The 72,089-nt window shown below is 40.0% G+C and overlaps 2 protein-coding genes across 2 annotated transcripts in view; both read left to right on the plus strand.

The window, feature by feature from the left end:
• The first annotated feature begins 26,397 nt into the window (after nucleotides 1-26,397).
• Nucleotides 26,398-38,033, plus strand: DLK2 (delta like non-canonical Notch ligand 2). Its single transcript, XM_029284593.1, has 6 exons — nucleotides 26,398-26,545; nucleotides 27,753-27,854; nucleotides 32,528-32,591; nucleotides 33,656-33,786; nucleotides 36,243-36,387; nucleotides 36,654-38,033. Exons 1-6 carry the CDS (start codon nucleotides 26,398-26,400, stop codon nucleotides 37,417-37,419), a joined length of 1,356 nt encoding a protein of 451 aa, XP_029140426.1. The 3' UTR covers nucleotides 37,420-38,033.
• A 7,531-nt stretch (nucleotides 38,034-45,564) lies between these two features.
• LOC107289689 (zinc finger protein 318) overlaps nucleotides 45,565-72,089 on the plus strand; it is a 27,064-nt gene continuing 539 nt past the window's right edge. The window contains exons 1-7 of the mRNA XM_015818486.1: nucleotides 45,565-45,818; nucleotides 49,389-49,537; nucleotides 58,462-59,020; nucleotides 60,645-61,709; nucleotides 67,843-67,942; nucleotides 68,623-68,894; nucleotides 70,551-72,089. The exon at nucleotides 70,551-72,089 is cut by the window's right edge and continues 539 nt beyond it. Of these exons, the coding sequence (XP_015673972.1) occupies nucleotides 45,627-45,818; nucleotides 49,389-49,537; nucleotides 58,462-59,020; nucleotides 60,645-61,709; nucleotides 67,843-67,942; nucleotides 68,623-68,894; nucleotides 70,551-70,556 (2,343 nt within the window). The 5' untranslated portion in view covers nucleotides 45,565-45,626 and the 3' untranslated portion in view covers nucleotides 70,557-72,089. The remainder of the gene's footprint in view (nucleotides 45,819-49,388; nucleotides 49,538-58,461; nucleotides 59,021-60,644; nucleotides 61,710-67,842; nucleotides 67,943-68,622; nucleotides 68,895-70,550) is intronic.

A 72,089-nucleotide genomic window follows, 5' to 3' on the forward strand; every position in this document is an offset into this window, starting at 1 on the left:
GTATTCATAGGTCAGAGATTTCAAATTGAAATTGTCAAGACTAGTTCACCCAACACAGAAATCTTTTCATATCTTGATGCAAAATATCATAGCAAGTCAAAAACTTGGATTACCCAAGTATGCTATTAAACATAGTGTATTACATTAAAATATTGAAACAGAGTTCCAAACAGAATTACAGAGTTCCAAAACAGAACTACAGAACATCTACAGAACATTTTTTTAATAACAAAAGGAACAATATTTGGTTTTATCCCGGGGTTCATAGTAATATTTCTTCAATATCATACTGTCTGTATCTAGGTTGGCATGAGATAGGAGCCCTGTATTATTAAGAGCTAGCTGGCCAAATCTTGCTTTCTGCTCTCTCCTTGCTAAGCAGAAAGATCTCCTTTGGCTTTTTTTGAGTCATTTCCCCTTCTCTCCCCTTCCCTACAAAGTTCATCCCTCTTTCACCCAGCAGAGCAACATTCAGACACAGTCTTCCTCTTTGGCCATCTCCTTCCTTTCCTCAAGTAGGCCCAACCTGTTTCCTCTAGCCAAGCCACACCTTTTCTTTGCCTACAAAACCAGCACTGCCTCAGCAGCAACCCCTACCACTACGTGCAAGGTTGGATAGGTGTACGGTTCAGTGTGAAAGGCATTGAGATATTAAATGCATGGTCAACTAAAGAGGCTCTGAATTTGACAGGCAACACTGCAGCCATACCATTCTTCTGGAGTCCCTCCTGTGGCCCAACCTTTTTGTCAATATGGTGAACAGTGCCCTAGTTTCATAAGAAGCAACTTCAGCACTTACCAAGTATTGTTGTGACCCAAAGATAGTTATTTGGAGCCGTTTGACCTCTGCTCAAAGCTATAATGTTTCTTGTTTGGCTTATGGTGTTGCACATACTGTACCAAATTCTGGGTGGCTTACAACCAAAGATTAAACAATAAAAATATTAAAATCAAATATTAACCTGACACAATCATTAAATTTTCAAATACAGTTCTCCACTAAGTCCTCTATCAATTTCACCTTATCCCAGGGCTTGGGGGGGGGGAAGCCATGTCAAGTGTTTTTTTCAGAAGGCTAAAAAGGGGGCCTGCCATGGAAAATTCCCATAAGATGACAATGTTTAAGGGGAGGGACAAGGAGTGTGCCCACCCTATCTGAACTGGTAGGACCAGCAAATGTGCTTAGGGAGATATGATTCCACAGTCTGGTCCAGTGCCATATAGGACTTTAAAAATAGTAACCAGCACCTTGAATTTTACCCAGAAGGAAACTGGGAGCCAGTACAGCTTGCAGAACTGGGTGTAATGTGGGTAAACGTAGGAGCACCCATCACTGTGCATGCCATTACATTCTGGACCAGTTATAATTTTGGGTGGTCTTCAAGGCAGCCCCATGTAGAGGGTGTTGGAGTAGTCCAAATTGGAAGTGACCAAGGCATGAGTGATCCTAAACAAGCCTCCAGTCCAGAAATTTATGCTTTTGCTTTACAAATAAGAAAATTGCAAAAATGCATATTCTAATATAATTATTTAAAATGAAAAAGTATATGTAAATTTATTTTAAAAAGACAATTCAACTGCCATATTTTTTCACAGGAATGCAAAAGAATGTATTATACCATTTTTATGGTAAAACTTTAAAAAACCCTAAAAGATTTAGCTTTCTAAAATACAAAATAAAGCTTTCTAAAATAAAGGTCTATCCTATATATAATAAAGGATGTATAGTCATTGTAGTGTTGTGTGAGTTTATTCAATTGTGGCTTAGTTAATAAACCCTGGTTAAGCAAAGTGTATGAACCTGGTGATGTGTACAAAAATGATACAAGCTTTAAGAAAATGTTCACAAAAGGCAGGTGCATTTTTCATGAGACTTATTTCCAGATAATATTTTTCTAAAAAAACAGTATGTGAACATCATGAATTCCTGTCTAGCCAATTAGGAATCATTAGCAGAATTATTAGAAACAAGTTGTGCCAGCTTGGGGGATCTCTGAACTCAAACTCTAAGAAGCTCCTTATAAAACCTTAATAAGAGTATTCCACACCTGGAATACTGCATCCAGTTTTGGTTAACACGTTACAAAAAAGATGTTAAAACTTTGGAAAATGTGCAGAGAAGAGCAATCAAGATGATTAAAGACCTGGAGACTAAAGTTGCAGGAATTGGGTATGGCTAGTCTAAAGAAAAGAAGGACTAGGGTGATATGATAGCAGTATCCCAGTATTTGAGGAGGTGCCACAAAGAAGAGGGAGTCAACTTATTTTCCAAAGCACCAGAAGGCAAGACAAAAAACAATGGATGGAAACTAATCGAGAGAAGCAACCTGCAATTAAGGAGAAACTTCCTAACAGTGAGAACAATTAACCAATGGAACACCTTGCTTTCAGAAGTTGTGAGTGCTTCATCACTGGAGGTTTTTAAGAAGAGACTGGATAGCCACTTGTCTGGAATCCTGTAGAGTCTCTTGCTTGAGCAGAGGGTTGGACTAGAAAACCTCCCAAGGTCCCTTCCAGCTCTATTCTGATTGATTGAAAATCCTGGCATCAGCATTAGACCTGCAGTTTGTCATGAATAGTGCAAATGTTCACACTGTGATGGGCCCCAACACTTGGGATGTTTGTTCTTAGCTTCAAGAAGCTATGATGTCTGAGATTATTTAAAAATATAAGGTTCTGTAATTCCTTTACAATAAAAAGTAAATATAAGATAACAGCTTGTAGAACACAGACAGCAAGGAACAAGTGGATTCATTTGTCATGCTAAGCTATAATTTGGTTACACGTGGCTTATTGAATAAACCACAGTTGATGCAATTAAAATAACATTAGGGTAGCAAATGTGTTTTGTTTAATTTTGACTTAGTGTACTGTACAGAGATGGCTATTATTGGAAAAGTAACAACAGAAGGGGAGTTAAATTTTACAATGGCAAATGCTTGTGTAGCAGACAATTATCTTCTGTTTCTGAATTGGTTGCTGTTACAACTTCACACCTCTTTAATGAGTTACAGGAAGGGAGGGCAAATTACCCCAACAACAGTCTTTTGAAATCTCTATTATGTTTTGTGCTATTCTGAGCATAATGGTGAATGTACAAAATGTTTTCAGGAACCCTGTCATGTTTTGTCTCTTCTGTAATTCTTCTAGTGAACAAATAAAAAAAGATGTAATTGTGATAAACATGTACTGAATTTTGAGGCTAACATAGTATGCATTTCCGTCGCTGAGAGAAAACTACAGCACTTATATAGTAATAGAAGTGTCCCTTTTCTATTATGCAACCAATTGCCCAGAATATTACCTCTGAGTGATATAAGCAGGGCTTTTTTTGTCATAGAACGCCCAGAACAGTTCCGGCACCTTTTTGGGATAGAACCTTGTAGGGTAGGCAAGGCGGGTTGTATGACATGTGTGAGTTCCCGCACCTTTTTTTTTTTTTTTTTTTTACAAAAAAAGCACTGGATATAAGTGATATAAGACAGTGATCAATCCTGTCTTATATCGACTTAGGCACTTGCAACCCAGTACTTTCAAAAGACTTAGTAGAGCAACAAACTGCAGGTCATCAGGCTTTATGTTCTGGAGGCAATGTATAGCTAGTTACTATGGTAACAGGTACCATAGTACCTGTCCTTACAAAGAAGGAATGTTCTAGTTTATTATGGTGCAAAAGCAGAAAAAAAAACTATTGGTAAAACAGTGCGGTAGAAAAAAACTGAAAGAAGGTTGTGTTTATAAAATAAGAGAACAGAGACCAACACATGATTGGCATCAAGGTTTGTTGAAGATTTTCTTGGCAATTCTGTGGATTATTCTCAATATAATGCTCTCTACTGTTTGAATCTAGATCACATTACAGAACATACTCTTCATTATTAGCTATTGCAGTTGTGTTCAGATCTTTCTATTTTGAATAACATACAATTATTTCATCAATCCCGCTATTATAATACTGAATGGCTTTGCATTAGACTAATCATGGTTTGAACCATGTTTTATTTAACATGGCATAGCACATAACACATTATGACAAGCCCAAGGAAAGTATACTATAGTTTATTGCAGCATATAAACCCAGGCAATACAAGCCAAGTTAGGCTGAAATATAATTGGCTTGATGTCAATCAGTAAGCTTCACGATGCAGGCAGGATTTGAACCAGCAAGGCTGACACTAAACAGCCATTGGCTTTCTAGGTATCACCAGTACAACTATGTTTGTAACACATTAATTGTATAAAGTTAAAATAATATGATGTATATATAAATTAGTACGGGGATGATGGTCTACGTTGTAATACAAAACTAGAGAAGCATAAAATTGTTTGGATAGCACATAAAGTTCACTTTCTTTCAATACATGTTCCTGAAGATTCAAAACCCAGTAGCAAATTGTGATGCGATGTACAATGAAAAGAAAAAAAACAAAACTTGTCAACAGGATCCTATTTGTATGGCCTTGGAATTGTGCAATGGAAGAAACACTAGGAAATTTATACTCTTGCTGGAAAGCCAGTGCTGCATTGGATCATACATCAGCCGGAGATATTTCAAGAAAGGCCCTCAATACTTTGCCCTCCATAAATTCTCTGAATCCTCTCTCTGTGCTGGAGTCAGATAACAAACAGAAAGACAATGACTCCAAGAATCCAGGCTGTCCATCTGCTCTGCACTTCCAGATTCTTGCTTCTCTAGCGCCAGCTGATGAAATTTTCATAGCTGTAGTGAGGTTTCTCATTTCCAGCAGGCTGTGTTGCCTTGAAGCTTTCCCAGTTGTGCCCTGTTCAGGTTTCCGTGGGTGTCTGTCCTAGGTGACAATGATAGGAGCCATTTGCTCTCTTAACAGTCCTCTTAAAGCTCAGGATTTCAAAGCGAATGACACATTAACACATTATAAGAGATTAAGAGCCTCTTTTACAGACTTTCTGAGTTGTACTTCATGTAGTTAGGGGTCACACCTTTTAAATTCAATCTTATTATGTCCAAGGTCAAACAGAAAATCTCCTTTCCACAGAAACTTTGGGCACCCCCACATCTGTTGTTTCTCTTTGTTGGTGACACGTTGCCATGTATTTGGATTTTGTAAACTATATGAAGATAAATGTGGCCTAACCAGGGATGGACAATTATTTGGTAATCAAAATTCCCACATATTTTGGAGGGGCAGTCAAAATTATGATCTACTGGACAATGATATTATGATGTCACCACAGGTGGCATAAAAAATAGGTTACAATTTTTTTGTGATCTCAACCCAAAATAAAACTTATTCAACTTAAAAAAACTATTTAAAAATTGAAATCTCTTTCTTGAAATTTGTCATTAAAATTTAGTTGCCCCATTTCAGATTATTCATCTTCAATCTAAAATATGGAATATTCAGTCTTCTCCAGGCTTATGCCCTTCTAGATGTATTGGGTCTATACCTCCCAGAATTACCCACTGGTGTGATCATATTATAAGAATATTATGAGTTATAGTACACACTGATTTCAGTACTGCTTGGCTATACTATAGTTCATGTGCAATGCAGAGATTTAGACTAGGCGGCATTGTTATACTACTTAAGTCAAACAATATCATGACAAAGGAGTGTAAATAGCTGACAATAGAATTCTTGAAGAATTTCAGTTCTTACTTCTGAGACAATTACCAGAAAAGACCCTCCTTTCTATTTTCAAATGAAAATCCAAGCCTACAATCCACTAGAGCATCTATGAATTTCTTGTCCTTGACTTTCTTTAAATGAAACAGATATAGTAAAATGATGGTGTACTGGATGCTGATGTTCATTATGCAACATTATATTTAGTAATATAAGCAATATTAATATAGTGTTGCTTCTTCCTAGTATCAGTTGCTTATTAAATCCTCTCAGAATAACAATAGCAGAGTTGGAAGGGACTTTGGAGCTCTTCTAGTCCAACCCCTTACTCAAGCAGGAAACCCTATACCATTTCAGACAAATGGTTGTCCAATCTCTTCTTAAAAACCTCCAGTGTTGGAGCACCCACAACATCTGGAGGCAAGTCATTCCACTGATTAATTGTTCTCTTGAGAAATTACTCCTTAGTTCTAGATTGTTTCTCTCCTTGATTAGTTTCCATCCATTGCTTCTTGTCCTGCTTTCAGGTGCTTTGGAGAATAGCTTGACGCCCCCCCTCCTTGTGGTAGCAACCTAGATGTTGGAACACTGCTATCATGTCACCTCTAGTCCTTCTTTTCATTAAATTAGACATGCCCAATTCTTGCAACCATTTTCGGTATGGTTTAGCCTCCAGCCCCCTAATCATCTTTGTTGCTCTTCTCTGCACTCTTTCTAGAGTCTCAACATTTTTTTTATGTCATGGCAACTAAAACTGGATGCTGTATTCCAAGGGTGGTCTTATTAAGGCATTATAAAGTGCTATTAACATGTCATGTGATCTTGATTCTATCTCTCTGGTAGTGCAACCTAGGACTGTGTTGGCTTCTTTGCCAACTGCAGCACACTGCTGGCTCATATTCAAATAATTGTTCACTAGGACTCCAAGATCCTTCCTGCAGTTACTACTATTGAGCAGGTACCACCTATTCTATACCTGTGCCTTTGGTTTTTCTTGCCTAAATGTAGAACTTTACTTTTCTCACCATTGTATTTAATTTTGTTAGAGAGGGCCCAGTGTTCAAGTCTGTCAAGATCTTGTTTAATTAACAAGCATAAAGTAAATTAACAGTTTTTCATAAACTATTTTAAAAAGACTCTGGTTGATATTGAAATCTATGCCGAAGAACTCTGGAAGTATATGGTAGATGCTGTTAAATAGCTGAATTTACAAGCCTTAAACGAAGAGTAGAAGATAATATTTTAAAAATAATTTTCACAAAGCACCATTTTCTATAGAAGGGTCCACTGGAAGGCCTGTACAAAAACATTAATCTTTCTCTTTCCACAGTCCTGATTACTGATTGACTGGCTTCCCTTGACCCAGTGTTAATTGATGGAAAGAAACTTGGGACAGGTTGCCTTTTGATCAGGAAGCGTTATCGGAACCCTTGTCAAAGTCACAATCATGCCATTCCTAATTGGAAACTGGATCTACATACAAAGGCCCAGGAAGATCAAACTGTTACCAGAGCAAGACAATCTATGTCAAAGGTTGCAGACTTTGGCCTTTACAGTATTATATTGCAACAAGCTGTTATTTATTTAATTAATTGTTATAAGTTTCCATTAAAGAGTGGAATGCCACTTATGTCATTATGCTTTAGGCATAAAAAGTCTTGATGCGTTCCCAAGACAATTATAGAGAACTGGTATATACAGTAAACTGAGAGTTAAGTCAAATTTCCAGTTTGAGATAGCATTGCCGGAAAATGAGACTTGAGACATATTTTGGTCTCTTAGGAAGAGCAGGAAACGTTTTAAAAATGTTCAGGAAAATATAAATGGAATTGCATCTCTTGGCGCAATGCTTCCAAGGCTGTACTGAGAAGCGAGATTGAAACGGCTAGTAAATGCAAAACCAAAATATTCACCATATGTTTTCCTGTCTCAGGAAGTAATATGGCATTCCAAAATCTGAAATCCTATGCTAAAAACGCCCCCTACCCTACAATTTGAAATCTTCCATAATCTAAATCAGGAATAGTCAATCTTTGATCTGATGTAGGCCATAGTGATGTCTATGTAGCCTTCTAGCTTCCAACAATTTTGCCATTGAATTTGGCAGCAAAGTTAAACATCTTCTCAAAATCAAGATTGGATATCAGTGTGGGAGGCCTCAGGTGGGGGGGGCAAATCATTTCAGCTAAGCAGCTTCTTCATCAAACTGGCCCAAAATCATACCCATGAATTTCAGCTATTTTACTACCTAATTTCAAATGGCTTGATTTTGATGGGGGAAACAGGTTAAAATCTTTTAAAGAATAGAACCTGCAGCAGTTTGCCTCACAGGTCCAGCTTGCTTCTATTTTCATTTCTCGATTCCCCTAAAAAAATACAGGGTAGGTGTGTGCTTTTATCTTGTAGTCTTCAGCTGGTCAGTGGAGTCAATTCGGGCTCCAGACTTTGGGAAAGTGTCTCACTTCTGATTTAAATTATTGTGCTAGAAAATGATAAAATTGTCACCTCTTGGAACATTGTCTGGTCTGATTTTCTTTTTTCAAAATCTTTTATAGAAGAAATAAAGTCACAGACACACTTGCAATTGAGTGGCCATACCCTGTGTTTCTACCTTGACAATGACACCCTCAGTGCAACAGGTAGTAAATAAAAATGAATTCCTTGAAAGGAAAGCACCCTAAAAATTGTGACTCCTGCTATACCGCTACTTCAACATGTTGCACAAAGGGGGAGGAAAGGAATTTGTGAAAGGAATTGATTAAATCCCTCTATCTTAAATAAACCTTAAGTAAAAATTGGTTAAAACAAAGAAACAGGACCTGTAAAGGCAGAATTTTACAAACCTCAGGTAGTTCTGAAAGAGATATTTTTAAATTTTTCCCAAATATAACAGTGAATCCAGTGAACTTTCCATGGCAGATGGTTTTGCAGCAATGGATCCCTTTAGGAATGTCGCTGTTTTTTGTACCATCTAGCCAGAAAACGAAGTGATCTAAACAGCCAAGCTTTGATCCAAGTTGATTTACAGTTTTTAAAGTAATGGACAATAACAACCTTTGCAGTTGAGAAAGAAACATTTGTATTATTGTGCCCCAGTTGTTTACTCCCTTTTTCCTATCTGTATACAGACAGCTGTCTTCTCTGCTAGCTGAAGCTTCCAATACCTCCTTGCCAGGGAATTGACTATATATTTCTGGAGAAAATGTAGTAACTCCATGTATATGCAAGTAGTTGCACAAACTGTTATCTCTGGTTCTCTGGCCAAATGTGAGATGAATGTCCCTCTATCTTGGATGCATTAGGGAAATGACTCATCTGCATATAGTAAAGCGAGAGCCAATTCCTCAATAAAAGAATGGGAGAAAATGTGTCACTGTGTATGTTTACCTAGTCAATTTCAATAACTATGCTAAGTAGTAATCCTGTGCCAGCTATCACTGTTGTACTACTCATCCATTTAAGTCTTTGCCTGTCAGAGAAAGAATTCTGCTGCATAGATTTCTCTAGAGCAATGAGCTTTTGGAGGATTATTGCTTCAGCTGAAGATATTCCTGCAGCATTAAGGAGAAATCTTGTGAAATCTGTAATATTGTTTTCCCCATGGAAGCTTAGCTGTTTATAGGACAAGTTTGGGCAAGGCAGAGAAAGAATTATTTTACCTTAGGACACCGTTGGTGCTTAGGTGAGTAGCTGAGTGTATTACTGCTGGCTCACAAAATAACACCATGGCCAAGGAGCCTGATAGTCTGAAAACAGTTCTTTGAATCAGGCAGGCCAGTAACCTCTGGCTAGGAAGATTCTACTCAGATAGGACCACTCAGAGTTCCTCAGCAACAAAGCAATTGTTGCTATGTGCTATCGAGACTTATTTTTGTCTGCTTTATGATCATTAAGGTCTTTTTATAGCTATTTACTTTAACTAAAATGTGCTGCCTCCCTGGGTCCTTTTCATGCTCCATGTGAAGTGCTTTAAACATCTGTAAATGCATAACCTTTTTCTTTCTTTCTTTCTTTCTTTCTTTCTTTCTTTCTTTCTTTCTTTCTTTCTTTCTTTCTTTCTTTCTTTCTTTCTTTCTTTCTTAATGGCAGTCAAAACATAAAAACAAAAGTCCCAGGAAGACATAAATTAGCTTAACTTAAGCTCCCACAAGAGAAGAAGAAGAAAGGATTCTATGTTATTACCAAGTTAAATATATTACAATAATGTGGACATCACAAGTTCGCTTAAATTTGGTATTTCGGTGTGCTGAAATTTTTAGGAAGTTCAATTCCACAATATATTCCAAAATGGATGAATATCTAACATCTTACACCATTTTAAAAGAGACAGTAAAAAGAAAAAAAAATGACAGCAGGCAAATTAATTGCCACTTTCTGTTTTATTTTGTTTCTTTGGGAAACCTGGTATGTGAAATTAAAGCAATCATGTGTAACAAGAATGATAGTGTTACATAATCTAGAGATTCAAATATACCTCTCTATAAAAAACAGGGTTTATGGCTAACATAGACTTCTCTTTATTGCTATGGACCTCAATACTTCATTACAGAAAATACTTTGCCTCAACTTTTCATTAGATTTCTTGCAGCCTGTTCAATCCATTTAAAGGGGGCAGGGCATGCTTCCCAAGGCAGCATGGAGGGGCATTGGAGGAGCAAACTGTATTTCACATTACATTCAAACTATACCACAGGTGCTTTTTCACTAGGCAATTGGACTTCGTTTTTCTTTGAAGACATTTCGCTTCTCATCCAAGAAGCATCTTCAGCTCTGACTAGATGATGGGGAATGGAAGGATTTATACTGCTTGCAGACAGCTGGTAATTTGCATTCTTTGAGAGTCCTTGAGGCCACCTGGAGATTTATCTGTGGCTTCAGGGTCACCTGAGTAGTGCAAATGGGTGTAGAGCCATCTTGGAATTATTGAAAAGACTGTGTTGTAGACTAGAGATAGAAGATGTCCTATCCCTCCCCCTCTGTTGAGAGAGGGCTGTTCAGTTTTGACAAAAATGGCCTCTTTGACCACTCTTTGACCTCTCTGTTCAAAATGTGGCCTTTGTCTTTTAAATACTGATGGATGGCTGAATCTTGTCCTGATGGGTTTGTTTGTCTATGCTGTACCATGTGTTTATGAAGTGGTTGTTTTGTTTCCCCAAAACAAAATCTGAGCCATGTGCAGATCTGTACATTGGAGTAACAAAACAACCACTTCATAAACACATGGCACAACATAGAACAAACCAATCAGGACAAGATTCTACAAGGAGTATAAATCCTTCCATTCCCCACCATCTAGTCAGAGCTGAAGAAGCTTCTTGGACGAGAAGTGGAATGTCTTCAAATAAAAGTCTAGTTGCCTCGTGAAAAAGCACCTTTGGGATAACTATCACCTGGATGACTGAGAACCTCCATAGACATTACATTCAAGTCCCCTTTGTAAAAAGGGAAGGATGGTAGATTCCTGATAGGGTTGTTCTGGAACTCCCCTCCCCCCACCACCCCAAGGCTAGGGTATAAAACAGAGCTACAAATCCTTCTTTGAGCTGCTGATTGCAGAAAAACCATATAAAAATCATATAAAAATCATATTGGCATGGCCAATAAAATTGAATCCTGAAAGAATCAGGATGGACAAAAAGATTTGTTGTTGTTGTTGCAGAACAAATATTTAAACTTTGAAATTTGTTATTAAAAGACATTGTGCTAGCTTGAACAAAATGTTGGACCAATTCATAGAAGTCCTGGAGATCAAGGGCTATTAACCTTGAGGAGAGTGTGACTGCCTTTGAAAGCCATGGGCAATGTTATCTTTTCTTTTCCATATTCCTTCCCTTTTAATTTATGTAAATTGTTAATGCATTCAGGAAGGTTATCCCACCACATGTGCTTTGTAGTCCTTAACAATTACAAAGTTAAGGGGGAGGAGGAGATTCATACCTTTTGGTAGCTAATGGTTAAACACCCCTGATGCATTTTTAAATTATGACTTGAGGTTGATCCACTAAAAGAGCTGGGTCATTAACTTTAACCTGCTAGTAAATGATTCCACAGACTTGTCCTGATTTGATAGTTTTATCATTTACCTTCATCTACTGTAGTTTTAAGGGTTGGCTTAAAAGTGGGAATGGAAGCTTCTTAGAATTATTACCCATGACCTGCACTTAATTCACTAATAAAAGCAGGGCTGGGTATTGTGGAAGCAGGACATTAATCAAAAGCAAAGGTCAGAGGAGATGGCCAACTCCTTCCTTTGCTGGATTACTGATACAAATGGTTATTTCCTAGAGAGAACATGCTATTGGAATGTTTCTCTCTGCCAGAATTGCTGCTTAAATGAAGCATTTTCCATTTTCAAAGTCACTGAAGATTTAATTATGCAAGCTTTTCTATCAAAGTATTATCCCTGAATTCATTCCTTTGTTTGCATGGCTGTGGAAATAGCATATACATTACTGATTGTATCCCACCTTTCTTTTATGAACTTAAACCAAGTGTGCACTATTATTTTCCTCACAACAGTCATCCTATGAAGGTGGACTGGGAGAGACTTTTGGCCCAAAGTCACTAATTAAGTTCTGTGGCTGAGGGTAGTTTCTCTACTTCTAATCCAAAATCTTAATCGCTACTCCCCCCCACTCCACTGACTGTCTATTTTTAAATTAAGCAAATTCCTGCTTAATCAATTAATTAGGTCTTGCTGGCAAGTTAGTCTGCTTAGGAAGTCAGCATAAATACACTTCTGTGGAAAAGTTTATAAAGAGGCAATCCACATCAATGACACATTCTGACACAATATAGTTTGCTTCAGGGTATCTAGGTTCATTTACGGAAGGAATTCAATGCTTCTGGACTTGCATTGGACATCACCAAGCCAGCTATATTTGTTTTGCCTTAAGGGTTGTTATAAACATAACCACTAACTTAAGGGAATTCTGGGAATTGAAATCCATACATATTAAAGTTGCCAAGGTTGAGAAATGCTATTATAAATCGTGGTTTCAGAGTTAGCATTGGGTGTGAACACAGCCATTGTGACTTATTAACAAACCAGAATTATAAGACATGTCTTGGCATTATCAATGAACCCAGCCATTGACTTGTGTAGTATGATTTGGCGCTTTGTTCTGGCACTGTAATTCTGACCAATGTTTGTTCTGCACTCTGAATGGGATGGGTCTAAATTTTACCATTTAATTTGCAGCTAAGGGCTGAGTCTATTCTAACCTTCTGAGTCAGCACACTAATTGCACCATTTCTCTTCATTTGTAATAAAAGCACTATGAAATCCAACCAGCAACAAGCCTCTAAATCACTGTAGCCTTAGGATACATTTCTTTTAAGAAAGTTGGCATAACTCCTTTGCTGCTTCCTGGAAACAGTTCAGAAATCAGGAGCTGCTACTATTGATATTGCTTGGCAAATTTCTCTCCCTTGATTTACAATTTTCCTTTCCGCCAGCAAGTTCCATGTTATACTGTGGCAGCTGTTCCCAGCCTGATGCCCTCCAGTTGGAAAGAGATGGTTGAGAATCCTGGAAATTGCAGGCCAAACAGATCAGGCAGTACCAGGCTAGGAAAACCGACAATAAATTGAAGGATCATCAATAGAATGAACAGAACTTTGGGGTCTTGGCCATGTATTTTGAATTTGGGGAGCATCAGCCTTCAGGGTATATATATTTTTCATTTGGAGCAACATCACTAGAAAGCTCGCAATATGGAAAATATTTATCTGGAATGCTGTTAATTCAGGAACACTTATTCAGGCGCTCAATCATGCTTATGTCTACATACAGCAGCATAGACATGTACTTTTTAAATAGTTTCAAAAGTTAACAGGGGTGTCTGTAAAGCATGGTCAAAAAAGTCAAGATGTGATGCACATAAAAAACCAGAATTTTGACCACACCTTTGCAGTTGCCATTTTGACTTTTTCTAAACCAAACCCTGCATACACTGCTACATGGGGGATGATGCGAGGCTCAGGAAGAATGGAAAAGTGAGCTTGACTGCTGTTAAGTATATGGACACATCTGCGCAGGTTTCTTGTTAGCAATATGGAAACTGGTTTATTTCCTAGTGTATTATTTCCACCCTCAGCTTTCCTTATGGTCTCCCATCCATGTCTTTGGGTTTGGGGGGAGGGTGTTTGTTTTTTATTTGGAATCTGCCAAGATCAGCTCAATAGTGCCACCTGCTGTGACATTTTTAGGAAATTGAATTTATAGTATATTTGGAATGTAAATATGTTTATTTCCTTTTTAAATAGCCATTCTGTAAATCCTGTGTTTGCAATAGTGCAAAATTTTCTACCACTCAGTTATTTGTTCTGCTAATTTTTTTTCTCTCTTTGCTGTTCCTATTTCCAAATCAGTTATTAACTTCCATATCACACTATGTGGTACTAGCTTCTTTGATTTTGGCTTCACAAGATGTGGCTCTGTGATTTATAAACCATAGCTTATAGTATATATTTAGTTACGAGCCAGCCCAGTATAGATCTTTCAATAAACCTCATCTTAGGACAGTATGTAATTCTAGTCAAAAATCTATGTCATCAGGAATCAGGCTAATCGGTCTAATCATAGTGGCTAATCCTGATTTGAAGTCTTCTTATTCTCTTCTGCAAAATTTCTGGAGATCAAAGAAGGCATGAACTCAGCATATATAAAAGCAATAGATACCACACTACATATATTGAAGTAGCAGTGAGAAGTTTTCTGCAGCTTGATGAAGAAATATCAAATACCCTAAATGTTCTAGGGTCAACTTGCCCTCTGCAAGATGAATAAATTGATCTCAAAACTTTCAAGGCTGGATAATAGGGCTATATGCTACAGACTTTTCTGTATAGATTCTTTTACACAGAAGGCCCCTGTGCCATGCTTCAGATAGCCCCGGTCAATGTATGTGAGAGCTGGCATGGGCAGTCTTGTCTTTGGGCAAGGAATTGGGCACAGTTACCTTTGATCCTTCCCAAGTAAGTATCAGAGAATAAACTCTTACCCCTCAATTCACTTTGGATTATAACACAATCATCCATGCCCCAATCTAATGAAAGGTTATAAAAAACCCCCGACCTCTTCCTCCTGCCTAGATTAGCCTCAATAACCCTCGTCCACCCCATTGCACAGAGGACAAGTGCCTTTATACAACAGCAATCCCCTCTTCCTGTTTCAAAGAGGAAGCAGGTGGAAGCATTTAGCAAGCAACCTTTATGTCCAGGGGTATGTGTTGATGAGCAGCAATTTGAGAGGGTGGCTACCTCTCCGTGCCACAACTTGCACAGATCTACATTTCAACAAAGCCAGCTTCCATGGGGAGATGAATAGGCTAAATAATAAATGATGAGCCACAGACTCTTTCACTCTTGCCCCATCAGCTCTCCCTCTCTTTCTTCTGTCTTCTTAACACACACATATACGTGCACGCGCACACACACACACACACACACACACACACAGCTCCCTTTTGCCCATGGAAGCTATTTGTAAGCAATCCTGGGCATTTAGGGAATGAGGTGCTGAATACCAAAGCATATGCCTGCACACGCATACACGCACAAAGACACACGCGCGCACACACACATACACACTGCACACATTGTGGCTGCAGAGTCAAATATAGATGTTGGGGACGGGGAAACAATGGTAAGGCATTAGGTTACACTATTGCAGGGTGAACAGGCTGCTAATGGTGAGCCTGGCTGGGATGGGAAAAGAAAGAGGAAGGGCGCAGTATAGGAGAATGTTCGGCTCATAAAGTCTGATTTAGCCCTGACTTCTGCAGGGACATTTGTTTGCAATGGACCTGGCGTGAGTGCCCATTTATGAGATATTAATTTATTCTGGCATTGTAGTGGGGTCTACTGTTCTTCTGCAGCTGGTTTTCATAGCCCATGACTGCCTGCAATCTCCCTTCAGCAACTAGAGGAGGCAGGCAGAGTTGAGCCAGGTTCTTGAACGCCACTTTATTTCATTTTTCCTTTTTTGCATTGACTGTGTCAGTGTGTCTTAATGTTACAGCGTAAGGAAGTGCCTCTCTCCACACTGCACCTTTGCTGTGCTCAGCATGGCCTCCAAGAAGCAGGCTGCAAACTGCAAAAAGAAAATAGCAACACTTGTTGATTTTAGCACGTGAACTTTTGTGTGTGATGGCAGGGAGGGCAGTTTGGGAGGGTAGCCTGCCAAGGATGCTTCTGATGCAAAGATGCCCAAACACTTTGCCACCTCAAGGCTTCACACTTATAAGGTTGTGTGAATGTGTGTATGCACATATGCGTTCTTTTGTCTGGGGGGGGGAGATCTTCCTAACTCTGATCCAGCAGCTGATTAATTCAAACCTCTGGGACTGTTTGATAATAAGCAATGCAAGATATGAAATGCCAGAGGATTTTATGCAAGCTCTCCTAAGGTTTCCTTTCCCCAAAGGAAAAATTAATAATTGGCCTAATAACATTGCACTGAACAAGGCCAGGCATTAGCATAGCAAAGCCGCCTGGTAAAAGTCCTCTTAAACGAGGTATAGTATTTTGGTTGCTATGCCCATCCTTTTATTGTTCTCGGGGCTTCATTTAAGCTAGGATGTCTCTTTTCAATGTTGCTTCTGCAGCTGGCCTTCACCGAACTAAATTTCTCTAATCCTTCTGTTTGCATCCAATGAAAGATGAATTTTAGGCCCTGAACAATGCTTGGGAAGATGTATAATGATTAAAAAAAAACCCCCATGGAGCCATTCTTTATAAAGCTTAATAAGAAGTAGAAATATTATTATTCCCGCACTTTCTGAACTCCTCTTTGAAGGAGATGGCAGCTACATATATTTGATAAATAAATAAATTAAAATGCTGAAAATTTATCCCTATAATTGCAAACAAAATTACTATTATAAACAAAATGTGTGAACATATGTTGAAAGATGGGGGGGGGCAGCATCATTGAAGCCAACAATAATGCAGTATGAGCAGGGCCACGGTGAGCTTTTATTGACCAGGAGACAGTTGTGGGCCTCCCATAGGCATGAAAATCCGCTGAGTGTCTTTAGGCCAATAATTGTCTCTTAGCCCAACCCACCTTACAGGATTGTTACTGTGGGGAAAATGGGGCAGATGTACTAGGTATGCTCACTGCCTTGAGTTTTAATAAATAAATTCCCTTCTTATCCCTGCGGTTGGTGTATGTGTCTTCCTCAATCTCAGGTCCTCTACTAGAGGCCTGGGAGTTTGAGGGTTCTCTGCAGTATCTTAGCTGTTCCTACTGGTAGCACTGCATTCTTCCGGACAGAGAGCTCTGATGTTCTTTCTGGGATCTGTTGGAGCCACTCCCCTGACTTAGGAGTCACTGGCCTAAAGTGTTCCTATCACCATTGGGACCACTTTAGTGTTTGCTTTCACATATTTTTAAATTCCCCTTTCAGCTATTTCTCCAGCTTCTCATACTCCTTCTTCCTTATGTTTCTCTCATTTGGCACTGGTATGCTATCACCACCGCTGTCTTCTGGTCCTTGTCCAGTACTACAATGCTTGGTTGATTGGCTAGTACCTGCCTGGAGCAGGAAGTCTCACAGCATCTTAGCCCTGTTATTATCTATGACCTTCTGACCTCTCCTACCTGGATAGGGAGAGTCTAGCCCAGGGGTGTCAAACTGCCGGCCCACGGGCCGGACGCGTTATCTGGAAGCCGCGCCCACCCCATTGCTGGCAATGGCAAAACCGTCCCGATACATTGCGTGACGTTACGTGACGTCGCGAGTTTGACATGTCTGGTCTAGCCCAGACATTGTGTCTTTGTACACAATGCCAGCTCATTGGTTGTGTTGTTCAGCATACGCTGTTCCTGCTTGCATCTTACACCCTGCCACTATGTGTAGGACTTTCTCTGAGGCCTCTCTGCATAATCTGCACCTTGGGTCTTGTCTAGTATGGTGGACACCTCCTTCTATGGAACTGGTGTTTAAAGCCTGTTCTTGTGCTGCTGTGGACAGCTAATCATCTGTCTATTGGTTCAGCCTTTTCCAACAACTGGTAGGACTTCCCAATGTCTGCCACCTCAGATATCTATCCCATGCAGGATCTTGTCTTGTCATGGCACTTCCTCTTCTTGATCTTGTTCCCAGGCATTCTCTCAGCAGCTCATCTTTGGGAACTGTTTTATTGATGTACTCCTAGATGCTCTGGGTTTCGCCCAAGATAGCGTTGATACTCACTAGACCCTGCCTGCCCTCCTTCTAGTGGTGTAGTCTCTGGGTGTCAGATTTGGGGTGGAAATCTCCATACATTGTGAGGAGCTTCCAGTCTTCACATTGGCAGCTTCCATGTTCTCCTTTAGCCAAGTCACTGTACCGGCATGGCATCTGATGACTGACAGGGCATACATATTGATGCCATGGATCTTATTCTTTCCATTGAACTGGGTCTTCAGGACTTGTCTTATCCTTTGGTGGAATTGGATGTTGCTGTCTTCCTTGCCACCTCATTGTAATTCACGGGTGACTGTGGGATAGCACTGTGTAGCTGGTCTGTATATCTGTTATGTGGCCCACTGGTAGTTCCACCCCATCAGTCGTAACTACCTTCCTCTCTTGATTACCATCCAATCACACTTCTCCAGTTCAAAGGACATTCCAGTGTTTACACTGTAGATCCATGTCAGCTGGATCAGCAAGTTGAAGTCTTGTTTACTCTTAGTATACAACTTGATGTCAAGCATGCAGAGGGGATGGCTGATGGTAATTCCACACTTAACTCATATCTATATTCGGTTTTTCTGATTATCTGGCTGAGGGACTGTAAACCTATGAAGAACAGTGCATCACCTTGGTATGTGCCACATTCAATGGCCACTTGTGTGAGCTGTTTTGAGTGGACTTCCAGTGTTGTCTTCCATAGTCCCATTGAGTTCTTAAGAAAGGTCCTTAATGTCCTGTTGACTCTGTACGGTGCTAGGCATTCACAGTTCCATGTGTGCAGCATTGAGCATAGGCTTTCCTGTAGTCAATTCAGGCTGGGCTCAGATTGGTCTGTCTAGATCCTGAATCTTGGGTGACTGCTCTGTCTATGAGCAACTGGTGCTTTGAGCCTCTGATGTTGTTCCCAATGCCCTGCTGAGCTGTGCTTATGCACTAGCCATATGGTCCTATAGCTTGGTGGCTATGATGCCTAATAGGAGTTTCCATATTATAGGGAGGCAGGTTATTGCTTGATAGTTGAACAGAGCTATTTCCTTGTGAGGGTCTTTCATGATTAGCACTGTCCTTCCTTGTGTTGACCAGTGTGGATGAGAAGCTGTTGCTCGCAGCTGGGTCATCTGTGCTGCTAAGCATTCATGCATTGTTGTTAGTTTCTTTAGCCAGTAGGTGTGAATCATTTCCAGGCCAGGTGCTATCCAGCTCTTCATGTTCTTGACCCACTGTTGGTTGTCTGCTACTGTAATGGTGATTGATTTCTGTTCTGGGAGATTCCTGTGGTCTTCTACTAGGTCCTGCAACCACTTGCACTGGTTTTATATGTATTTTCTCTCCCATATGTTCTTTCAAAACTGTTCAGTTTCTACTGTTGGTGGCTTTGGTGTTACTGTATTGTTACACTGCAGTATGGCATTGGGAACAACTTCAGAGGCTGATAGCACCAGTTGCTCATAGACGAGCAGTCAGCCAAGATTCAGGATCTAAACCAGGGGTGTCAAACTTGCAACGTCAACGTGACGTGTTGCGACGTATCGCGACTTTTTTACCAGCAATGGGGTGGACGTGGTTTTGCTATGACGCATTCTGCCTGCAGGCCGGCAGTTTGACACCCCAGATCTAAACAGACCAATCTGAGCCCAGCCTGAATTGACTACAGTATACCTTCAATGTTTTTTTTGTTTTTTTTGAGAACAGAGCATTTATCTTCTGGGCCTCTGCTTCTCTAGTGTACCTCCTTAGCCAGGTAGCCAGTGCTGTAAGCTTCTGTTTAGCAGTCTGTGGGCTTCAGATGGTGTCAGGCCCTTGTATTTTTTTTCCCAGTAGCTGAGCATTATCCTTAATCTTCTCACCCATTTTAGTTCTGCCAGCTGACTAACCTCTTTCTGAGTTGCCTTGACCTTAGCATATAACCTCATTTTCTTTTCCTTTTTTTTGAGGGGGGGGGAAACAGGTGGTATATTTTGCTGTTCTTCTTGACTGTGTAGCCAAGCATTTTCAGGATTACAAACCACTTCATTGATTTGAGTTATAGTGGTAGTAGAGATTGTGTGTGTGTTTCTGCATAAATAAATGTGAGATATAATAATTTTATTTACTAAAGTTTGTCTATTTAGGTCTTCTATTTTTCCCCTCTTTTTGGATCTGTACTGTAAGGGCAATAGCATAGCTTTTATATATTTCCTGCTCCAAAATGATAGAAAGGTGTGACTTTAACCATTAATAATTATGGTTCAGAGGGAGGGCCACTCATCACCCAAGATACCTAATGAGGCTACCTGCAGTCTTGAGAAGGAGGGCAGTCCACCTGTTTCTAGCTGGAAAAAATTAACAATATATTTTTCTATTGATCACTGCTCCCTGTTTTAATGCAATAGCTTATCCCGCTGGTGTTGGTCAGAATGTGTTTTTCTCTTTGGTAGTTCTTCAGTTAGGGTATCGTTTACTGCTTCATAGTTGTCTGGAGTTCATCCTTGGAGCATACTCCACGTTCATTAGTACTGGTATTATCTAATCAGATAATGAAACATTTGAAAGCAAACAACCAAGCTCAAAGAATACCAAGGACTCCACAGTTCAACTCTGAGCTACATGTATTCTCTTTTATTGGAGTATTGGATTCAGAAGGGGCTTCTGACATACATACATACATACATACATACATCAGACCAAGAATCAAAATTAGAATTAAAAAAAGCTCAAAGATCTAAATCCTATCTGGAAGAATTTGCAACATAACTAGAGCAAATGATGTACCTAATCCCAATTCATACAAAGAAGTACAAAGATTGCTGGCAGGTGAGGCACAAAAATGGAGCAGGATGGCAAGTAATAAGCAGTGTAAGATAGCTGTGGAATAGCTACTACTACATACAAGGTAACTGTGAGTAGGCTTGACATAGCCAATACAGTTGGGCTGCTAGATAGAAGAGGACTGGACAGATGTAAAAAGATGAGGCAGATGGTTAACAGGGACTGTGGACTTTAATTTTAAACTGCCTGTAACTAATCATCCAAAACATTTTGGATACTCTATACGATGGAAAACCAGCTGCAAAATATTGTACAATTATTTTTATTGAGTTCCATCCATTGCCTAGTATAGTAAGAAACAAAGCATGGTAGTGTCACCTACAAAGGCTAAATATTGCTTGGCAGAACCAGCATGCAGAAAACTAGATTCTAAATATTCTAAATAAAAGACCCAATCCAAACATTATTGAAGGACAACATAGCATATTTAAGAACTGCAGACACAAAGCAGTCTGGACACAATATGAAGCCTTCAGATGTTTATCTGCACTATGAGAAGGACATACATAAAATGGAGCAAGATTGCTCAGTTGACAATACGGTGAAGATGCCCAGGGGTCACTTTCTCAGGTTCAGATAGCCAGCATCATCATCATCACCAGTGCCTGAAACAATGGTGGATGGTGCTCAGTTTGGGCACAGAGCCAATGAGAAGGGGAACGTTGGATACATTATCCCAGTCCCACCAGATTCATTGTGCAGAACAGAGGCAGGACCACCTAGGATCTTACTTTCTATCTCTGATCTGCTCCACTAGTTACATAAGATGGAATAAGCAAAGGATTTTAGAACTGTCCATAGTAATGACCCACATGATTGTTTTCCATGGCTCTGGACCTTTTGATATTATACCTATAAATAACGTAGATTCTTGATAATAAGCTGTCTATCCTTTTGTCTCTGTTCATGTCTCTTACTTCCTAGAGTTTGCCTGCCTTTTGACCCTTTCTGCCAGTTTTTGATGTTTGCTGAAGTTTAATAAATATCAAGCTATATTTTTTGCTAGCAAAACTGAATGACATGTAACTTGCTCTGGAATGGATATATGGACTGACTGGGAGTGTGCTGGATGCAACCCGCAAATTACCCATGAAAAGTTTCCAACGAACATAGCAACAAGCTTTGGCACATCACAATCTACCTTCCTTAGGACCCTACCTTGCACGTGTGATGAAACGGGCTGCCCAGCCACAAACGCTTAGGCAAAATGCAACCCAAAATACAGGAAGGCTTTTGAAAGGCCCAAGATTGTTGACCCGGCGGGAGTCTCGGGTCGATCCTGGAAGCCCTGAATTCGAATCAACAGCAGGAGGAAGCCCTCAGCGGGCTAGCTAGAGCGACGGGGCAATTTGCACGCTGGGACGAGAACGCGGGAGAAGAACTCCTGGTCTGGCCGGGAGGGGGGGGGAGGAGGAGGAGGAGGAGGCGCCAATCCTACTCCGGTTTGGAGAAAGGCGTCTCTCCTCCGCTCCCTCTTCCCCCCTCCCTCCCTCCCCCAGCAGAGGCTAAAGGAGTCGCAGGTGAGAGGTGATCGGGCTGGGCGGGAGAGGAACGTCCGCCTGCTGTTTGGGGGCTCTGGGTTTCCTGGCTCCCTCCTCTCGCAGTCGTCGAGCTGCGGGAGGCGGCATGTCCCAGGGATGTGTAGCCACACGCAGCCCCTGGCAGCCGGCCTGAGCGCGCACGGCGGCGGCGGCAGCAGCAGCAACAGCGACGGCGGCGGCGGCGGCTGCCGCAGCAGCAGCAGCAGCAGGAGGAGCAACCGGAGGAGCCGGGAGGCTCGCAGGCAGCTTCGCCGCGCCTCCCGAACCCTCCGTGCCCGGGCAGGGCAGGGCATGGCAGCCCCCCTTCGCCGATCCCCGCGCTAGTCCCGAAGCAGGGAAAGGGAGGCCAGCAGGCACGCCCCCGGCCCGGGGGGGAGAAAGCAAGGAGCCGCCGCGATCGCCGAGGTGAGCAAAAGGGGAAGTTGTTGGTCTGCTTTGGGGCACGGGGTGGGGGCATCCGAGAGGGGAGGGATGCGCGCAGGGAAGGGGGGAGCCAGGGTGGCCTGGAAGGGATCCGGGGAAATTGGGGAAGAGCTGCCGGGAAAGAAAGGTAGGTCTGAAATGAAATGGGAGGGAGGGAGGATCCCTCGGCGCACGAGGAGGCAGGCGGCAAAGGCAGCGGCGGGGGTGGGGGGGCGCTGCCCGGGCGAGCTGGCACCCCAGGGTCTGCCCTGCAAATGGAGGCTGGCGCGGTCGGAGAGGGCTCTTTGGGGCGAGGGGAGGAGGCGTTTGGATGGCGGCTGGCGGCGAGAGTCCTCGGCATGTGCGCTGCTGCGGCGGCGGCTGGGCAGGCGCGCTCCTCCCCTCCGCACCTGGAAGGAGCAGAGGCGGCTGTGGGTTTGGGAAGGGTCTGCCGCCCTACCTTGGGGTGGGGCTCTCGGGAAGAGGCTGTCAGAGAGGCTCGTCTGCCAGGCAGCGGCGGGAGGAGCACGTGGGGCTGCTGGGAGGGGTGCGCAGCGGAGGCTCCCGCTGCCCTCCGTAGTAGAGGCTCCCTTTTCTGGGCCAGCGGGAATCCGTAGGCGAGCCGGGCGGGGAGAAAAGACGAGGCGATGCGGGGCCCGCGGGATGATCGCGGAGATCATCAGGCGGAGGATGTGGCCAGCCTAGGCCTTTTTTGGGGGGGAACTCTCCGCCGTCTCTGAATGAGGTTGTTTATTCATCTCTCTTGCGGTACTAAGAGGTTGAGGCAGAAAGAGGCGGTGTATTTCGACCCGCCCTCCGAGAAATAGCAGTTTTGAAGAGAAGGACCCTCCGAGCTAACAAACGGAGGCGAGGTCAACTCTGCAAATGCTGTGGGGATGGGGAGACCTGGAGGCACTTGGGGACGGGGGATCCTGGCCAAGTTGCCTTTTTCTCCAGTTAAGTTGTAAGCTGCCCAGAGTTGCCTTATAAGACATGGGCAGCCTAAAAATGTAATAAATAAAATAAGTTGTTGGGCAAAGCCATGTTGCTTTTTAGCAGTGGGCTTTAAACAGCAGAACTGTGCATAGGCATGCAGTGTATAGAACAGGGGTAGGCAACCTTGGCTCTTTTATGACTCGTGGACTTCAACTCCCAGAATTCCTGAGCCAGCATGGCTGGCTCAGGAATTCTGGGAGTTGAAGTCCACGAGTCATAAAAGAGCCAAGGTTGCCTACCCCTGGTATAGAAGGACCACCAATTCTACCTAACACCGATGTGAAGGACACTCAGCTTTCCACATAGGTTTTTTTACTTGGCCAATCTTGCCTTTGTAAAATTTGAATAATGCTTGTTCCTTTCCTGGGGCATGGAATTAGAAACTCAGATCTAAGAGCCACGTTCTAAAGCAGGAGAAATTGCTTCCATATTTTAGGATAACGTATAGATCTGGTTTTTTTAATACACTGGTCTGGGTGCTAATTTCTTTGATCTATCCTCTTTAGGTTGTCAGTCCATCAACTCTAAAGGATCAGTTGAAAATATTGGAAGCAGAGAATACAGCATCTTATCTGGTTTCTTGATGAATTCTTGATTCAGTAACTCTGCTTTACATAGTGATGAGTGACCCCACCATATGATTTCAAATGCTATTGCATAATCTATAACCCAGAAATGTACTTGAGTATCTTTTTTCTTTTTGTCCTCCTAGGGGCCTCCAGTTCAGCTAATTCAGGGAAGCCATCTAGTTATAAATGAAAAGATTCCTTTGGAATCTTATTTGCTGCCTGTGAAAGGAATAGCTTGTTCCCAAATCATTAAACAGAGAGGGTGAAGTGGCAATATCTAGAGCACGATTTAATATTGAGAAAACTTTAACAATATTTTATTACTTAGAAAAGATGCTACCAGATTCCTTATGGTTTTTGACGACCGTGGACTAACACAGCTCTCCTACAATGAAAGTTGTGAAGATCCTTCAAAGTGGATCAGGGTACTGAGCTTCTAATACATTTATGGAGGAAAACAATTAGAAAAATAATAATAATTGATTTATGATTGCTGGTGACTTAGGTCATATCTCTGCTTTGAAGACTTTATTGGGAGTGGAGGGGAGAAATGACCTTTTCAATGACATGTGGCATTCAGCTGGGGTCCTAATAGCTCAAGAGGAATTGGTTACCAACTGTTCATCCTTAATCCATAAATTATTTTATAAGATTCACAGGAATCATTTTGCCCTTCCCTGATATGCAGCAGCTGTTCAGCAGCACAAAACACTACACCACGGCATAATACTTCAGGATAAGAAATGAAAGCCAATCTGCTAGCCAATTGGAACAACAATAGAATTTTAGGGAAACGGTAGAGTTCGGTTACCCACAGCAGAACGTGACCAGAATTCTATGTAGGCTCATAAAAATAACATCCTTTAATAATCAAACATGCATGGAATCTTTATTGTAAACTCACCCAGGATATCTTCAACAAGAATACATATAGCTTCATGAGATCAACAATTCTGAGATGGGCGCAATGCACTTGTAATTATATTCTTGTCTTTTCATATTTCCTTAAGCTCTATCACCACTACAAAGCAACAATAGTTTTACTTACTGTTTCTGCATTACAGTGACTTGGGGATTGTAGTTTAGGGAAAGTGCTGAGAGAATGTGGGTGGGGGACTTTGTTTTTTACCCAAAACAAAGGAGCAGCTGGTGCTTCCTCTGTTCTGTACACAAAAATTGACTGGACTTGCTGTTGCATTTAGTTAATAGCAGCAGTGGTTCAGCATCTTTAATTCAAATGACTGGTGGTTATTTTAAGGGTCACAGTTTGGCACATTCTGTTCTCTCCTCTTCACTTCTCTTCCTAGTCCTCAGCATCTATTTCACATCCTTAATGAATAAAGCTATCCCTGCAGCCAGGGTGAATGACATGGCTGCAGGACCCCAGCTCCCCCTACTTCTTAGTGTCCTAAAAACTTATATATTTTTTCTTAGATCTTTTTCATGAAATAAGGAGTAAAATTGGTTCACTAAATCACCAGGCTTAAAACTCTTTTGCCCTTGGTTCCCCCAATGCAAAAAAACAAACAAAAAAAACCCCAACTACTTCTGCAATTCTAATTATAGTAATATATCCTTGCTATTCTATCTGCAGTTCTTTTATTTTTTTTAAATGCAGCCTCTGGCTGCAAAAGATTTGTCTGGCCAAATCTTCTGTCAAAAGGGGGAATAAATGTTAAACCAATAAGTGTATGTGTGTATGTGTGCACACTCATGCATTATGCATGTGTTGGTGTGTGTGTACACATGCAATCTATGAGGTTAGCCTAGAATTTGAAGAAAGGTTAAAATGTTACAACGGGCTATATTTTATTCAGTTGTGACCATTCTTTCAGTGATATGGTCTATATACTTACTGTATATTGGGGATAATGGAGAAGAAGAAGAGGGGCAGGCCATGATACAAAAAAGGTGTATCTGTCATATGTAGGATGAGTTGTGATCTTGGTGGGAGGGGAGTGGAGGAAGTTGCCCACTGTTATCTTTGCAAAAAAAAAAAAATCTAGGCTGAGGTTTTTGGGGAGTTATTTGTACAGCTTTGAAGTTTTCCTTGACCCAAAGCAATGATGCAGTGTGATCAGTGAGGACCCAGATTGTTGGGGGGGTCATATAATGACTCTGTAAACTGCTTAGAGAGGGCTGTAAAGCACTATGAAGCGAAATATAAGTCTAAGTGCTATTGCTATTGCTACTCACAGCTGTCAAAGAGTAGCTCAGGTCATCTGCATCGCTGGATCTTCAAGTTTCCCACTCTTGCTGGCATGAATAATGCTATAAAATAGTCGCAAGTATGTTGATTGGAGATATTTGGAAGCAAGGGAAAAGCTGGCATTTAGTAGGAACATACAGGCTTTCTAGAGGGAAGATCTTGGATTCAATTCCTGCCTCTCCAGATAGTGTATCGAAAGCTTTATGCTTAATACCCTGGAGGTTTGCAAGTTGGAACAGGCTAACATTGCACATATTGACCAATATCCCCTAATAAGAGGGATTTCCAATTTTTCACAATAAAAGGGATGCACATGTAATAAGCAAATCTAACCATTTTTTAAAAAAAAACAACAACTATAATATTCCTTCAGAATAGTAGACAGCAGTTGAAAATAACCATTGGTGGTTCTGCTGGAGACATGAAGCAGTAGGAATAGCCATGACTAAACAGCAACATGGTTAAATTCATTCTCCAATTTTAAACTATCCTCCCATTAAGTGCCCTTGTGCTGCCGGAGATGGAGCATTGTCAGAATTGCTCAGCAAACAGTTGGAATTATTTCTGAGCAGGGAGCAGAAGATTGCACTTTTAATTAGCCAAATAACCCCATGACCTTTTTGGGGCTTCAGCTTTGCTTCAGCTCTAAATAGGGTTATCTATTCAGGTGGAGTTTCACTTTGGAACACGTGTATTGTATAGTGAACAATACCTTCAGAAGAATCGCTCTCTGATCTATGCGCTTGATTTTAAAGAAGGGCTTAGTTTTTCATAGGTCTAGGGCAGTGATGGCGAATCTTTTAGACACCGAGTGCCCAAAACCCGCCACCCACCCCTCCGCCCCCGCCCGCCCCCTGCCCTGCCTGCCCACAGGGCCACCCACAGCCTCCATGGCCCATCACAGCAGTTTGACCAAGCGCCCTGCAGCACCATGGTGGCCACGCCCTCTGCCTGCGCCCCGCAGTATCATCTGCGCGCGATGGGCGTGAGGGCGGAGTCTTGTCCCTGCTGCCTGGCTGCAATGTCCTTGGCTGCACTGCTCCGTGCGGGCTGTGCCCGGGGGTGACTCTTCTACGGGGGGGGCTGCTGATGAGGAAGGGGCTGCAGGGGAGGCAGGGCTGGGGCGACAGTGCGCGTGCCCATAGAGAAGGCTCTGCGTGCCGCCTCTGGCACATGTGCCATAGGTTCACCACCACTGGTCTAGGGGAGTTAATCCCTTCCCAAGTAAATGGGGAGAAAAGCTTGAATGGGTAGGGGTGTGTGTGTGTGTTCTATTGCTTATGGAGCACAATATGCCAGCTGATTCCGAAGGTTTATCATTTTAACATGTTTAACTTTGTATCCATTCAGGTGTTTGGAATATAAGATTGGCTGATAGCGCTGCAGGGAAGAGGCCAGCAGAGCAGGATTCTGATTTTGTCTTTTGTTTCTTGTAGGTGACTATCTCGGTGGGGCCACACTGATCATGCTCAGGAGTTTCTGTCTTCAGCTCATGTCCTTGCTTTGGATTCTTGCGGCCCATCACCACTTTACCCAAGGTGAGGATTAACTAAACATTCACTTGAACTCTCTAAAGTGCCACCAGACAGGGAGAACATTTTATTTTGTCACTATACATATGACCTTCCTTTATATAATTCTCTGTGAGTGGTGGGTCTCATTTGAAGAGGGTTGTTCTTCAGGTGCCAAATAAGCACCTTTACAAAATTAGCTTTCAGGATTTGGTTTGAGGTCGGGATTCCTTCCCAACCTCAAGAGAAGGCAGCCAAGGAAAGAGTTCGGACCAGGAGGCAAAAAAGTTTTGAGGACAAGGTGATGACAAAGAAAACATTATGTCTGTGGAGCTATTCAGATTTGTTTCCCAAATGATGGTATAATACAAAGCTATACAGTGCATGAAGGTAGCAGGGCAAGTGATCCTTATCTGATATTGGGCACTAGTGGCGTTTTATGTGCACACAGACCCCAGTATGAGTTAAGGAAGGAGAGTATAATCCATCATAAAAATAATAAAAATACAAATTAATCCATCATAGAAATCATTGAAAGATTTTAGAGTGGTAGATGGGCTGCAAGCGAAAATTGCCTTGACGTTTCTCACAGTAAGTCATAGTAATATTAATAACAGATCGATATGACACTTTTCCAATGGTAAGAAATGTTCACTGCAGAAAAATTACAATGGCACTGGGGAAAAAAAAAGTTACTCCTGGGAGATGGTGGCACAGGATTACCTTAGATTTTCCTAGGTCTCATGGGAGATGTTGTTTTTCCCTTTGAACAAATCCAATACAGCCCTAATACAGAGCAGGAAAGTCTTTCCCCCAAAATTCTCCACCTGAATCTCTTCACATAAAGGGAGAAAGTAGCCGGAGGATGTTTTAGAGTGGAAATTCTTACGTACTTTAGCCTTTCACTGTGATGTATCCCTGCTTGCATCTGGAATGAGTTTGGATTGAAAATATGGAAGTAATGTTTAAATTGAATTGGCTGACATTCAGGATGTCTGTTCTGTTACTGTGCTGGCTGTCCTGCATCTGAACTTTACCTCACTGCATTTTAAGTTTTTATGTAGGCAGTGACACCTACTGGACATTCTGTGGATGGCCTCACAATATTCCTGAGGACCAGAAATAATAATGAATGGAAAACAGAGGCTACATTATTATTTATTCAGTAACTATTCAGGCTGCTCATCTCATGTACATGACTCGGGGTGTCATGTATTAAATTAACATAAAATAAAAGTAAAAAAGCCAACAGAGTTAAAAACAACAAAAATAACACGAAATACTTGAACTTTGCTATAAGACCAGGAAAAAAAAATCCTACCTGGACTGTGATATTCTCATCTGAAAGTTTTGTTGTTCTTGTTTGCCTTGTCCCCTGCAATATTTTCATACCTTAAGTTATTCTTGTTAAAATTACATTTTGGTCTAGAAAGGAAGTTGCTATTTGCAGTTATACCATCTTCATCCTGGAGAAAACCTCAGTTTTAATGCAGGAAATGACAATCAGAGGAAGGATTAATTAACTCTTTCCCTCCATCTCAATCTACTACTTCCCTGAACAGAATCAGATTTCCATATTAAAGTATCCTATTGTTATCATTACATCACACCTGATTTAGTTTTCCCTACATTATCTTAGCTTCCTCCTTATGGAAACCATAGTATATGCAAGAGATACATAACAATAAATGACTCCCCCCTCACTGAAAGAGAAGCCAGAGTAGCTTTGTGCACAAGAAACTAGGATGGAGACAAAGGATGGGAAGAAGTCATGGTAGGAGATTGAAAGGTGGGACAAGAGGGCGGCTCAATTACAACCTTGGAGATACTTAGGTAATTAAAAAGAAATCCAGACCTTGGAACACTTCTAATTCTCAAATGATGGGGCACAGAACTGGAAATATTAGTGGCTTCTCAGCATGAAGATGGAAGAATCCATTCCAGTTTCCAGACTCTTCCTCAGTTTTAGTTGATGTAGTTATACTGAGTAACAGGCATTCGTGCTAGATAGTGCTTCTTTTCTTTCTCTGTTAGCACTTATTAGTGCTGAGACCACTAATAGGTTTTGAATCCTGGGTGCACACTTTACATTGAGCCATAATGTGGTTTTCTTGTTTGATATGGGAACCCAATTGATTGAAGCTATTCTGCAAATCATGATTAAACAAACATGTGGGAACTTAGATAAAGTCTCATAATCACTTTCTTTAAATATAGTAATAAATCTTGTGTCATCTCTTGTACGTTGCAACTCCTAGACCGGTATCACCTCCATCATCATCAGCTGCTATTGTGCACTCCAATCTCCCTTGGGGTTACTGGCTGCCTGTGGGTGACTATTCTTATATTGCTACCGTCATTCTGATTTTAACCAAAAATTGGTTGGACAAAATTATGAGACCTTGGAAGTCTTCTAGTCCAACTCCCTGCTCAGGCAGGAAACCCTATACCATTTCAGACAAATCGTTGTCCAATCTCTTCTTAAAAACGTCCAGTGTTGGAGCACCTACAACTTCTGGAGGCAGGTTGTTCTACTGATTAATTGTTCCATCAGGAAATTTCTCCTTAGTTCTAGGTTGGTTCTCTCCTTGATTAGTTTCATCCATTGCTTCTTATCCTGCTTTCAGGTGCTTTGGAGAATAGGTTGATCCTTTCTTTGTGAAGAGGGTATCCTGTCTCTGAAATGTGCCCTCCCAGGTTTTAGGTGTGTCACCCACTCTGGAATAGGAATGGGGATGGCTATTGTTATAAGATAGTCTTTGGGGGCCTTTTATGGCTATGTCCTTTACATAATTGGATGCAAGACCTTCTCTGTGAGATTAGTTATGGGGGACAGCTGAAATTGTTCCTTAACTATCTTCCTCTCTATAGTGTTGACAACATTCTTTCCTAAACTCCTGGATTCTGTTATGAAGTTGGCAATGGAGTTCCCCAGAATTATGGTTCTGGGAAACTTCATCTTGCCTTCATTGGGCCTGGAGTCTTAGATAGTTCAAGAGTCATGCCCACCATGACAACCATGAGCCTGGTCCAACTTATTCAGGGCCTGACTCACATGGAGGATCACACATTGGATTTGTTTTTTGTTTTAAGGCAGTGGAATTGTGACTTTGGGTTTGCAGGATGATAACATAAATCCCTTACCATGGCCCTAGAGTTATTCGCAGCAACCTTTCCATGCAGGGAGCCAGAGCCTCTTGATCAGCCCACCTTAATAGCTAAGGGACCCAATGCAATTTCAGAAGGAGTTTGCCGTTTTCCCCAAAGCTCTGGCACACAGTTTAGTGGAGGTCTTTGCTGCAGTTTGGAATGAGCACAGGGGCCTAGACTGGATTATTCTCATGAGGATTTTGTAGTTACAGGTCTTGTAGAGTTTGTGGCTTTAGGGTTGTGAGTGAGGAAGTGGAACAAGAGATGCCCTGTGCACTTTGGTGAAGGATGAAGAGCAAAGTCGACTGAATTCAGGGAAATCCCACCATGGAAATTCTCTGGAGGGCTTGAGATGGAAATGGCAGAACCATGTTGGCCCACTTGGATCTTTTGGTAACATTGACTACGGTATCTTTCTAGACCAGCTTTGGGGAACGGGAGATGTTGTTTTGTAGTGGTTCTTCTCCTTCCTATGCAGCTGGTTCCAGTCAGTATTGGTGATGGGGGAATAGGTTTCTGAAATGTGAAACTTGATCTTCTTTGACATCTGCATTACACCAGTGAGTGAGGTCATTTGAAAGCATGAGATATGGCATTATTGGTGTTGATGATACCCAGTTATATATTTCCACTTTGGCCCAAAAAGATGATGCTGTTGGAGTGCGGCCCCAGTCCTTGGAGACTGTGAATGTCTGGATGGGGGAAAAAGTTCAGATCTGTTCTCTATGACCCAGAATGCAGGACAGAAAATAAGGAACAGAAGTTACAGAAAGGAAGCCAAACAGTAAGAAAATACTTTATACTGTAAGAACAGTTCAATGGTGGAACCAATTATCAAAGTGATAGTGGGCTCCCCCCTCATTAGGTGAACAGCTGGACAAGCTGAATAAGTTTTATTTGAATACCCAAATGTCCTTTCATGTATATGATTCTGCAGACTTGAACTTTCAGGGAAAATGTTTAGACTGATATGATAAATGCACAAGACCTACATAGTAAAAGAATAAATGAAGATGGTCTGATACAGTGGAAGATACAGAGAGAGATACACAGAATTTGAAAAAAAAATATATGCCTGAGATGAAAATGAATTTTCACTACCTTAGTTCCAACTTAGTATTTCTAGGGAGAATAGCATTTTGTCAAACCTTCTGTCTTTAAGTGAGAAAGAGAAAGAGAAGACCATGTGTAAAAGAATAAATGTGTAGTTATTCCACAGAAGTGAGTGGGGAATCTCAAGTAAACTGGTACTACTTTTATGGATTGTAATATTTTATTTTATTTATATTTTATTCATTTTATTTTTTTATTTTATTATTAACTTCTATGCCACCCATTTTGCCGAGGTGACTCTAGGTGGCATAGAGGTTTAATACTCATGAGGAATCTTGGACTGGGATCCCAGTTTTTTTCTGATTTGACCAATCTGTATTAAGAAGGAGCCTTATTATTATGCCAGTCTTACACTTTCATTGTAATGTTGATGTAGTTAGCCATTGCATTCTTGGCTTTGTTGTACATAAAGTTCTATGCTCTTTTCTAAGTTGCAGGTGATGACTGCAGTGACCACTGTAATTTGGCCCACGGCAGCTGTGAAAAGAATGGCAAATGCAGGTAAACAATTATTTGATGCAAGTACAGCCTTTCTATATGTAGCCTTCCATTCTGTCTGCCGTTGCTTCTTTATCAATATAATATATTGTAACAATGCATATGACAGTCACAAGAAGGCTTGTCTTTCTGTGATTCTTTCGCAGAAGCCAAAGAGGCTCAGACACCCAAAGAAATGCTTTATTTCAATAAGTTGAGAAGGGTTTAGCTTAATTACTTATAGCAAGATATTCTTATATAGAGAAGAAGGGCCTATGGAGCTGACATCCGCTGTGGGTTCTTGGAAAGGAGAACTCTGGATATAAGAAAAGTACATTTATTTATATTTGCATTATATTTAATTTTGTACTATTTTGATAGATGTTTTTTATGTGTTATGACATGCACTGTCAAGGGTCACTTGTTGAGATGGGTAGCTATAGAAATTAGATAGATAGATAGATAGATAGATAGATAGATAGATAGATAGATAGATAGATAGATAGATAGATAGATAGATAGATAGATAGATAGATAGATAGATCTTTGATGAAAGTGTAATGATTAGCAACTAAAACTGAATTACACAGCAGTGGCTTTGAAGATTTATGTTAAAAAGCATCATTGGCTGGGTGATCCTGAGATATACCAGACAATTTGATATATTATTGGGATATTGGTTTGAAAACTCTTCAAATGGAATTGGGCATATTCTCGAGAAGTAGGTTGAAGACAAACAGAAAGAGGCAGTGGGAAAACTTTTTTGAATGAAAACACATTGCTTCTCTGAGACAGAAGTTAGATGGAAGATAAGAAGTTCTACTAACCAAAGCTGGAGAGAAAATCTGTGTCAGAGACAGAATGCCAGTTCAGTATCTTTAATCTTTTATTTATCTCAAAGTTGATAGTAAGGTGTAGAAATAGCCATTGTGCATACAGTACATATCAAACACACATTATGGATTACAAACAGAATTGGAAAAGTTTTAGGTTGCAATGTTTAGTATGGACGGGGAAAAAAATCCTTTGACTAATACAAGTTATACTGGAATTTTGTCTGCTCATCCAGACCTTGCATTCTTTTGCAGATGTGATCCCGGTTGGGAGGGAAAATATTGTGAACACTGTGTGAGAATGCCTGGCTGTGGCCATGGGACATGCCACCAGCCCTGGCAATGCATTTGCCAAAGTGGCTGGGCTGGCAAGTTCTGTGACAAAGGTAGGTTGCTCCAATTGAAGCAGGATGGAAAAATCTTAAATAAAATCTGGACAATGGAGATACACAGTATTAGAAGTAGATATTCTTACATAATGCTGCTTTACACTGAAATATAACATTTGTGGTTTCCCTGGGTTCCTTATGGGATATTCTCAAGATGTACTCGGAGATTCTAGAGATTAATTTGAAGAGTTCTGTATGCAAAGCATGCTAGACTATGGAGTTACTTCTTCCAAGTTGCCAGGCTTCACATGAGATCTGGGAATAAATTTCTTTCTGGAAGCTTGACCCCACACTTGGTAGGCAAACTACAAAAATTTCAAGGACTTGGCACAGAAAGAAAAGTAGCTTTTACTGTGGTACAGAAGATGTCATATACAGGTAGTCCTCGGCATACTAGAGTTCATTTAGTGACCATCTGAAGTTACAATGGCATTGAAAAAAGTGACTTATGACCATTTTGTACACTTTTGACTGTTGCAGCATCCGCATGGCCATGTGATTTACATTTGGATGCTTGACAACTGGTTCATATTTATGACGGTTGCTGTGTCCCGAGGTCATGTGATCATCTTTTGCAATCTTCTGACAAGCAAAGTCAATGGGGAAGCCAGACTCACTTAACAACCGTGTTACTAACTTAACAACTGCAGTGATTCACTTAACAAGTGTGGCAAGAAAAGTTGTAAAATGGGACAAAACTCACTTAACAAATTTCTTACTTAGCAATATAAATTCTGGACTCAATTGTGGTTGTAAATTGAGGACTACCTATGCATGTGAGTCAGTCCCAAGGTTTAAGCGAGGGGTCTTCAAACCTGGCCTTTTTAGGACTTGTGGACTTCAACTCCAAGAATTGTGGACTTCAACTCCCAGAATTCCTCAGCCAGCATACCTGGCTGAGGAATTCTGGGAGTTAAAGTCCACAAGTCGAAAAAGGGCCAAGTTTGAAGACCCCTGGTTTAAACCATAGGCATTTTCTCCTGTATTTTAAACTTCAGGTTAGGATTTTTAGGCCATTTAGTTCCCAGCCTTGAAAAGTGACATCTGCATTTTGTCTGGCTTTAGCTTTAAAACAACAGCAGCAGTTCAGCCTAATCTCAGTAATCATATAGCCTTGTTGGCAGCATTTTCTTGTCTTGGAAGGGTGTTTTTTTAAGAAGACAACAGTTGCTAGAGTTCTTGATCCTCTTCCTTTCAGACTGGACTTATCTATACAAGCCTCAGTAGGAGTAAGTGCCTCCTTGTCAGGCTGGGTGAAGACAGTGATAATGTACTTCTGAAAAAAAAAGGCATTTTTAATTTTAGCAGTTTCAGTATAAGTGGGGTCATTCAACAAAAGTGGCTTTTGTTGAATATTGCTGCCACTTCATTCCATCCCTTGCAAGGTTTCCCTTGGACACACTGTTGGGTCATCAATCTTCACCCTTTGAACATTTCACCCTGTTTGGGAGGGACATTCTTACATTCTGAGAATGTGTAAAGCATGGATAAAGCATGTATCTAAACTCAGCTATATTAACATGTTAACGTTAGTTTGTTGTGTGAGTGGGTTTCAGGTGTTTTAGGAGGAAAATTAAAAAGTAGCTTCTTGGTATGAAGAAGGAAGTGACAAATCCAAACAAATTATTTTAGAAAAATACGTTTTATGTTTTCCCTTTTGACTGGTCTAACTGCTCAGTTCTATACTTTCCTCCTCCTGACTTGTCACTTTGTTTGTTTCAGATACTAAGTATGCTATGCTACTGAGTTATGATGAAGATGCTTTTTATCACTTACTTAATGGCTGAGTTTACCATCTTTTTCTTGAGATCAAGTTGATTAAAAGGAAACTTCCACCCATAGCTCAAGTCAAATTACAAGTAGTCCTCGACTTACCGACAACCATTTGTTTAGTAACCATTCAAAGTTACAACAGCATTGAAAAATGTGACATGACTTTATGACCATTGCAGTATCCCCATGGTCACTTGATCAAAATTTGGCAATTGGCTTATATGTATGAAAGTTGCAGTGGCCTGGGATCATGTGAGTCCCTTCCATGACCTTCTGACAAGCAAAGTCAATGGGGAAGCCAGATTCACTTAACAACTGTATTACTAACTTAATAACTGCAGTAATTCACTTAACAGCTGTGGCAAGAAAGCTCATAAAATGGGGCAAAACTCACTTAACAATTGCCTCATTTAGCAACAGAAACTTTGGGCTAAAGTATGGTCAAGGACTATCTGTAGATGCATCCTGGTCAAACAACTGTAACTGTTAAGAAGCGCCTCCCTGTAGATGTCTATGGGACCCGCATCCCTTTTTTGTATTTTTTAAAATTCTATTTCATGATTGTGACATAAAAAGTATATTAATGGGTCTTTTTTTTTAAAGGTGGGACTTAAAACTGGCAGGAGGAAATCAAGGCTAAAAATCTTTTAACCTGCCTTTTATTTTTTTGATTATTTCAGATGTTCACATCTGCGAGCATCAGTCGCCGTGCAAAAATGGAGCTGAGTGTGTTTATGATCGTGACGGAGAATATTCCTGTCAGTGCCTTGAAGGATTCCATGGAAAGGACTGCGAGCTGAAGACAGGGCCATGTGAGAAAGCAGGGTGAGCAGTCCTCGTAAAAACAGATGGTAATAGCAGAAGGATAATATGAGGCCAGAACTCCTCTGCTTTGGTCACAATGAATGTTACATCTTAAAGAAAACCCCATGTAAATGAAAACAAGCGCATTGTAACCTTTGGGCAAAGTTTGACTGAAGTTTTAGTTTTACAAAAAGGAAATTAAAACTTCCAACTTTGGTAATGGACCTTATGGGGTCTAATAAAAACAGCATGATGGGTCTTAATTTTTCCCTGGTCTGTCCTTTCAGATTTCCATGCAAAAATGGTGCATCGTGCCATGATAATAATGGCTTTGCTTCCAATTACACCTGCAAGTGCTTGGCTGGATTCACTGGTACACATTGCGAGACTGATGTCGATGACTGCCTCATGCGTCCCTGTGCCAATGGCGCCACCTGCCTCGATGGCATTAATCGCTTCTCCTGTCAGTGCCAGGATGGCTTTGAAGGACGTTTCTGCACCATCAACATTGATGATTGTGTCAGCCAACCATGCAAGAATGGGGCTAAGTGTTATGATCGTATCAACAATTTTGATTGCTTGTGTCCCGAGGGCTTTGCTGGGAAAACATGTGAGCTCCTAGCTCCCGAGGCAACCTGGATCACTATATCCCAGCCTGATGCCAAGGACCACAACAGGGCTCTGGGAAGCACAACCAGCAGTTACGCTTGGATGACCCAGTCTGAGCCGGCCAAGGTTATAGTTACGGGAAAGCGGATCACTAACTACAGCGAGAAATCAAATGATGGCGGGCTGTTAATCTCTGTGAAAGAGGTGGTGACTCAGCAAGACTCAGGACTGAGTCAGTCACAGCTCATTTTAGTGCTTGTATTTGGGGGAATTACTATTGTGTTGGTCTTAGTGACCGTGTTGCTGCTGCTGAAGAATTGGCAGAGGGGGCGCCAGAGAAGTCAGAGCCCCTCCCAAACTGCAAGGAAGCTTCAGGACCAAGAATGTCAAGTGGGAATGTTAAGTACAATCTTGATAGAACCCAGGAAAACAACAGAGCTGTAAGGAGCCAGAATCAGAGCCTGGTTGATCTAGAAATGCCCACCGGTGATTCAGAGAATCCTTCCAGCCACGTCTGGGGTCAGTTCTGGCTGCTTATCTCCAAAGCGTTGAGGGCTCTGATGGAACTGAAGGCTGTGAATTGGCATGAAGGAAAGTGTCCACAAGGCAGTAAATCCTGCTTTTAGAAAAGAATTCTTGAATGTGTGCAGTAAATCCATTGGCATGTTGACTTCAACTCATCAAGGCAGCCAAGGAAACATTGGGCTAGGATAACCCTCCTTTTGAAAACAGCAAGTGGATCAGAAGGTTGTTATCCGACATGCGTTCTGCAATGTATAATGGCGCCAAAGGTGCCAAGACAGTTTATAGGAGCTGTAACTTTGTTAGGCCTTCAGGCATCTGATAACTCTTGGTTAGAGTCTTTGCAGGTTTCATATGGCCTATTCTGAGAGTTTAGAAACTGCTGTGGATATGCCCTGACTCTAGAATTCTGGTCCAAACAATATAGAATTTTTCTACCAGAGGCCATTTTGTGTTCCAATGACAATATTTTCCCAAGGGCCTCATAATGCCATGAGACAATTTGCTGACCATTTTTATTACATCTCCCTTCTCTTCTATCTCATTTTCTTTTTTGTTTGTTTGTTTGTTTAATTGCAAATGAAAGACAGATTCTGTATTACACCAAATCATCTCAGGAGGTTTGTTAATGCTTAATTTTATATTACGTCATTCACCAATCCAGCAACACATTTCCTCAGCTATGGTGTCAAACGGGAGCAAAAACAGAAACCAATGTCCATTCTTTGCCTTGGATATCTGGTTTGAGCCTTCACACTTGCCAGAAAGAAGATAGACATCTGTGAAATTGGAAGTAAAGTTCTATTCTAGTTCCAATCCCAAGGAACAAGTTCTTGAGAGAAAGAACTTAGGAGTGATATCAAAATAATTATATTGTTGGAGGATTCCACATAGTGTGCATGTATGTGGGAAAGAGGAAAAGAGATACATGCTATAAATTTGGAGAAAAGAGTGCCTCAAGATTCATGTTGGATTATATGAAAAAAGAGGCAGTAAAACTGTTGAAATTTTGAAACAAAAGTTTTAGGGTTGCAGATACAAAACCCAATTTTCAGAACAGTTATTTTTGTTGCTAAGTTTTGCATGTTTTCAGGAACAGGTGTTCCTCTCCCATCTGCTGTTCCTTTTCTAATGGAACATTGGAAGTTGTTTTACAGCAAGTCACTTCACGGATACATTCAGCTCAGAAGCTGCCATATTGATTGGCCATACTTTCCCAGGAATTTAGGTAGGAGAGTATACAATCCTTACCTGGCAATGGCAAGATTTAAAAAGTGTACAATCAATTACTTTACCTTCTCTATGTGCTAGTGAAGGTAACGATGCATTTAAACAGACAATATTGCATAATGTTCTTTGGGTTGAGTGATAAAATCTGTTCCATTCAGTAGTACTTTCTATATTCCATCATGATAAATGCTGAGTGTATAGAATGTTCGTGTTGGCCTTGACTGCTCAGCTCCCCTCATCTCACATCATAAATATGTCAACACTTTAGGATTGTGGCTAAATTCTTAGGTTGTGTACATAGAAACACCTAAGCAAAAAAAAAAAACCTGAAGGAAAGATTATTTTTGTAATACACAATTGACAAATGTGTATTACTGCTCAGCTCTCCTCATTTCACACCAGAAATATGTCAACACTTTAGGATCATGGCTAAGTTCCTAGTTGTATACATGGAAATACCTAAGTTAAACAAAAAAAACCTGAAGGAAAGATTATTTTTGTAATACACAATTGATAAATATGTAAACTTTATAAAATAAATACAATAATTAAAATACTAGCAACCAGTGCCTTCCTGCCCTCTCCATAGACTATCAGATTGTATCATCACAGCTCAGTCACATTTAACAAAACATCTTTTTTCTTACTGAGGAGTGTCTGGAAAGGATGAAGTAGTAATAATGTTCCCCCAAGTATTGATACTCTTAGTAATTACTTTTCATCTTTTTAGGGATGGTAATTTTGATGTAGGCAGTGATCCCTATGGCTAGTAATCAGTGGTGTATGGAACAAGCTGCAGGCAAACATATCATGTGTAGTGGCATCACAAAAATGCTGCTATTAGGTACTTGCATTCTAATGTCTGACACAAATGACATTTGTCTGATGACATGTATTTGTCTTTCTTTGCACCCAATGGGGGGAAATGATGTGTGGGTCAACATAATTGCATAAATGCTGAAATTTATGTAGTTAGGACCCAAGTACACAAAGGCATTGTGTGATGATGTTACTGCACATGTCATTTTCATATTATCATGGCTTACTGGTAAAATCAGCAACAGCAATATACATGTCCACATGTTTACCAATTAAAATAGATAAATATATTGGCAGATAAGGTTGTTGTCGAAACTTATATATATAAAAAGGGAAAAGGATATCGGGGGGGGAATGGAGATAATATTCTGAAATAAGAATTAAATATACAAGTGATGCAATATTTTTATTAGGACCAACCAAAATTAACAAAACAGTAGCTTTTGGCTTGATTTATTCCATGCACTATGATATAATATTCATTTTTTTCAGACCTGCATTTTGTATTAAATTTCTGAATCTAGATACCATGACTTTTAAACCACAATTTACATTGTACAGTTTTGAGCCTCTATGAAAGCAGCAATTACATTGTTGGAGCAATGTATTAATCAAGCCCTTGAATGATCCAGAAGTATATTGGATTAGATGGTACAAAAATCAGGAAAACGTGCTGCAATTGCCCAAAAAAACAACAGTCCTAGGCTGATTAACAGAGGGATAGAACCAAGATCACATGAAGTGTTAGTATCACGTGAAGTGTTTGTGCCTTGGTGATTTGGAAATTGCATCCAGTTTTGGTCGCCATGTTATAAAAAAGATGTTTAGACTCTAGAAAATGTGCAGAGAAAACCATCAAAGATAATTAGGGAACTGGAGGCTAAAACATAAGAGGAACAGTTGCAGGAATTGAGTATTCTTTTTAATTTTTATGTTATTTATTGGTTTAATAAAAAAAGGACTAGGGGTGACATGATAGCAGTGTTCCAAAATCTAAGGGGATGGCACAAAGAGGGGATCAACCTATTTTCCAAGCACCAGAAGGTAGGACAAGAAGCAATGGGTGGAAACTAATCATGGATAGAAGCAACCTAGAACTAAGGAGAAATTTCCTGACAGAACGATTTGCCTCCAGAAGTTGTGAATGCTCCAACACTGGAGGTTTTTAAGAAGAGACTGGATAGCCATTTGTCTGAAATGGTATAGGATTTCCTCCCTGAGCAGGGGGTTGGACTAGAAGAACTCCAAGGTCCCTTCCAACTTTATACTACTACTACTACTACTACTACTACTACTACTACTACTACTACTATTGCTACTATTATTATTACAATGTTAATACATACCGTGTTTCCCCAAAAGTAACAACTGGTCTTACTTTCTTTTGGGCTCTGAAATAAGCACTAGGGCTTACTTTTGGGGTAGGGTTTATTATTTTCACTTATAGAGGGCGGAGAGTGCAGGGGCTGATGGGAGTAGGAGCGCTACTACTGCCGGCCCCGCCCTCTCCGTCCCACCTTCTGTTGCCTGCGGCCTCAACGAACCAAACCCTCGTTGAGCCCCGGCCTCCGCCTGCCCTGCCTGCTCTCCCTACTGCTGCTGGGACATTTCTTGGCCGCATTTGGTGCCGTGTGACTGCCGAGGGGCTGCCCGTGCTGCTTCTGGCCTCACGGGGGGCTCTTTGCCCTCCTGGCCACGCTGCTTTGTGTTGCTCCTGCCTGGTGCGGGGCGAGTTGGCCCAGATCTTTTGTTTGACCTCCGGAGTGCCCCCCCCCGCTGCCAGCCTACCAGGACCCTTTGCCAGCAGCCACTGGTGGAATTGCGCTGCCCGCGCCTCCGCCTTTGGGTTGCTGAACGCCAGCCTGCATGCCTACTCGGTGCTGCATGTGCCGGGGTACGGGCTGAACCTGGCACTCTTTGGGCCCTGACGATGCCAACTGTGTACTTTTGGTCTCTACCAGTTGCTGCCACCAGCTCGGCTTCTGCCCAGCTGGCTGCTGCTGCCGCCATGAGGTGAGGCGAGGCAGGTAGCGGGGTGGAGCTGCTTCCCTCCGCCTGCCAGACACCTGCCAAAGTTGTGCAGGGAAGATTGCTGCACCCCGTCCAGATGCCCTCGCCTCCCCCAAGTTTTTTCACTAACCTGCCTTTCAGCTGCATTGTATTTTTCCGTTTGTTTCTCAGTCTTCGCCGTGTGTTTGTGGGACTATAAAAAACAGTTCAATCAGACCTTCCAACTTCTTGCGAAAAAAAAAGAGATCTTGCAGAGTTGGAAGATCTGATTGAACTTACTTTTGGGGTAGGGCTTATATTAGTCCCACCCCCCCCCCAAAAGCAAGCTAGAGCTTACTTTCGGGGGAGGGCTTTCTTTGGGGAAACACGGTAGTACTAATTTGACTGCTGAATAGTGCTACTCCATTTAGTTTGCACTCATGCATTTATCCAGAGTGCACCACAGGGGGCAAACTAGCTTTGCACCAGAAAGATGAGTGGCATCTTGCTGCATCATCTGGGTCTTCCCCTCACCACCGATGTCGCCTCATAGTTGGGCATCACATCTGAGTAGGTCCAGCACCAGCAGGAGTCTGACCGTCCACACAAAATGCCGCCATGTTTCCCAGCAAAGTGGTACCTATTTATCTACTCCCATCTATAGCAGCTTTCAAACTGCTAAGTGGGCAGAAGCTGAGGCAAGTGAAAGGTGCTCACTCCGCCACACGGTGCTAGGACTCAGATCACCACAGGAAAGACCACCTCCAGCATCTTTAAGCCACTGAGCCTCTGCGGTTTTGACACAAAGCATACATAAAGAGAGATGAAAAGGTGTTTCAGATGTAACAAGTGGCTTCACAAAACTGAGAAGAGAAAGCAGCCATATGTTTATTGCTTCTATATTATAAGTCTTGCCATTTAAGACATGTATGTCAGCTTGGTATATACCGTGTTTCCCTGAAAATAAGACCCAGTCTTATTTTTTTTTTGCCTCCAAAAGAGGTACCAGGTATTATTTGTGTGTGTGTGTGTATGTGTGCGTATTTTCCACTCACTTCCGGCACCGACAGCCGGCCCACTTCTGCGGCCGAAAGAGCAGCTTCATTCTGCAGCTGAGAATGGAGCTTAGGCCTGCATTTCGCAGTCAGGCCTTTCCGGAAGGCCTCTGCAGCCGAGAACCAAGCTATGGATTCAATCCATAGCTTGGTTCTTAACTGCAGAGGCCTTCCAGAAATATCTGACTGCAAAAGGCCTGACTGAGGGTGCCACAGAAGAAGTGGGCCAGCGAGGAGGGTGTGGGGCTCATGGAGCACCTCCACCCTCCCACCCCTGCCCTAGCTTGATTTTTAGGTGTGTGCCTTGCACCAAAACTAGGGCTTATTTTGGGAGTAGGGCTTATATTAGGCCCACCCCCCAAAATCAAGCTGGAGCTTAGTTTGGGGTAGGTCTTACTTTTCGGAGAAACACAGTAGTGCTATCAGTATTTTTAAAAAGTACAGTGGTTTGTGTGGTTAGGACACTGGGTTGGAGGTTAGCAAGCCCATGTTTGAGACCCCAGTGCTGCTGTGGGGTGAGTGAGCTTCTGTCCTTCACTCCCACTCTAGCTCCAGCGGGGATATGAAAAAAACCCCCAACTGGGCAACAGTGATGTCACTGGCTAATCCTTTCAACCTGGAAGCATCTCAGTGCTTTTGATACAAGTACAATACGATGGTATTTTTAGAATCAAATGCTTTAAGGTGATACCTTTCATTAATGCTGATACAAAAAAATTCATTGTAGAGAGCAAGGCAATTTGATTGTTCTTAGAAAGGAAAAAAATCCTTTCTTAGGGAATCAAAGTTTGTAAAGCAAAACTATTCAAAGAAGGAGCTCAATGTCTATGGAGATTCTCAGTCATCCAGGTCACAGTTATCCCATAGTTATCAGAGTTGAAGAAACTTCTTGGATTAGAAGTGAAACGTCTTCAAAGAAAAACAAAGTCCAGTTGCCTTTGGGATAAAGGAGCTCTGAAAAGTTCTTAGAGAAGACATAAAAGGAAAAATGTGAAATGGCAGGGCAACTTTAAATGTAATTTTGCGTTGTGTATTTATATACTACCAAAAATATAAATGTGTTTATGTGTTTATACCCTCATGTTAGCCCAAATAATGCATTGTATCACAATTTTTGAATCAGGGTACCTGAAAATCTTTAACTTAAAAAATGCATAAAAATTCAGGACCCATTACTCCTGTGGAATTTAAATTTCCATGATATTCAGACCAGTTTTATTCACAAAATTGGGGCAAGATCCTTGTCATGTGATTGCGATTTTTGACATGCCCTGCCGGCTTCCCATAAACAAAATCAATAGGGAGGGGGAAATCAATGGGGAAGCCAGCAGGAAGTTGGAAGTCATTCCTATTTCCGTGCTTTTTGGTTCATGAAATATATGGTAAACCTAAAATTTAATGTTCATTTTGGTCACATCAGACTGCACTACCTTTCTCAAAGGATGATCCAATGGATCACAAGTTGCCTAGTATTTTCTCTAAATTGTGAAATGCACAAAAGGCAGACAAAACTGGAATCTAGCATTTGCAATGATTCACTGAGAAGATGAGTAAAAAGAAGAGAATCTGGGAGAAAGTAATGATGGGCAATTATCCTATTTACTGGTCTTGACAGCTGTTTTCTTCCTCCAAAATAATGGCACAATTCAACCTTAGAATACCTCTTTTCATGTCCCTGATTTTTTTTAATATAGGCATGGCATTTACAGTATCTCCTCGTAGCTCCCCTCAGAGTCTGCTGGAAAATGTATTATTTGTTCTGAAAATGGATGTTCAGGCTGATAAAGAGATTTCATTCTGGTGCATAGAAAGAAGAATGATAGGCAATTGCAAGGCCTTTCCTCACTTCACTTAATAACTGGGTTTTATTAATCCATCCTACAGCTGGCAGGAAAGTATGTCAGTATAACATTTGCTCTCCTCATTATCAATCCTTATTCTGCTACTACTGCCTCTGTTTCAAATCATAGCGATTGCCTGATTTAATCTGCAAGTAGTGGTATAACAATGGAGATTGTATAGTCCCTGTCCTTGAAAGGTATCAGAAAAAGGAGGCAAATACTGCTCTAACGTGGATACAGCTAAAGATAACTCAAATCTCCCTCATGAGCAAGGGACAAGATGAAAGCAACATCCAGAAAAAATAGTTGGGCTGAGGATTAGATGCAAGCATACTAGCAACCAAGCTCAGAGAGCACCAAACACGCCACGGTTCAACTGAGCTATAAATTTTATTGGCATTTAAGTATGCACTGGATGATGAACAAGACGTAATTTCCCCTGAAGTTAGTTTCATTATGAGATAGGTTTAAAAAGATGTCTACATCTGGTGTAACCTTCCAGTCACTTAGGTGACATGGGCATTGTAGAAATTTAATAAATAAAATAAACATAATTGGTCGGAACATATCAGTTCACGAACGCCCAGTGTTCCTGGGACATGAGTTTCACGAGATCAAATTAGGACAGACCTTTTCTCCTACTACCGGTATGGGCAAGCCAAGTTTTATGTATTTGTCATAAATCCCCGTAATATTCCTTGCACTAAAATGAACAGGTAGGCGTTTTTGATTGTTTCTCCTCTTCTGGCTGTAATTATAGCAAGCGATCATTTGGAATCCTCCTTTTTGTAGCGCTACGATGCGGGGCAGAATCATTTACACAACCTGCCTCTCCTTCTTTTAGGTTTTGATTGGGATTCTTAACATGGACGATCCGTATAAAAGCAGAGGACTGATAATTGCTGGATTAATAATTCAAAGGTAAAGAATAACTAACATCTACGCTTCACATCCTCCGACTCTCTTTTCTCTTAACCACGCCCCTTCCTGCCACGTGACTCTGATTCTGTCACCGCCATTTTGTAAAGACGAAAGCTCTGTCTAGCTAGCTTCAACCGCACATCCGGCGTTTGTGCTCGCTGCGCATGCGTCTCGGTGAGGGGAAATGGTCATGAGACGCTTAAACAGGAGCGAGGATCGGTGAACGGGGCTGGGGACGGTTCCGTGGACGCTTAAAGCTGTGGAGGCCACCGTCATGTATCGTCCCGGGAGCAGCCCCCCGGCCACGAGAGTTCAACGGTCCCGGCTCGGCCCCATCGACTCCTCTCGCGGGTTTGGGTCACGCTCCCGCTCCCCCTCTCCGAGGGGTCGCCACCACCGCTCCCCGCCTAGCCGTCGCTCTTCCCATCGTTCTCATCGCTCGCCTTCCCCGCGCCGTTTCAGCAGGGTACGCTCGGTTGGAGCTTCCTCCTTTTAATCTACCCTCCGTCTCCGGTCCCGTGTGTCCGGGCTTTCGCTGTTTGCGAAGGGGGAGCCTTCTTCCACCCCCACCCCCCTTCCTGTCCCTCTCTGAAAATGGTCCGCCGCCGCCGCCTTCCCCCATTTTGTGCAAGGGCCGAACAGTCTCTTGCATTCCCCAAGCTACATAGTAACATTTGCAAATAGTTTTCTCCCCCTGACGGTAACAGAGAACCTGTTTGTGTAACTTGAAGGTTCTGACTTGATGGCAATGGGAAAGGAAAGGAAAAGTTGCAAAGTAAACTTTTAACTCTACCCTAGGCGTGCTTTGCCACCTCAGAGTAAGTTCTGGTTGAATTAAGTAGGAGCTGCTTCTGAGTAAGCATTGATGTAAAGGGATCGATTTTATTTATTTTTTTGCTTTCAGTTCTACACAGACATTGGAAAGGCTCGATACTTTATACAACCTGTGAACGAGGTTGCTTTTGCAGCATATTAGTTAAGCAGTTGAATGAGTTAGATTGGATGTGTAATAAGATTGAAATGTGAACCATATTGTTGTTTCAATAATCTGAAATCAAAAGATCTAATCATTTTTTTAAAGATCATGCTGAGCATGCTATGTTAAAGCCAATTCCATGATCATGTATTCCTCTGTAATGATAATCACGTTTTTTTTACATATTTGGCATTATGCACTTAGTTGGGTTTATTTTGAAAAATGGTTTTCATAAATTCATCTCTTCTGAAGCTTCAGAACTAGGGTTATATATTTTCAAGTAACTGACCTACATTACTTTGATTTCCTGTTTCTTTAGTAGAGCTATTTTTTTTCTTCATGTATCCTTATGAAGAATTGTAAAATTTCTTTGTCATTTTTTCCATCTTGGAAACGAAAGATATTTTGAAAATAGAATAATTATTCTATCATTGTTTGTCAATAAGATTCTTAGTATAGGAAAGGAACAAAGATATGTTAGCTCTGTCAGATGATAAAAGACACAGTTGCTGTATCATACATCAACAGAATAGCAATTTATGAATATAAGTTGGATTAATGTTTAATTAGGACACTTAGTTTACATTCAGTTACATCTATACATTTTAAATTTTCCCTTTCTGTTAAACATTACAATTTGATGAAAATTGTATGACAAATACTAATGCCCCCACTTAGGTCTTCTGGAGACACCAGCTGTTTTAGGTCTTGGATTGTGTACCCCTGCCTTAAGTGAAGGAAATACAGCTGATCTAAGCAATCTAACCACTAGATTGCACAATTGTCTTTTGATTATACAATTTAAAAGGTATTTTAAATATATGTTGGCATACTATAGTAATTGTGTTAATATTTTTTATTTAGAGAATTTATATGGCCACCCATTCACTTGCAGTGACTCTTGGTGGCTTACAAAAAATAAAAAACTATATACCCTACCCCCTGCCAACCTCCTGGTGTCAACAATCAATCAGACAAACCACTTGATGGACTCTATCCCACTCTGAGTTGCCCAGGCCTGTTAGCAAAACCAGGTCTTCAGGGCCTTGCGAAAGAGTGTCAAAGTGGGGGCCGTAGGCACATATAACTAAAGACTCAGTAAAAATCCCTAGTCGCCAATCTTTATAATATTAAAGTACATTAAAGGAAAGGGTGTAGAAAGAAAAGGAAAAGAATCCCTGCAGATTTACTCTGCTGGTCGTAACCAACTCTAGGGGGCGACTGTGTTTCAAGGGCCATTGAGACAGTGCAGTCCAAAGATATTTCTCTGGTCAGGTGGCCAGCATGATGTTGTGGAGCACTGTTTCCTCCCCATCAAAGTGGTACCTATTTACTCATATTTGTATGCGTTCAAACTGCTAGGTGGGCAGGAGCTAGGCAAAGACAGGAGCACAGCCTGTCACACAATGCTCAAGTCTCGAACCTGGGCTGTTTTTCCAGCCGACAAGCCCAGCATCTTAACGGCTGAGCCATTGCGCCATCCCTATGATTGGTATTCTTTTCATCTGTTACATCAGAGTGAGAAATCTGTGTTCCCCAATAAACCATTTTCTTCCAGGAAGAATTGGGGACTGATCACTATCTCAGTACTTCATAACAGAGTCACTATATTAATGTAAAAGATAAAAAAAACCATTCTTCCTCCTTATGCACCAGGACTGAGACAGCAAAACTCCAAAACAATATTAGAAACACCATGCAATATAAAGTTGGGAATCTCAATCATTCCATTCCCAAAAGATAAGCTCATCTATCATTCTGGTCCAATGCGTTAGAGAAATTCCAAGTTTTTAAAACTTAGTTGAAGTCTGACAAGATCAGAGCCATCTGAACATTGGGAGGAAGCTTGTTCCAAAGGGCAGACACTACAGAACAAAAAGTATGCCTCTTAAGATCCCATCAAGCGACATTGTCTTGAAGACAAAATTGGGAATGTGCCTATGAGAGTAGGTGAATTGGGCAAAAACAATCTTGCAAATAATATGATCCTGTGCCATGTAGGGCATTGTAGGTGACAACTAACATTTTGGATTGTGTCCGGAAGCCTATGGGGAGCCAGTGTAATTTGCGAAATAGTGATGTTACGTGTGCATACCACAATGCACCCATAATCATTCCTGTGGCATTCTGGGTCAGTTGCAGATTTTATGTATACTGTGTTGCAGTAATCTGAATGGGAGGTGACTGAGGCATGAGTGATTGTAAGCAGGGGCTATTGTTTCAGGTATGGGTTAATTTGGCACACCAGATGGAGTTGTATAAAGATTTTCTTGGCCATAGTTGAGATTTGAGCAGGAGCTATGAGGCCAGAAGGATCCCAAATTTGCACACATGTTCTGAATGGAGGAGTAAACTGCCCCCTGAGGAAGGAAGAAACTCCAGCAATGCTGTGTCTGCCACTCCCAACCCCCTGAGTTGGTGCAGAAGGATTCCTGTGTCATGCTACAAAAAACCACTGACAGATCAAGGAGTTTCAGGATTCATCCTGTCATACACTTACTACAAGCTATCAGCAACTGCAGGTGTTCCCTAAAAAGGAAAGATTGGAGATGGGATAAAACTTCTCCAACTCTGTTGGATGCAGCAATGACTTCTTGAGCAGGAAGTAGACTACCTCCTTAACTCAGTTTTAAGATGTCTTTATCCTTACATCAGGCATGTCAAACTCGCGATGTCACGTGACGTCGCACAACGTATCGGGCCAGTTTTGCCATTGCCGGCAATGGGGTGGGCGCGGCTTCCATGTGATGCATCCGGCCCATGGGCCGGTAGTTTGACACCCCTGCCTTACATGTTATTTTTGTGCCAATTTCTATAACTTAAAATAAATTGTGGAAGAATGTAAAAGAAATTGTGAAAACAATCATTCCACACCATGAGCTACAAATTTTAAGTAGAAATTTTTAGCCCTTCTAAATGAATCAATTTTCTTGTTTTTCTCTTAATTTTTACATAATATATCCAGTTTTAAGGTATTTTGTAACAGTGGAAGATACTGAAGCCTGTTTTACCAAATAGATAGCATATTGTAACTGTTCCTTGTCCCTTCCCCCATTGCAGACATATTCACTGGATCAGCCCTCATATTCTCCAAGGCAGCGCTCACGTTCTCCACGCCAACGTTCGGGATCTTCAGTGGAAAAATACTTGCGGGCCTTAATTGAAAATGGCACAAGCTCATCAGCTGATAATCTGAGCAATGTGAACAGGTATGGTTCTTTGAAAGCTAGTCTCAAAAATTGTGATTTTTTTTTTGTTCATATCCTATAGTATCCAATAAAATAATGTCATGTTATGAGACAGTTTGGAAAATATATTAGATGGATTACATTAGGCATCCCTCATCTTAGGACACATTCATATTTGTTTGTTTATGAGATTTATAGGCCACTTAATCTGTTGCAACCCACAGTAATTTAAAAAATACAATAAAACACTGTAACTTAAAAATACAATAAAACTGTAAAAATAAAGAATTATGTCATTAAAGGGGAAAGGGAAAAATCATTTAAAACAGGCATATCAAACAGATGCATCACGCCAAAACTGCACCCCCCCCCATTGCCGACAATGGGGAAAATGTCCTGATTTGTTGCACGATGTCACGTGACATCGCAAGTTTGACATGCCTGATTTAAAAGATTGTTATCCTCAAATGCATAGAATGGCTTTTGATCTAAAAATGTATAGTACAATTAGATTAGATTTTGTTAGCAACAATTGTAAGTGGAATAATATATGAAAGATTCCAAGTAATGTCTAAAAATTCAAATGCAGGAGGGTTAAGATAAGAATCCTTAAATGGTTGGGACTGTCAGTTATATTCAAATCTCTTAATAGTTGCAGCAGTAATGCTGAATATTAAATCAGAACCTAATGTGGCAAAATTTTCTAATTTGACAGCTTGATTTATGTACTGTGACTTACCTTGTTTCAGGTAGTTCTAGCTCTACTTTTAGTATGTCAGTTTTTGTTCATTTCTACATAAATCTGTAGTGTATTTCAGTGTATATTTTAAGAAGCAAAGTCTAGAAGATACGTTAAAAGCAACCTTTAAGTTTACAGGGTACAAACCAGGATAAAAATAGGCATACTGTTCAATTTCAAAGTATATTTTTCTTTGCAATCCCCGATTTCTTTATAAAATCTTATAAACCTTTATCTTATTTCTTGTAATTAGTGGCAAAGTTGGTGAATTTTGATTACAAAGTATGCAGTTTACTTATAATTATAATGTATTCTCTCCTGTTATTAAAAATGCTTGTAGTAAATCTGTTTTCAGTTTTATGATAACCACATAAGAGTGTATTTTCATGACTTAAAAGTTTGTATCTCTTGTTAAGTTTAACTCTTTGATAGGAGACATTGAAATAATAAAAGCAAATATATTTATCTACATTTCTTAAAAGTAAGAACTAATTTAGGAGCAGCTAATACTGTATGTCATTTAATTCTTCAATAAGTCTTTGAGAGTGAAGCAAAAGTAAGTGCTTTTTGATTATATGAAGCTTTGTTAAGTTTTTGTATGTAAATAGTTTCCAACCATATAATTTATTCACTTTTTTGCATGAGGCATATGATATAATCAGGTGTGCTCTGGATGAATATGTGCTGAGCTCTGGATTATTTTGAATACCCCAAATAAGCTATTCCAGTCCCACCATATTGGGTAAGAACCCACATAAGTGAGTGAGTAAAAATAGTAGTACATCTTTATGGGAAATTAAATTATAATTGCTTCTTGAGGGAATCTATTTCTGATTTTTTTTAAAAAGTGAAACCTAAAGCAGAATGTGAAGTGGAATCTTTCTGATGGCTAGCATGAATTAGGATATCACAGTCCATTCTCACACTATTTGCCAATTTTTCCATGTCTTTCTTCAATCACTCAATGTTTTATATTCTCTGGCCACACTCAATCTTCATTGAGTTGTTCCAGTTTTCTGAAAAAAAAATTGAATTTTGCAACCTCTGAGATTTTCTACTGCTTACTAACGCTTTACTTTTGTGCATGTTTCAGTATATTTTCAGAATACTGCAGTTGTAACTAGGATGCTTAAAGTGTTGATTCTTTATAGTTATGTCTATAGTAACAATCTGGTTTTGTTAATGAAAAAGGATTAAAACTAGAATTGATTTTATTGATTGGCTGATGCTCAAATAATTTAAGCGCTAGAAGGTATACAGGTGGTTTGAATATCTAGAGCCAAATTAATCAACAACCCTGGATGGCGTGGCACACAAAACTAAACAATTAACCTCCCACCCCAAAGAATCAGAATAAAAATCTATAAAAATTCTATAGCAGCTTATGGCACCCCTAGCCATACCCATATATACACTTACCATCTCACCAGCTCCGGCCTTGCCTTGCCTCAATATTTTAAGACCTTCTAGAAGGGAAGGAGTGTGGGGGCCTGCTGGATTTCTGGGAAAAGGGTGTTACACTGGGCAGGGCCAACTATAGAGAAAGTGCAGTTCCTTGTTCCTGTTAGATGACAACGTTTAAAAGAAACAACATGGAGTGCTCCCACTGTATCTGATCTAGTGGAATGGCCAAATCTTCAGGGAGAAGCAGTCCTGTAAGAAGCCTGGTCCTACGCCATTTAAAGTTTTAAAAGTAATAACCAGCACTTTGAATTGCAACAGGAAGAAACTGGAAACCATTCCAGCTCACTGTCAGTCCTTCAACGAGGACCAGACTAGGAACCAAGGTTGTGTACGCTAATCCTGCCTTAATTATAAGGTTATGGTACAGAACTGGTCTGAATGCACTTCCTCCTTCCCTTCCTTTATCTTGGAGAGAACTAGGGAGGGTCAAGCCTGAGATCCTTTTCAAATTACATTTCAGCCTCAGACTAAAACTTTTTCCCCCCTGATCAATATCTTGGTTGTGGCTCTTCCTCCTATTCCTCAAGATTATTTTATAGCTGATTACATTCTATCAGCAGTGCAAAGAGGGCAAACTGTGGGGCAGTCAGAATGATGCATGCTGTCACATTTTGAATCAATCGTAATTTTCAGTTAGTCTTCAAGGGCAGCCCCATGTAGAATGTGTTGCAATAATCCAACCAGGAAATGACAGGATTAATCAATGTGACAAGACCTCCCAGTCCAGGAAGGGTTGCATTTGGCAAAAAAATGTTTGTGAGGTTGCTGCAAAGTAGAAGATCCCTGAAATTCCCGTGTAGGGGTCCTTGGGAGAAAAAGCAGCAGGAACAACATATGTGAGCAACTTGCAACCATCCCTGCCAACTTCCCCATTGACTTTGGTTCCAGAAGGGAAGATCACAAATGGTGATCATATGGTTGCAGCTTGCTGCAATATCTTAATAATGAGGTGGGCACCCAAGTACCCAGATTGCTATAATGTGATGTTGCGATTACCACAACTTTGTGGACAGGTCATATATTGTCCTTCTTCAGTGTTGTAATCTTAAATAGACCCTGAAAGAGTGGTCATAACTTGAGGATTACCTCTATCCTACTGCAGTGGCCCCCCAATTTTTGAGTACCAGGGACCGGTTCTGTGGAGAGAGATTTTTTTCATGGATCTGAGGGGGCGTGATTTTGCATGCTGTCTGTCCATAGAAGCAATCAGATTCCAAACTCTCAACTGTAGCCAAGACAGTTGGTGCGATTATTTGCAAATGGAAGAAACACAAAATAACTGTCAATCTCCCTTATTTTGGGGCTCCATACAAGATCTCATCTCGTGGAGTTTCAGTGATGATGAGAGCGGTGAGGAATCAGCCCAGAACTACACAGGAGGATCTTGTCAATGATCTCAAGGTAGCTGGGACCATAGTCACCAAGAAAACAATTGGTAACACACTACGCCATGAAAGACTGAAATCCTGTAGCACCCGCATGGTCCCTGTGCTCAAGAGAGCATATGTACAGGCCCATCTGAAGTTAGCTAATGAACATCTGAATGATTCAGAGGAGAAGTAGGTGAAAGTGTTGTGGTTAGATGAGACCAAAATCGAGCTCTTTGATATCAATTCAACTCGCTGTGTTAGGAGGAGGAGGAATGCTGCCTGTGACCCCAAAAACACCATCCCCACCATGAAACATGGAGGTAGAAACATTATGCTTTGGGGGTGTTTCTCTGTTAAGGGGACAGGACAACTTCACCACATCAAAGGGACAACGGACAGGGCCATGTACTATCAAATCTTGGGTGAGAACCTCCTTCCCTCAGCCAGGGCATTGAAAAGGGTCATGGATGGGTATTCCAACATGACAATGACCCAAAACACATGGCCAAGGCAACAAAGGAGTGGCTCAAGAAGAAGCACATTAAGGTCCTGGAGTGGCCTAGTCAGTCTTCAGACCTTAATCCCATAGAAAATCTGTGAAGGAAGCTGAATGTTTGAGCTGCCAAACATCAGCCTCGAAACCTTAATGACTTGGAGAGGATCTGCAAAGAGGAGTGGGACAAAATCCCTTTTGAGATGTGTGCAAATGTGGTGGCCAACTACAAGAAACGTCTGACCTCTGTGATCGCCAACAAGGGTTTTGTCACCAAGTACTAAGTCATGTTTTGCGAAGGGGTCAAATACTTATTTCACTCATTAAAATGCAAGTCAATTTATAACTTTTTTGAAATGAATTTCTCTGGATTTTTTTTGTTGTTATTCTGTCTCTCGTTGTTAAAATAAACCTACCATTAAAATTATAGATTGATCATTTCTTTGTCAGTGGGCCAACATACAAAATTAGCAGAGGATCAAATAATTTTTCCCCTCACTATATTGCCTACTGCTGTCAAAAGTTAACTGTATCGAAATACCACAGAAATTAGTTAAAAAAAAATGAACAAGTGGATATAGCAAGTATGGCCAGGGCAACCAATAAGCACAAGCTGGGCTTTTTTCAGCTGTAGCAGCAGCAGAATCTCTGGTCTTCCCCTAATTTCTTAATGAGATTATATATTTTTTAAAGATTCAGTAGAATAAACAAGTATTCATCTTCATCAGGCCTTATTAGAAAAATGTTTGTGATGTTATTTTTAGTAGCAAATTGCACATGTTTCTCCATTGATTTAATATAGGAAAATAGAAACATTTTAAAGATGTATAGGATAAGTACTGTTGTTGCTGTTAATTGATTAAAGTGTTAGAATATTGCCTTTACTTTAAAAATGGACTAAAATGCTTTATTGTCCAAATTTGTTATAGACATGTTATTGAGATTGTGTGTACACGTCACACAAAACTATTTATCAGTCTAAAAGATGGATTAGTAAATTATGTAACCAAGCAGGGGAGATGGTACATCAAAATGAAGAGAAAAAAAGGGTGATGTATGAATTCTATAAAAATCTTTATAAAGAGGATGAAAAGGTTATGGAGGAAAGAATATCACAATATCTTATGAAAGCGGACCTACCGAAGGTCCCGGAAGAATTTCAAAATATATTAAATAAAGATATAACAGTCCAGGAAATTACAGAAGCAATTAAAAAGCAAAAAAGTAATAAATATATAAAAACCTCCAAGAACTTTTGGCCCCAACTCTACTGGACTTATTTAATGATGTACTAAATATAACAAAAACCCCAAACTCATGGAAAGAAGCAATCATCTCACTAATTCCTAAAGAAAATTCTGATTTGACCTGTATTAAAAACTATAGGCCCATCTCTTTACTGAACACGGATTATAAGATTTTCATGACTATAATGGCAGAAAGATTAAAAAAATATTTAGTTGAATTTATCCATACCAACCAAAACGGCTTCTTGCCTAAAAGACAAATCAGACATAATGTTAGGATCATATTAGACATCTTAGAATATTATGAATTACATAGCAAAAAACAAATGGCATTGATTTTTGTTGATGCTCAGAAAGCGTTTGATAATGTTAAATGGAATTTTATGTCGATTCAACTTAAACAGATGGAATTCGGGGAAAATTTTATAAACACGTTTAAAGCAATCTACTCTAAACAAGAAGCCAAAGTAATCATAAACGGAGAATTAACAAATAGTGTTCAAATACAAAAAGGCATGAGACAAGGTTGTCCACTATCTCCTTTATTATTTATTCTTTCTTTAGAAGTACTTACAAGAATAATCCAAAAAGATAGGCTGATTAAAGGATTAGAAATCAGAAAAGAGACATTTAAATTACAGGCTTATGCAGATGATTTAGTTTTCATTTTGGAAGACCCCTTAGAATCTGGAACAAGATTATTACAGGTGCTGGAAAATTATGGAGATGTCGCAGGGTTGAAAATTAATAAAGAAAAAACAAATGTTAGTTAAAAACATGTCCAATTTACAAGAAACAGAGCTAGTAGAAAAAATTAATATCCAGACATCTAAAAGAATAAGGTACTTAGGGATCCAACTGTCGACAAGATGTACTACACTCAAAAGAGAAACTTATGACAAATTAATAGATCATATTATAGCAGACTTAGACAGATGGAAAAACTTGCAGCTCTCCTTTATGGGGAGAATAGCGACAATCAAGATGAATATACTTCCCAAATTACTCTTTTTATTTCAATGTGTACCAATTAAACTATCTGGCAAGGTAGAAAACCGAGAATTAAATTAAAATTATTACAGGATGCAAAGGAGAGAGGAGGGCTCGGCCTCCCGAATTGGGAAAAATATTATCAGGCAGCAATATCGGTATGGATAAAGGATTGGATACACTTAAGAAACAGAAGACTACTGGAATTAGAAGGCCATGACATGCAAATAGGGTGGCATGCTATAATGTGGGACGGGAAATATAAGGCTCATCAGTACTTCCAGAATCACCATATTAGACGGGCACTATTAGACATGTGGATAAAAATTTAAAAAAATAATTATATAAAAATTCCTAATTGGCTATCCATATTAGAGATATTCATGCACCCCAAATTCATAAATTTAGGAAGAGTAATTACATACAAAGATATCTTAGACGACAATGGGGACCTGAAAACAAGGAAAAGATTATCAGAAGGTGGTATAGAGCTGGAATGGTGGGCATACTTACAAATACAGTCGCGATACAGAAAAGACAAAGAACCAGGGATAAGATTAGAGCATACACAATTAGATAAAATTCTTCTAGGAATAGAAGATCAAATGATAAAAAAGATATATCAATATTTATTAGAACAAGATTTGTTAGAAGAACAGGTAAAAGAAACAATGTTAATCTGAAGTAAAAATTTTGGTTACACTATTGACCTAGATAATTGGCAATCATTATGGGACAGAAACAGGAAGTTAACATTAGCCACCTCCTACAAAGAAAATTTATACAAGATATTTTATAGATGGTACCTTCCCCCTACAAGGCTAGCAAAAATAGATAAAAAAACCCTCACCAACATGCTGGAAATGTAGAAGGCTTCCAGGGACTTACTATCACATGTAGTGGGAATGTTCAAAGGCGCATTTTTGGGGGGAATCGGATAAAAAATTGGCTGGAAGAAATACTATTATAAAAAATTGATTTAAAACCAGAAATCATCTTAGGGATTATTAATGATAAACTCACCAAAGCATCTTTTTACTTACTATTGCATATTTTAACCGCAGCAAGATTGGCATACGCCCAAAAATGGAAAGGAAAGGAAACCCCCACTGAGGAAGAAATAATAAATAAAATTTTATCCTGCGCCAAAATGGACAGGTTAACTCTAGAGATCTTATATAAATAAAAATGTAAATGTTCGTTTGTTCAAAATCTTAAATCTCTGAAAGTTCTTCACCGATTGCTTTGAAATTTTGATACAATGTTGCATTCGAATATGCGTGTGTTTTTATATACCTATATTATATAGATGTCACACCTGTGACAGGTAAAAACATGCTTTTTTTGAAAAACAGCGCCATTTGTTGGACCTAAAAGCAACACACGCTTTTACCAGACTGAGCCACAGCAATGCGTAGCTGGGTACAGCTAGTTAAAAATAAAACTGAAACAAGAGTATTATGAAATTTGGAAAAATTTGTATGATTGGTTAGAGCAGTGGTTCTCAACCTGTGGGTCGGGACCCCATTTGGGGTCAATCGGCCATTTCACGGGGGTTGCCAAGCAAGGCTGCCCGCCATTTTTTTTGTCCGCCATTTTTTCCCCTTTTCTGGCGGATGCCTTACCTCCCTTGGACTGGGCCAGCTGGTGGTTGGCCTGCTCCGTCTCTGCCGCTTGCCAGCTACGCCTTGGCCGGCGCAGGGGGCGGAACCACGTATGCGCGGCACTCCCGGGCAGGGAAAGTCCTCGACTTACGACCGGTTTAGTCCTCGACTTACGACTGGTTTAGTCCTCGACTTACGACCGGTTGGGGTCGCGGCATTAAAAAGGTTGAGAACCACTGGGTTAGAGATAAGGAGGATCACTGAGATGATTATCGATTGACTAGTTGATATCATAAGGACCTCTTATTAGTACCTATATTAGGACACAACTGAAAGATATGTAAATACATCGTTGACGATTGAAAGATGGTTCATCAAAAAATTTACAGATGTTATACGCACAGTTTGTTATACTCTGTCCTGTTATAGAATGTATTTTAAGTTTCTGTTTTTCTTTCTGTAACATAAGGTAATACTAATAGCACTGTTGAAGCCAGGGAAGTTGAATCATGTCCATTTTTGTTTTTAAAATGTACATTTAATAAAATTTTATAGCTGCTGTCTCACAAAAAAAATACCGTGTGCAGTTTACAATGATAAATTAAAACAATAAATACATGAAAACTGTCATTATTAAAAATTTAACGCAAACTTTATTTAAAAAAATAAAAACTGTATGGTTTATATGCATAGTTAAGACCGACTTTGTCATTTGAAAATGATTTAGTACAGGATAAATTATACATATTTTGTTGACATCTGGAGCTGGAGCACATTTCCATTTCTGTAACGGTGCACTCTTGCCTGTTTTTGTTTCATGTCCCCTATGCTCACAAATAACACATTTCAAAAATGTCATTTCTGGAAGAACAATATAGTTTGAGATGGAAGGTGAAGCTGTTGATGAAAGACGCAGAACTAGCCATATTGGGGTCAGTGTAAACCGGTATTGGCTATTCAAAGTCAGGCAACTATGCTAACTTGAGTTCCAAGATATATATGATGTTGATGTTGTAATTTATGTGCCTCTCTCATCAGGGATAACTCGTCTGATGGTCCAATATTTAGCAGAGCCCTTTCACATCCTTGGAATCTTGAGAGAGGTTTCTTTCATGAGGAGAATTCTTCAAGACTGTTCAGCATGGGACATGATAAGGACTATTACAATAGGGATATTTTTGGAGCTCAACTGGACCGAAGCATAAACAGTGAACTTCTACAGGATCAATCAAGAGAAAATTATAGGGGTGGGGAGCAAGATTCAAAATACTTTCAATACGACAGAAAAGATAGACTCTTTGATGAAAGCATAAAATCTCAGGCTTTATTGGCAGAAACAGAGAAGTATCGTAAACAAAGCCCTAACAGAAGCCTAAACCTGATGGACGTGGATGAAGATTTTCATAAACTTGAAAGAATTAGGAGAAAAAGAGAAGAAGATTTGCAAAGGAGAAACATTAGAACTGACTACCCAATTCCTGATTCAGCTAATCAAGAACAGTCTTCTAAATCTCGACACCATTATAGATCTGAAAAAACACCTGCAGTCCCCTTAAAATCTATACTGAAGAAACGTTCAGATGATTCTTCTACACAGGTTTGAACTGAATTCTTCACTCTCTTTGTTAATCTGTCATGTTTTACTAGTTTTTTTCCCTATTTTAAATATAAATATTTAACTTTTTTATGAAGATCTGTAGAATAAATGCTTTGAATAATGTCATACTCTTTCTTCCCGGTCATGGAGTTGATTTAGTATGACAGCATCTTGGGCCTCATTTGGATCAGAAAGTTTCACTTTATTTGTTTTAAATTTGAAACCAGTAATTTTCTGTTAAGCTGTGTTGTCCTTAAGCAAGTATTTTAACATCTGTTTGAGGATAACATGAAGAAGCTGCATTTGATATAGTATTTTAGGTCACTCGTGGGGATTTCTGTTTTCCAACTTTGAAGCTTCATCAGTAATACTTTTCCTCATGCAAGATGAAGTAAGGAGCAATTGCTCCTTATTTTGCTCTGCAAGGAGTCTGGGATGGCTTGTCATGCAGGGAGAAGGAGTCTGTTCTGAAAGGTGAGATTATGGGGGAAATGGAAGGGTGCTTGCTGAAGATTTTCATGAATTTTTTTACCATTAGGCGCGTTAAATTGGAGGTTTCCTAAATTGTTTTTAGAAAACTTGTTTTTCAGTGTTTGAAATTGAAGAAATCTTTTAAAAACTATTTGAAACTGATTTATCAAGTCACCTGACTTTCCTAACATAATTTCAAAACAGAGATAAATAACTGTTCATTTCTGAAAGAAGAAGCACTATGCTTCTGTGAATTTGCATCATGCAGCTGTCATAAATAATGTTGCCCATTGACTTAGGAGCATTTGGCTACTTTTTTGGGTTTGTGAGATGCTCCCTTCAGAAAAGTACCTTTCAAATTCTGTTATTGTTCAGACCCATTTTGTGCTTCCTCTGCTGCTCATTTGACATGCTGTTTTTCCTTCTCCTTCACCCTTGCTGAATGATTCAAAGTAATCAAGGATCATGGCATGATTATGTTGATGCTGCATAGCAAATTAAAACTGGACTTTATGAGCATGTCATGGAGGGAGAACAAAGTCATTTCACTGAAAGGATAACACTGAACAAGGCTGGGTAGTGACACGGTATATGCAGCTTATACTGTGTTACTATACTGGCAATTTTATTGCTGATTGGTACAATATAGTGAGATCATCTTGTATCAGTGTGGCCTGCTTAGCAAGGGAAGCATGTTATTTGTCTTCCTCTGATAACTTTTGTAGCACCTTTGCATCCTGCCTCAGCCCTAATGAAATACCCACAATGTGTCAAATTAAATGATATTTTAGAACTCATGTCTCTACCTCAGTTTCATTTTTATTCTCTTACAGTTTTCCAATATATTAGCTGTAATCTGTTTATATAAAAGAATGATCTGTTTCATGGATTGAAATGTTGATTAATTTTATAAACATCACAATATCTTTTTTAAAGTCTGGATTCTTATCTATCAATGAACTCCTTTCTTTCAGATACTTTTTATTTGTACCAGTTTAACATAATTGCTTCTTTTCATCAGTTTTTCTTCTTCAGAATTTCTTCAGTTCAACAATAACTTGTCTGTAGGCTCTCATTGCAAAATATTCTACCCACAAAAGATATCTCATTGCAAAATATTCTACCCACAAAAATGTTTTTTCCTTTTGAACAGGACTCTGGGAATTTTTCAAAGGAAAAGGAGCCTCCTGAGTCAACATTAGAGTCTGTCAACCAACATGGTGACTTCCTGCTGCCTCATGAAAGAGCCAGTCAAGATGGGAGTGGTTTTTCGAGTACTGTAGGTACAGTGATTGATTCTACTTATACTCCAGATAAAAGACTGGATCCTTTCCCTGATAATATAGAAGATGAAGAGAAATTTCTTTATGGTGATGATGATGGTGATTCAAATAACTCTCTCCCCTCTCAAAAGCTAATGCTGAGTGAAAAGAAAGAACCTGTAACTGAGAAAGTAAATTCTCCACCTCCTGCAAGTCTATCTGTAAAACCAGAGATTTTGGAACAGTCCAGCCCGGAATATGACAAGATCCGTGACTTGCTTAAAACTATTGGTTTGGACATTGGAGTGGCTGAAGTAGGTAAGCTTGCTGCTCGCACGGAAGAAAGACTCTATGGAAAAAAAACAACTTACTCTCCAGATCATCATTCAGTGGCAAATCATAAAGCAGAGTTGTGGAAGAGGCAGAAACATTCTCTATCACCATTTGATTCTTTTCCATCAGCTAAAGCTAATAACATCACTAAATTAGGGCAAAATAATCCTACTGGCACATGTGAGCAATCTGGTGTTCCAGGATGTTTAATCCCATCAGCTCCACCTTCTTTTCTTGATATTCCTCCTGGGCCCACCTCTGCTTCCTGTCAGAATGTTCCATATGTCTCTACGTTTACTCCAAATCGGTTCTTTCCAAACTGTGCTTCTCTCCCAGTAGTCTTACCTAACTATGATGTATACCAGCGCCACATGGGTTATGCAACTTCTGGCTGGTGTGCTCAGCAAGTGAACTCTGTATGTCCAAATAAACCTCAGGTTGCCAACCTTGCCAAACTAAAAGGTAAATGTACAAATCCCAACCTCAGAATTATTAATACAACTGCCATCACCAAAAATCCATCTCAAGCAGCTTCTACCATGGTTCCCCGGCGAACCAGGTGTAAAAAAAGGGCCAAGCGAAGAAAATGTGATGAAAAAAATCAAACTCCTCTGATGCAAATGGTGAGTATCTTTTCTTCTTGATTTCATAATTACCATAGAATCCTAGAAATTAAGATTTAGAATGGACTTTAGAAATGAACTGGTCCAAATACTTAACCAATGCAGGTCTCTGTTTATCATTTATACCAGGGGTCCCCAACCCCCGGTCCGTGGACCAGTACTGGTCTGTAGCATGCCAGCAACTGATCCACACAAACAAGCAAAGTCCCATCTGCAGGATGCAGGCAGCACACAAAACCACACCCTCTCTGGTCCACAGAAAAACCTCTCAATGGAACTGGCCCCTGGTGCCCAAAAGGTTGGGGACCTCTGATTTATAATTTAAAAACATAAAAACACTGTTTATTTTTTTCTGGTTAATGAGCTTTAACTTTTCCTTTTCAGCATAGAAATGTATACTTACAATATATAAGCAGTCCTCCGCAAAATTCTAAGGTAGATGGATAGATACATAAATGTCTGTATCTACATAGTTTATTTTAATTTCATATATACAATTCCTAAACTGCCTAACTCCAAAAATGACTCTGGTCAGCTTCATAATACTAAAAAGCAAGAAAAACGCAACAAGACCTACAAAAAAAAACCCCACGCAATAGTCCTGGGGAAACAAAAACCTACTTTCCATTACCCCAAAAGTGGAGTGGTCAGCCAACTATGCTAAACAAAGACCTGGGGGAAGAACTGAATTTTAGAGCTCTTTTGAAGAGAGATAGAGTAGCTGTGAATGAATCTCCAAGCAGATGCTGTTCCAGAGGGCAGGTGCTACAACAAAGAAGTCCTGCTTTCTTGTTTCTGCTAAGTGATACTACTTCCTCAATGGAACCCTAAGGAAATTGACCCTAATTGCTATTACAAAAATTAGTCCTTCAGACAGCTAGGTGCTATGCTGAATAGGACTTCGTAGATAATAAACAGCACTTTGAATTGGAGTCAGAAGCATATTAGTAACTAATACAGCTCATGAGGCAGAGGTATTACATGGATGTTGTTAGACCTGCCTATTGCAGCTTATGCTGCTACATTCTGAACCAGCTGTAGCTTTCAAGTGGTCTTCAAGGGCAGCCTCATGAAAACTATGCTGCCATAGTTCTTCTCCAGGATATAACTGACTGTAAAGATCTCCAATATATAAGTGACTGTAAAGAGGGCTTGGTCCAGAGATGAGTGCAGTTGGCATACATGTTGGATTTGTGTAAAGCCCTAGCTACCTGGATCTTTGAGAAGGAGTTGAGAATCTAGGAAGACTTCTCCTTCTCCTAGTGCCCCCCCCCATTTAGGACTAAGTTTGGGAACCTCCAGACCCAGATGGTCCAAGCCATTTGACCTGGTAGAATTGAACTTAAACCTGTTTCTCCCAATCCAGACTCCAGCTGCTTCCAAGCATTGGGAGGAAACCTTGACAACATTGCTTTTTTATTCATGGATTGAGATTCACAGTTGAGTGACATCCATATAGTCATGATACCTAACACTGAACTGAGGTCAACTGATTGATGACCTCTCCCTTATGCAACTTCATATTAAGCAGGAGGAGCAAGAGCATCAAACTTGTGACACTTCACAAATCAGAAGATTTGAATTTGAGTTTACTCTCCCCCTGAAATACTGCCTTGAACTGGCTGAGGAGAGAGTTCTCCAGTTATATTCTCCTCAATTGGTCCACAAGGATATGAAAATCAATCATATCAAAAATTGCTGAGAAATAAAGAAGGGCCAGGTTGGTTGCAACTACCTGCATCCCGGCATCACCAGAGATCATCAACAGGCATGATCAATGCCGTCTCCATACTGAATGTAGGCTGGAAACCCAACTAACATGGGACCAGACAATCCATTTCTTTCATGGCTCTGGAACTGCAGCTGGCCTCTTCTCAATAATTTTTACCAGAAAGGCGATGCTGGAGACTGGATAAAAGTTGCCCAGGACATTTAGGTCCAATGACAGCTCTTTACATTTTTTTAAATTTTATTTCCAAAGTTAAAATACAAAATGAAGAAATGAAGAAGAAACTAACAACCATTAAATGCTAATAATAAAAATAAATGTGTACAAAAATAAAATGACATACGAAATTTTCTACATCAGTGTCTGCTCAGTAGTAAGCTTGACAGAGATGTGACTATTATAACTCTTTAAGGTTTGGTGATACTGCAACTTAATGGATGAACAGTTTATTTCCACCAACAGTGAGTGAAAAAAATTATTTGATCCCCTGCTGATTCTGTATGTTTGTCCACTGACAAAGAAATGATCAGTCTATAATTTTAATGGTAGGTTTGTTTTAACAGTGAGAGACAGAATAATAAAAAAAAAATCCAGAAAAATGCATTTCAAAAAAGTTATAAATTGATTTGCATTTTAATGAGTGAAGTAAGTATTTGACCCCTTCGCAAAACATAACTTAGTACTTGGTGGCAAAACCCTTGTTAGCAATCACAGAGATCAGATGTTTCTTGTAGTTGGCCACCAGATTTGCACACATCTCAGGAGGGATTTTGTCCCACTCTTCTTTGCAGATCCTCTCCAAGTCATTAATGTTTCAAGGCTGATGTTTGGGAGTTTGAACCTTCAGCTCCATCCACAGATTTTCTATGGGATTAAGGTCTGAAGACTGGCTAGGCCACTCCAGGACCTTAATGTGCTTCTTCTTGAGCCACTCCTTTGTTGCCTTGGCCATGTGTTTTGGGTCATTGTCATGTTGGAATACCCATCCACAACCCATTTTCAATGCCCTGGCTGAGGGAAGGAGGTTCTTACCCAAGATTTGACGGTACATGTCCCCGTCCATTGTCCCTTTGATGTGGTGAAGTTGTCCCCTTAGCAGAGAAACACCCCCAAAGCATAATATTTCCACCTCCATGTTTGACAGTGGGGATGGTGTTCTTGGGGTCACGGGCAGCATTCCTCCTTCTTCTAACACCGCAAGTTGAGTTAATGCCAAAGAGCTTGATTTTGACCACAACACTTTCTGACCACAACATTTTCATCCACTTCTCCTCTGAATCATTCAGATGTTCATTGGCAAATTTCAGATGGGCCTGTACATATGGTCTCTTGAGCAGGGGGACCATGCGGGTGCTACAGGATTTCAGTCTTTCATGGGTAGTATGTTACCAATTGTTTTCTTGGTGACTATAGTCCCAGCTGCCTTGAGATCATTGACAAGATCCTTCCGTGTAGTTCTGGGCTGATTCCTCACCATTCTCATGATCATTGAAACTCCACGAGATGAGATCTTGCATGGAGCCCCAAACTAAGGGAGATTGACAGTTACTTTGTGTTTCTTTCATTTGTGAATAATCACACCAACTGTTGTCACCTTCTCACCAAGCTACTTGGCAATAGTCTTGTAGCCCATTCCAGCCTTGTGTAGGTCTACAATCTTGTCCCTGACATCCTTGGACAGCTGTGCGGTCTTGGCCATGGTGGAGAGTTTGGAATCTGATTGATTGATTTCTTCTATGGACAGGTGTCTTTTATACAGAAAACAAGCTGAGATTAGGAGCACTCCCTTTAAGAGAGTGCTCCTAATCTCAGCTCATTACCTGTATAAAAGACACCCTTTCTTTTCCATTTCTGGTATTATATCTGAGTCTTCCAAATTTTTATTTATCTGTACCTGTCTGTTGGTTTCTTCTTTCAAATCTTCCATTGTTGTATCAGTTTCCTCTATTTTTTTCTGTTTCTGAATTGCTTGTTCATTCTTTGTAGTCATTTTCTGAATGTTTTCTGCTTGTAAGTTTAAGTTAGAAAGTTGTTCATTTATGTTATTTAAATTATTTCTAGTCTTGTCTCATGATTTAAAACAATAGCCTCTTGAATTGATTTCAACATGGAGAGGATTTCTTTCTGAAGTTCATTTACATTTTCTTGTTTGATTATCCATGTTTCTTCCAAAGAGAAATAGTCCAGAAGCAACTTTCCCACTGTTTCTTAATATTTCTTGGTAATTTTTGAAACTAAGAGTCAGTCAGTATTTGTAACCCAGGCAGGCCAATTCAGAGTGGTTTATTGTCTCCTTCATACAGATAAACAGCCTAAGGATTTTTTTTTCTCCTTTTCCCAGCTGCAGTCTGCAAAAGTGAAAGTTTCCAGGAACAACAAAGAACCTTATCTATGTCCGGGCTTCATGCCAAATTTCCTTTAAGCATAATAAATTGTAACACCAAAGCTCACCACTAGATGTCATTAATATCCGTCTTCCAGCTTTTAAGTCCAAACTTATTTCACCAACTTTCCAAATATCTTTTCAAAAGGAAAGTCTTAGTTAAAAGTACTTTTAGTCCCCATATTTGTCAAAGCTATGTCTCTGTATTAATTCCAAATTAATCTTATAGTTTTCTCTATTTTCCCCCCCAAGGAAAGTTATTCGCCACTTCACTTTTCCTGAGGGAACAGGGCAGAAGTTCCCCATCTCTCTATCATCTGGGGGCATTCTTTGCTTTGGGAATTCTTTTTTCCAGGAAGAGGTTTAAAATTATAAAGAGAGGATTCACCCAGTTCCATCCACATTGTTCAGAAGTTGCTAATTAGTGCTTATCTTCGGTTGTCAGTAGCTTCTGACTGGCCACATAAATGCGGCCAGTCTTTCCTCTGCCAGTTTGGAGGGCTTCCTCAGCTCAAACTGAAGGGCCGCCGCCCCTCCACGATCAACAAGGTCCTTTGTCGCCTCTCCAGGGCGACTTTAAACCCTTTTTAGGGTACCTAGCAGAGCGAAATTGGATGTGGAAAACGAAGCCCTGTTTTCCTGCGCCTGTGACACCACAATGTCTAACCTGGAATCTAGACTGATCATTTCTTTGTCAGTGGGCAAACATACAAAATCAGCAGGAGATCAAATAATTTTTCCCCTCACTGTACCATTTGATCTAACACTTATTTCTGCCTGCATTGATTTCCTCTTCCAAGTAATTGAAAAATGCAGTCTATTAAGTCTTTTAATATATACCAAATAAAATAATGTTCTGCAGGAGCCTTTGGCAACAGAAGTCAAGGGCATGCAAAATTTATAGATAGATGTAGAATGTTGCTATTGTTTTCCAATTCAAATAATTTTAATGAGTTCACCGATCTTTGCACTTGATATTGTATAGTCTGTTTAAATCTCATTATAGCCTTAGGTTTTTAACTTTCAGTTCCATTTTAGGATTCTGGACATGAAATCTATCAATCTTGTGAAATAAACTGAATGAATAAGCTTGAAGTGAAAATCTGTATATTTGCTCTGAAATTTGTTCTGCTTTTTTTGGCATGAATGTTCATTTGCAAATGAAGACAGACATTTGAGACAGAAATATTATTAGAAGAAACAGGGAAAGAATTACTGAATTTAAAAGAAAATAGTAGGAAGGATATTTTTGCCAATGCACTATAGTGTACTGATAATCCTATTTGTGAGCAGAAGTATTTGCTACTCTGTCTGGAATATTTTTTGGCATTGTAAAATAATGAATTTAGATCTCCTGAGTCAGCCTAAATGTTGCAAGTACTTGAAGGATGGCAAAGATTTATGTCAATGTTTACTGATCTGAGAAGAGTTAAATTCTTCAAATGCCTAGCTCCTCCCATCATCTTTCTGTACAACCTCTGCCCTGCCCCTTTGTTGATGTCAAGGATTTGCGACACAAATTCAACAACACAGATTTGTCATCTAGCGGTAGATTTCAGACTCTAGCTTCCAAAGGAAATTTCACTGTCCTGAGTTTCTAAAATTGTGTCCTATAAAAAAGTTGCAAATTAAGAATATAGTCCAGGCTTGTGACATGTGCCTCAGTATAATGACTCCAGTACAATTACATATGCTTCCTTTTTGTTAGCTTGTTTGTCTCCTCCTTCCTTGTTATGTATTACAGAATTTCGGGAAATTTCCAAAGTTAATAATCCTTTCAGGTGGATTTAATAAAATAAGAAAACAAGATATTTTAAAGGAAAAATGAACATACTATGTAAGAAGCTCTTGTGAGTAATAAATTGCATTAAATATCAATTGGCATATATAAAATAATGTAAAAATACTGTGGATTCAGGGACACATTGGAAATTTACCATAATGATCCTTGTAGAGTTGCTTTTACCTTGGTCAATTAAATGGCATGTTTTAATGTGCTTATTCCTTTTCACTTTTTCCAGATAATAAAGGAAAGAGAAGCGTTGGAATGTACACAAATATCACAACAGAATAAACTTTTTTATCAGAAGATTGAATTAGATAGGCTTTCAGAACAGCAAGGTATCACTTCCTCTTATTTATTTATTTATTTATTTATTTTTGTCCTGAAGTACTCAGTAGTGGTGCTGAATATTACATAATCTCTTGGAAAGTGTGTAATTATATTTATATCATTCTGAAGACATCTCATAGTACTACAGAAAGTCTTCAGATTATAATTGCAATTAGGACCAGGAACTCTCTTGCAACAACACTGTTGTAGAATGCAAAGTCAGATGACTGCAACACTTAGCAATGGCAATTTCAGTAATTTGGGCTGCCATCATTATACAAGGACTATGTGTGTCATCATGTGATTGCAATTTTCTCATTGGCTTCACTTGTGGGAAGCTGGCAGGGAATGAGGGAAATCACAGTCACATGGCTGTGACTTGTTGTGATGTTGTAATTATGAGCTGGGTTCTGAGCACCCAGATTGCAGTCAAGTGGCCATGGGAAGGCTGTGACAGCCACAACTCTGAGGAGCTATCGTAGCTTTGAACAGTTGCTGAGCAACAATCATAAACCTAGGACTTTCTGCATCCTAAAGAGTGGATTATATATGCGTGTATCACTGTAGACAATATTACTGTTAATACATACTCAGCATCTTGGACCTAAGAAAATTAAAACTTAATTACCTTAATAATGCATGTATGAAAATGATTTTCTTTTGCATCTTGCTCCACACTTCAATTTAGTAATGATGTTGTTGAAGAAAGGAAAAAAGGAAGACCCTTTGCTTATGGAACTGAGCAAATTGAAAGAAAACATTGCAAAAGAGGTTGCTCGACTGGAAATGAGTATTAACGCTATAAAGGAGAAACAGGGCGAACTTAATAAAGTAGCTCATATCATAGAGACGAATGATTTTGAAAACTCCGAGAAATTATCTTCAGAAAATAAAGATTCATCAGAAAACAACCTACAAAATAATCCCCAAAGTGAAGAGAGAACTTTTGACTCAGTCAAGGTACATTTCTAGATGTTGATACAGTTAACAATCTCAGAGGAAAAGCTTTGGTGTCATAATTATGGCTTAGTAAGTTGAAATACAAAAAAGAGATTTCCTTCCACTTGTTATCTTTTATTCTCCCTTCACACATTTCTGCAAATAAATTAGCGTGCCTGCAATTCCCTTGATAGCTTTCCTTATGCTTCAATTAGCTCACAACTTCAAAATAAGCAAAAACCTGAAACTACTTTCAGATTTGTTTGATACCTGTGCTTATTCTGAAGGGGTGAAATTGAATTTTACTTGGGAATGATGAACCCTTGCACATTTGCCAAAATTTGCTCCATTTGGCTGGAGGAAGTCAGTGAACTACAGATGAAGGAGGTAGACAGGGCAAAATCTCTAATACAAATAGATGATGGAGGTTGCCCATAGTTTCCCATTTTGGATTAAATGTCCATCTAGAGAGCTTTAAAGACGTTTTGTGTTATGAGTTTGCTTGCATGAAGAACTTAAGAGAACTGCATGTGCATACCAAAGACTTGTTCATATCTGAGTTTATTAATCCAAAATACAATTATCCAGAGAGCAATTAGAGATATAAGTTTTGATTTTCTTTGTCCTAATTTTATTATATATATAAAATCCTATAGCAGACAGGTGAACCATGCAGCCCGCGGGCCGGATCTGGCCCGGTCTGGCCATGCCCACACCGGCCCCATAAGGGCAAAACAAATCCTGATACGTCACGATATGGCCTGCAACGTGATCGGGTTTGACACCCCTGTCCTATAGGTAATCACTAAGAGATAAGCCCCAAATAGAATTATTAGATAGCAGTGATAGCCTATTTGTCTTTTCTCCTAGCTTTGTTAAAAGTGGTCTCGTGTCAGTTTTGATCAGAACTTCACTGATATCAAAAGAAAGAACAGCTCCTTAGATAAGATGAAACTTTTTAATAATGGCCTTTCTCTAGAACAGGGGTGTCAAACTCGCAACATCACGTGACGTGTCGCGACGTATCACCACTTTTTTTTCCATATGCCGGCAATGGGGTGGGTGCAGTTTCACCATGATGCTCTAGAACAGTGGTTCTCAACCTGTGGGTCGGGACCCCATTTGGGGTCGATCGACCATTTCACGGGGGTCGCCAAGCAAGGCTGTCCGCCATTTTTTTTGTCCGCCATTTTTTTTGTCCGCCATTTTTTCCCCTTTTCTGGCGGGTGCCGTACCTCCCTTGGGCTGGGCCAGCTGGTGGTCGGCCTGCTCCGTCTCTGCCGCTTGCCAGCTACGCCTCGGCTGGCACAGGGGGAGGAACCACGCATGCGCGGCGCTCCCGGGCAGGGAAAGTCCTCGACTTACGACCGATTGGGTAGTCCTCAACTTACGACCGGTTTAGTCCTCGACTTACGACTGGTTTAGTCCTCGACTTACGACTGGTTGGGGTCACAGCATTAAAAAGGTTGAGAACCACTGCTCTAGAAGAAAACAAACAGTGATGTTTGAAAAGGATTATGTTGGAACAAATAGGGATAAACAAAACTTTAGAAAATTATTGATGAAAACAAAAACAGTTATTTTTGTGGTCATTAATTTGTGATACATAATTGTTTAGATATTTTGTAATAAAATTCTATAGAGGATTTTCTCTTATACAAATATCTTTTTGTTTAGTCATAAGGAAGTGATTGCTTACCTGGAGTAAGGACAGAATACAGCAGAAGGAAAAACCTAAAGACTGTTCCATACCTGACCTGACTCTAGCTTTTAGAAGCTGTGGTAAGATTTTGAGATGAAGACTACAATTCTTGAGAATATTTTTATTCTGTCATGATTTCAAGCACTATATTTTATTCAGATTTGTTTTATGTTTCAAGAAAAGTAAAAAAAAGTTAAGAAATTTTGTCTCTTGGCTCATTAAATATCAGTATAATATATCTTATCAATGGCATCTCCTCAAAGGAGGTAATAAAGTTCTATGTTTTCTGAATAGCTGAAAGTTTCCTTAAATTGGAGATAATCTGAAAGGTTATTGCAATCTAATTTTCAGGTTGCAGTTTTGAGAACACTTGATTAATTTTTGTTAATAGGTTGCCACAGCCCTCAAAACCTTTCAGGAGAGGGTTTATGTGTATAAAAAATGATAACAGGAAGCTTAATGTGTTTGTTATGAGAAAGTAACAGCATCACTCATATTTCTTCCCTAGATAATGTCCCCCTATGATGCTTCCTGTTATCCATATTATTCCACTTTAAAAGAATGGATTTTTAAAGAACATTTTAAAAGAATATTCTGATGCCACATTCTTCTATGAGTACATTGTATGACGTGATAGCCTAAGAAAGTAGTCATGGTGCCATATTTATTTCTCCCTGGTCAGAAAAAAGTGTTTTTTAAAAAAGCTTTTCCTCCTGACATTTACAACATAGGTCTCCAACACTGGATGCCTTCAGAAAACTTTAATAAGTGAAACAGATCTTCTCTGTTTTTTAGCATTTTATTAGTTATGGCTTTGCTGAAATGTATCTCACAATTTTAAGTTTAACTATTTAATCTTCCTGTAAACGTTTGGGTATTTGGGCATTTGGAAAACAAAACATCACAGAGCTTATGTTTTTACACTACTTCCTTGAATGTAATGTAAAGACAACAATGAAAAATTTTAAGAAATAAAAAGGATTTTAAAAAGGAAGGAAGATAGGAAAATAGCCACATATATAATCTGAACAGAGGAGTGAAAAAGTGGATTAAGATCTACTATTAAGTATGGTGAACACATATTGAAAATAATTACTGCTTGTTAGCAAATGCTCAAACATACCAGTTTCTTTTGAGTAATATAATGTACTTTTAAATTCCTATGTACCATCTGTTATTGACCATTCTGATACTGACTTGGCAAAGTATAGTAGTGGAATGTTTCTTTGTCAGAAAAAACAGGCCATCATTTGAACTGAACATAAAAGTGAAGCTATCCTTATTCACTTTAGAAACAATTTAAAATGAGAAATAAAAAATTATGATATGGGAGAAGAAAATAACATTAAAATAAAACTAAAAGAAGAATATCTTAAGGATTCAGATGGGAACAAGTGAGCACTATGTCTGATCTGCATTGAAGAATCAAGAAACTCAAGAGAACTAATCTGTTTTCATTTTTTTAAAGATTATGTGGTACCTGCATTCCATGGATTAGAATGTACTTTAGGAGT

The sequence above is a fragment of the Protobothrops mucrosquamatus genome, unplaced genomic scaffold (assembly GCF_001527695.2).
Source record: "Protobothrops mucrosquamatus isolate PMUCROS unplaced genomic scaffold, P.Mucros_1.0 scaffold750, whole genome shotgun sequence".
NCBI lineage: Eukaryota > Metazoa > Chordata > Lepidosauria > Squamata > Viperidae > Protobothrops > Protobothrops mucrosquamatus.

Excerpts from the sequence above, each read along its gene's own strand:
- DLK2 (XM_029284593.1), top strand. The coding sequence starts at position 26,398 with ATGTTGATTGGAGATATTTGGAAGCAAGGGAAAAGCTGGCATTTAGTA. Across the intron at positions 33,787-36,242 it reads TGGCAAGTTCTGTGACAAAG|ATGTTCACATCTGCGAGCAT; the intron begins GTAGGTTGCTCC and ends TGATTATTTCAG. Across the intron at positions 36,388-36,653 it reads GGGCCATGTGAGAAAGCAGG|ATTTCCATGCAAAAATGGTG; the intron begins GTGAGCAGTCCT and ends CTGTCCTTTCAG.